Source organism: Cupressus sempervirens, chromosome 4 (genome assembly GCF_028749045.1).
Source record: "Cupressus sempervirens isolate cs-2001-9-10 chromosome 4, ASM2874904v1, whole genome shotgun sequence".
NCBI classification, from domain to species: domain Eukaryota; kingdom Viridiplantae; phylum Streptophyta; class Pinopsida; order Cupressales; family Cupressaceae; genus Cupressus; species Cupressus sempervirens.
The window spans coordinates 719,607,952-719,680,040 of record NC_143121.1 but is presented as its reverse complement, the minus strand read 5'-3'; the positions used below and the strand labels follow the sequence as shown (position 1 = coordinate 719,680,040).

General features: G+C 34.6%; 2 long non-coding RNA genes across 2 annotated transcripts; both read right to left on the bottom strand.

The window, feature by feature from the left end:
• Positions 1–14,105: 14,105 nt before the first annotated feature.
• Positions 14,106–47,958, bottom strand: LOC149563296 (uncharacterized). Its single transcript, XR_016363552.1, has 2 exons — positions 47,086–47,958; positions 14,106–14,872 (listed from the first exon to the last, which is right to left on the bottom strand). It is a non-coding gene; the product is annotated as an uncharacterized LOC149563296 (long non-coding RNA).
• A 3,278-nt stretch (positions 47,959–51,236) lies between these two features.
• Positions 51,237–52,291, bottom strand: LOC149563295 (uncharacterized). Its single transcript, XR_016363551.1, has 2 exons — positions 52,068–52,291; positions 51,237–51,619 (listed from the first exon to the last, which is right to left on the bottom strand). It is a non-coding gene; the product is annotated as an uncharacterized LOC149563295 (long non-coding RNA).
• Positions 52,292–72,089: the final 19,798 nt, after the last annotated feature.

Here is a 72,089-nt window from a genome sequence, read left to right as displayed (position 1 = left end):
TAGTACTACTAGACAATCAAACAGTTCATGAAGAGCTTGCAGTTGAAGGAGTTGGAGCAGTCAAATCTATAGTTGGAGCAGTGAGACTTGCTTCAGTTGGGAGTTGTTTGTCACTCAGATGCTTCTATTCACATGGAACACTAGTTTCCTTGGGTAGATTTGTGTACAAAGACATGAATGCATTGTACAAATTTGTCACTCTTGTCACAAGACATTCACCCAAATGAGTAGCGTGTGCATTTAACGCATGAACTAGAACAAGGTCACATTCATTAGTAATAGCTAAACACACAGCACTATAAATGCATGATGTAACCTCACACTCTTCAACTGCTTTATGAGAAAAGAGGCTACCAGTGATAGATGCATGTAGAGTTCCTCGATATGCACAAATTGCTTCATGGTATCCTGTCGGTGGTACAAAGTACTCTCGTACATAAGCATTTGCTACTTTCTCAACGATTGTTGCTTCTTGTACGAAGTCCATACAATTCGACAAAAATCGTGAAACAATATCAGCATAGAAAATTTTTCCTGAAGCATTTTTCAGAAAGTCCTTACCTATCAGTGTCCTTAGAGATTGCTAGACACATGAATAGTCAAATATGAAGACATGTCGCATTGTGGTTGATTCAATTGGTCCTATAATAGGACAGTCCCACTGCGGCCTTGAAATACATACTGGCTTATCCATTTTCAAGTTGTAAAGTTTGTTATCAACTTTTCAATTGTCAGATTCTATAGTGCTTTGAATTTCCAAAGCTAGTTATATTAGTCACTAGTATAATTCTCCTAGTAGAGAAAGTAATTGCTTAAGATTTTGAAAAACATGTTGCAAGTATTGTCTATAGCACAAGTTTTTTTGATTTAAAAGAAAAATCAACAAGATGCACAATAATACTATTTATTTTTCTATTATTTTGTTATGTTTTATTTATTATAGCAATCAATTAACATAAAAACATAGAAACGAATTATAACATTTCAAAAAATTTGATATAAAAATCCAAAAACAATAATTGAAAACTTATTTAATGTAACGCCCCGCTCGGGAACCCAAGAGAAATAAACCTAACATGTTACAATGTTTACTGAACTTTTTTTTTTTTTTGAAATTTATACAACATCAAGATAACATTAATGCAGAAGCAATAAGAACATACATATCAAATACACATTTGCAATTACATATACAGTTTCAATTCCTCAAGGATTCCTTTACGTTGAGTCACATTTAATAATTTTAAATTAATTAGTTTAAGTTTCAAGTACAATGTCACATGATCATAAAGAAATAACAGATACATAAATCGCATAAGCAAATGCATAAGTATAAACAATACAATGAAAGTACATCCAATCAATAACATCCACTGCACATGTCGCAGGGTATGTGAGAATAGATATAATACATGATAACATATATACATCATCAGAAAAGAAGTCTCCAAGATAAGAAATAAGAATGATAAAGGTACATCTTCTGCAACGAACATCCATCAGCTAGCAATGTGAAAGGGAACCCAAATGGTAAGAAGGCACTACCTCCCGACCACGTGGTTACCTAGTCAGGCTTCCACTCCCACCGTGCAGGGAAGATAATGAACGATCCACATACGGCTAATCAAACATAAAACATTCCTAGGCAAGGTACCCCTAAAAGCCAAAACTACCTCAAAGGTAACACATGCTACTCAAGAAGATAAAATAATCCAAAAGTAAGAACACTCAATCCAATACTGACACCTCATAACCAAACATCATACATGAACCAAGTATAAACCAAATACCAAGATCATAAGATAAAGTCAACGAAAGATAATCATCTCAAGTCAAAAGCCACATGTCAAAAGTACAACATTCATAAATCACCAATCATCATCAATGAAAATAAATATCCACAATAAACACATCCAACAATAAGTACACCACCAGAGATACACAAATCTACAGAGGAGACTTAGGCTACATACTAGGGAGTGTCATCACATGGCTGCTTGAGTTACCCTGGACTGATCTCTTAATAGACCCCGGACCCTCAAGCGTTGAGTTACCCTGGACTGGTTACTCTGAACCTCGGACCCTCAACATCACACATGTGGAAACTAGAAAGCCCTCTCAAGAAGACGAGGCACTCATCTCATTCCCATCCTTAGTCTATACAAGCACTCAAGGCATGGGTAGATCAAATATCTCTAACTTATCTTTTTAGTGTGTTTCCCCCCATAAATTTTACTTACTAGATTATCACTTATTACATAACTTGCATTAGGTTACCCTGGTACTGACCACTTTGGGTCCCGGACCCCTATTGCAAGCCACTCCCAAGTCACATACCTAGACAACCTCTCCTAAGCACATAAAAACACGGTTGTGTCCCATACCACAACACCCATAAAGATCAAACTTGGTTCCTTAACAAGCAACTTGATAACAAGATGGATCAAACTAAATCCAAATATACATAAATGCTCACAAAACAAATCTCATAAGTATAAACTCCAATTTGAATCACAAGAATCATCATAACATCTAGCCACATAATAGTATCCAAGAAATCTCACAAAACCTCTGGTGTACATCCTAGACTGGTCGACATCTAAACAACACCAAAATCCAAAAAGAAATATAGACAGTACATAGAAAACATCATAGTCTCACAGTTGGATTTGATTGATAATATATTGTTGAATTAATGTAAGGTTTCAATTTTCGTTTTCAATATAAGTTTCAATTTGCGTTTCAATGTATGTTCAAGTGTATACGATTCTCAGTATTACTCATACAATACACCCGTGTATTTGTTTGAATTAAGGTTTTAAATTTCCAGTTTAATACATGTTTTCAAGTAAGTAAGTTTTTCAGTTAACCTTCATAATTAACCCTTGCAATTAAACTCATTCTTGTTCATATAATAACATATCAAGACTTAGAAGTAATATTAATCATTTATTAAATTATTCGATTACAAAATAGAAATATTTCCCAATTCCATTAATAATTCAAATGGTTAAATAGTAAATATTATTAACCATACCACTGCTGTCGTAGCCTGCGTCAGCAGCGTACGACGCCGACAAGGGTTATAAAAAATTTCGTTTTTTTCTTTTTTTTCTTTTTTTTAAATTTTTTTTTTTTTTTTTTTTTTTTTTTTTTTAATTTATTTTTTTTATTATTATTATTATTATTATTATTTTTTGTTTTTTTTTTAAAATTTTTTTATTTTTATTTTTATTATTATTATTATTATTATTTTTCTTCTTCTTTTTTTTTTTTTTTTTTAAATTTTTTTTTAACTAAGTCAAATTTCAATAATTTTGTTTATTAGAAGAACAACCCTTCTAATAAATTTAGATCAATTATTATATATGAAAATTTTAAGAATTGTATTATAATTCTATATTCTTTATTTTATAATATTTTTCTCAACGAACTTCATAACAATATTATTTTAATATAAACATATTTTAACAACATTTACGATATTAATCTGATAGGAAAAATAAATTGAACCCTTCGAATTTTCAATCCTAAGATTTTCATTTCCAAAAACAAACCCCTTCCAAATTTAAATTTCTTAATTCCATTTTAATTCAAAACCCAAATTTCAATTTAATACTAAATTTCTTTCAAAAGTAAAATAAGGTTTTCTAAATAGTTTTTTTTTAAAAATCTCGATTCCCAGAAGAAATCAAATCGCAAAAGATTCAGAAGAAAAGTAGCAAGATTCATTCAATAAAATTTGAGAAAGAAATTTCCAACAAGCACGAAGAAGACAAAGATCCGAAAGTGTTTCTAGAATGGTTCACAAACCCTACCTTGATCTGATGCTAACAATCTGGTGAAACCCTTGCTAATCCGAACCCTTCCAAGCTTCCAAAGATTTCTTTGCTCCCCTTTCCAAAAGTGTGTTCCCTGAAAACCTGTGTGTGCAATAATGACCCAAAAACCCTCTAATATAGAATCTAATTACCTTTTAGGGCTTCTGTCCCCACAACTCTAAAATAATAATTACTTTATTTAATTAATTCATGCACAATTAATTTCCCTTTTAATTAAAATTATTATTTTATTATTCCTTTCATGCACGTTAAGTGAATTGTTAAATTACTTTATTTAACTTTCCACTTTACTTTAATAAATTTATAACTTTTTTAAATCTCATGTGCACATTATTAAAATATCTTTATTCAAGTTCATATTTTTATCTTTTAATTAATTTTATTTTTAACTCATGCATAATTCATGCGAACTATAATCTTTATGATAATTAAATATCTTTTCACTTTTAATTTCATTTTTAGAAACTTAATTGATAAAATATTTATTAACTTAAATAACAATAATATTTAGCATTTATTTAAAAATGCACTTTAAATATATTATTATTAAATTAAATTAATATAATCAAGTTCTAAATTTAAACTTTAACTTTTATCTCCAATATTTAATTCTCTCTTATTTAATTAATTCATTCATGCACAATTAATTTTCTTTTTAATTAAGATATTCTTTTATTAATCCTTCATGCACTTTAAGTGAATTGTTAAATTACTTTATTTAACTTTCCACTTTGACTTTGCTTTTAAAGTTAATTTATAATTTTAATCTCATGCGTACTTTATTAAAATACCTTTATTCAAGTTCACATGTTTTTATCTTTTAAATTAATCTCTTATATTTAAAACTCATTCATGCGAACTTAAATCTTTTCCATAAATTAATATCTTTTTTTTCCTTTTTAATATATTTTGAACGTTTTAATTTGATAAATATTTATTAACTTAAATAACAATAATATTTAGCATTTATTTAAAAATGAACTCTAAATATATTATTATTAAATTAATAAATATTATTACGTTCTAAATTTAATCTTAAAACTTTTATCTTCAATTTAATTCTTTATATTTAATTAATTTCTCAATTAATTAAATATAATTAAATATTCATAATATCATAATAATTTTCCATTAAATTAAATTATTATTTTAATCTATTAATTAGACTTAATTAATAGAAAATACATCAAACACTCACAAAACAACATACACACAAAAATACTCACGGGTTTTAAAAAGGGTAGACAGTCTGCTACGAGTCCTCCTTGCAGGACAAGTATTATAGGCTTATGGCTAGGATTGGACCTGATCATTATCTTCCCATTCTCACCATTTGAGTATTTGTAATAGGGCACGCTCATCCTGGCAATTCAGGGAAGTCGATGCCCGGTACCTGCATCCTGCATAAAAGACGAGCATGTACATGTATATAATATATCTAAACTAAACAAACAATGGCGGGGAGTGGTTCATCGTGTAGATCCCGACTAGCAGGTGACTACGACTCCCTCCCTTAACCACATCAAACACGTCAGACAGAAAGATAAAATAAACACGCACACTATACACATGCAAGTATGGGGTAAGTATCGTAAAAATCACAAGTCTAACATCAAATGCGTACATATAATAATGCATCTCTATCAATACAACATAATCATCATTAAAGACATCATGTTAACATTTTTATGAAAGAAACCACATTTACTAACTAGGATCATCAAAATACCATTAACAACACATGAATGAAATCAACTAAGCAATAATAACCGATGCATTTGTAATCAAAGTCATGAAATAATATCATAATAATGTAAATCTAGTATCTCTAAAACTAATCAATGCATAAAATTAGCTTAAAAGAATTTGACAATGATAATAGAATGTGAACTAGGGGCAGGCACTACATTTAATTTTCTTTGTTTTTAGTGAATCATTATTATTAAAACATCTTAAATAGGTATCATAATGAAATGTAGTTATATATATAATAATAATAATATATTATACATAGTGCAGTTAAAATAAAACAACACAAATACCTAATAATAATAATAATATATAAGTTTCACTACTACAAATTGCCACTCTTCTATGAGTGCTATTTCAAGCTCTCTTGTGGGGCCTTTTACATCATTATTAGCTAAAATGAATAGTATATCTTTATTACTACATGATTACATTTAACTGATAAATGAGTAACTGAAGAGAATACCAAGTTAACGTATGAATTATTGTACAATATTAAATCAATTTATATCATATATGTTATTGATTAATAATTTAAACATGATATAAATATATAATATGAAAATAGTCAATAAAACTAAAAGTAATTTTGTCATAAATCTTATTATAAATTATTAAATGTAGAATATAAAAGTTACATTTGGAATTTAATTTTTAAATTTTTTTAAAAAACAATATTGAAATTAATGTAATGCATTGTAAAATCACAATATTTACATTGATAGATTTTTAATCAAGAAATTTAAGATTTTTAAAATTTTAATACATAAGTTAAATTTCAAAATTAATTATTTTAAATTTTTTATATAATATTTACTAAATCTATATATAAAACAATGCAACTCTTAATAGAAATAGTATATTTTAAGTAAAAAATATTGATCTACTGAGGAATTTGCTTAGATCCGCTAAATCTACACTTTCCTGCAATCCATTTTTTCCATTCTGATCGTGAATTGTTTGTGGTTCTACCCTGAATTTAAATAGAACATTTCAGTAATTGTCATGTATTAAAAGCTAAACTAAGTTCTATTCTAAACGATTCTTTACATTCCGTGTAGAAACCAATCAATGTTCCTCAAAGATTTACCAAGTTTAATCCTTAATCGGCATTTTAAAAAAATAGATTCAACAAGATTCAATAGATAACATCTCTATTTTTAAGAAAATTACAATCATTTGATAAAACTCATATTATGCAAATAAAAACATATTCTTGCCTATAATATTCGACTTGAAAACTCAAAAGAGCACTCGATGTATTATCAACAAACACAAACATTGTGATTAAAATATAACTTGAAAGTATTCGCTCCAATGACAATCACCATCTAAAGAAATTCCAGCTACACAATCTGCTGCAAATAATCTCTATTTCAAGCATTCATTAAATAGACAACTCACCAACCAACCAAAAACAAAAGGAAGGAAATTATGGAGCCTAGTAGGACTGCATCACATTGACCAATCTCACATGGAGACAACTAAGAATGAATAGCCATTAAATTGCAACCTACGATGAAGAGCATTAATTGGAAAAAAAAATTCAAGAGATAAAAGTATGGTAAGTTTTATATTGTAGCTATGAGTTTTAATTCTATTGCCAAAGCTATTCTTAGGTCTTTGACATATCAAAGACTAATACAGTAGATGTTCTTATCTAACACAAATATTTATATTTTCTGGTTTAAGTCTTCCTAATATGAGTCATTGATTGTCATTGCTGCACATTAAGAAAGTCAGTTGTATTATTCAGAAAGTTGCTAGTTAATCTCATATTCAAAGTCACATCGCATTAGTAAAAGTCAATGCCATACATTAAAATATTGTCTTCGGCACAACTTAGCATTGCTATGATCATCATCTATTATTCCTCTGTGAACGGATGTTATTTGACTTATCATACATTATCATCCTCCAATGAAGGTATTCATAGAAAAATCAAAGAAATTCATTTAGAATTCGGTCATTGGTCAATGATTACATTCATAACTGATCAAAATTATTACATGTTCAGACAATTGGTTGATTTATTATTCATACACATTTATATTTATCGTTATAATCTACTGACAATCGTAACAAGTTTAGTATTAAATACTCAATGCAGAAGTGGGGTCGTTACAAATACATTCCATTCAATTTCTTTGGTCTTCGAGCTAGGCACATATAATCATGAAGTTGAATTAGAAACAAAACATGGAATCAGACTTGAAAAGAGAATCAACATTCAAAACCGATTCAGACAACGCTTCATACTCAGTCAACAACAAATATCCAATCAACAATTAATATCAAGATATTTCATTGGTCTGAGTACTATTATCTCCAAGGCATACCTTAATATTAAGGAGAGTGATAAGATGCAATATCCAATGACTAATATCAGCACATCTTATAAGGAAGAGTGTTTATATCAAGGATATATTATTTACAAAATATATTATTGAAGCCCCGGAACTGTTTATACTTATCGAAGAACATAAGGTTGATGATAATGATAAAGGTGGGCATTGAGAATTATATTACTCTATATGACTTATGGACATTAATGGAAGTCTGAAAACAAGAACCATGAGCACAACGATGAAAATAATGATTAGTGATCTAATCCTGACAAAAACATTGAATAATATGTTTGAAACAAACATAGTAGATTTTGGATCAGACCATCATTGAACATAGTCGCTATAAAAGATATTCTATCAAACAAGCAAACAGAACATTCGTCAAGCTCTGTACAAGACCAATCAACATCAATCACTTAAAGGAAGATATCAGGCACATCGATCAATATATATAATTCAGATCCTTGTCTTCAAATTCCAATATGGATGTATTATTTGTATATGATTCTATGAATGAGTGCATAGTTGGTTTATATTTAAAAATATCCACCAAGATATATGGTTATGGATGCTGAGCCCAAACACAAATGAAGCTTTAATTTTTGGAATTGATCTAATTCATACATAAATGGTAAAGGAAAAATGTTAGTTTCATCATGTTTTAGTCCCAACTTCTCATGAGCACATTATTATAGTATCTAAATCCACATTCCAATCAGAACATCATCTCGTAATGTGAATTTAATTGCTCAAAAGTCAATTATGCTGCAAACATGTGTGTGTGTGTGTGTGTTTTCAGATTATCAAAATCATTAAGGTCCTCATATTATAGCATCCATATGTCAGTACACTCATATAATCAAGGCAAGCATTAAAGGAGAAAGAATCAAATTTAAATCATTAAGGTCCTCATATTATAGCATCCATGGTCATGGGTCCCTATCGATTTATATGGATTCCTCTAGAGTCCTCTCAGAATTCCACTGGGTCCAGATAGCAGAATCCTTAGGGAATCTATTTTCCTGGGAAGGACGTGGATGAATTGCAAGAGGAATCAGGCGTAGACCTGTATTGGTAATGGAATTCAGGCCAAATAGGGAGAATGCGATAACTTAGATGATAGCTAATATGCTAAGGAAGACATCAAAGAAGGAATAAGCTCCTCAGTGACATACTTTTTACAGGCTACTATGAAGGATCCTTACCATTCAGATTCCACACAGTTAATTTGTTTATTTTTTCTAAAATTGAAGAAAACTGACCACTCAAAGCTAATGGAAGGCACTGTAAATAGGAAAGAAACTGTTGCAATTATGAGCAAAAGCAACTGCTCACATTATTTACATGTATTGTGCCATCGTTAGTGACTGTCTTTTTCACATTCAAAATATTTTTAGTAGCTATATCTAATACATTTTCTATCTTTCATTATTTATTTAATTTAAACACAATTATTCATTGGTTTTAAAACTTCTTGAGTATTTTGCAAACAAGAAACTCCATAGCTTTAAAGAATTTTAAGAAAATGTTAAAAACTATGGTCGCTTTACTTTCTAATGTGTAGCTTGATTTAATCACATAAAAGAAAATATTATTACTTTGTTTTCCTCCTTTGAATCTACCATCAAGATCAAAGCTTCCAAAAGGCTAAATATTTTCATGGAAAAATAATCCTTAAGAATAAGTCATCATTTTTGGAATCCATTATCAAATTGATACTTGATCATAGTATTTTCTTTCCTAGCTTGAATAAGGCCTTCTTATAATGAGGGTTTTCAGTTATGTGGAGAAGAGTATTACACTTTTAGTTATATTTGTATGTATTTTAGTTTTTTACAGAGACAAAAGAAAAAGAAACATAAAAGAAGCATCCAAGTGTAGAATATTAGCCAAACACTACCCAACCGGAAACCTTCATGAATATATAATATAATTTTACAAAAAAATTCAAAGTGGTGAAATTAAAACAAAAATCAAGTTATGATGAAAAGGAATCCATTTTAATGAAAAACTAAAAGCAAGTTTACTTTCTGAACATGAATATATCTTGAGGTAAAAATTAAAGAGAGGTTTTCGACAGCAGATACAACTAGTCAAATAAGATTCCTAACATATTCAATTCTAAATTTATCAAAAGATTAAAAAAACATCCATGTGTAAAGCATATGCCAAACACTAACAAAACGGAAGCATAATACACCTAACATTATGTAAAAATTACTGATACCTATAAAATTACTCACCACAAGTATATTTGAACCCTATAAACCCTTTGCTAAACAAACTCCCCAAAGTCTTATACACCTATAAATTTCTAACCTCAAAACAAAGAACCTCCACTCAATCTATACTTCAAGCTTTTCCTAACTATCAAAGAAACAAAAGCAATAACTAAATTTATTTTGAAAGCAAAAAAAGTTATGAACTTACAAGAAATATTAGAGAGGCAAATAAAGAAGGGAGAACTTGTTGGGAAGGACTCAATAAGCAACATATAAGGTTTTCAATTGCATAAAGCCCTCTTTTAAAGGTGATCTTCATTATAGGTCACACTTAAGGTGCATTACTCTTCTAGTCATGATGTATTTAGAACCATTGTAAAGCCCTCTTTTAAAAGTGATCTTCATTATAGGTCACACTTATGGAGCACTACTCTTCTAGTCATGATGTATCCACAACCATTGGTTCTCATTTGTTTGCTATACTAGTAGTGGAATGTAGAATCCGTCTATTCTCAAGTCAACATATTTTAATGGAACTAACATTAAGTAGTGGAATGTAGAGTCTTACTATTGGATATTGGAGAGGAAAATGAAGAAGGGAGAACTTGTTGGGAATGAGTCAATAAGCAATGTATTCGATTTTCAATTGCATAAAGTCCTCTTTTAAAAGCGACCTTCACTATAGGTCACACTTAAGCTGCACTACTCTTCTAGTCATGATGTATCCACAACCATTGGTTCTCATTTGTTTGTTATACTAGTAGTGGAATGTAGAATCTGTCTACTCTCAAGTCAACATATTTTCATGGAACAAACATTAAGTAGTGGAATGTAGAATGTTACTATTGGCAAGTCATAGCTTGGTTCTTTTGCTATAATTGTGATGTCATCAACAATAATAGATTAAATATATGAATTTAATAAAACATTGAAAAATCTTATTGAGTAATCGCACTACTCTTCTAGTCAATATATTCACAATCATTGGTTCTCATTTATTTGTTATACTAGTAGTGGAATGTAGCGTCTGTCTATTCTCAAGTCAACATATTTTAATAAAACAAACATTAAGTAGTGGAATGTAGAATGTTACTATTGGCAAGTCATAGCTTGGTTCTTTTGCTATAATTGTGATGTCATCAATAATAATAGATTAAATATATGAATCTAATAAAATATTGGAAAATCTTAATGAGTAATCGAAAGTAATACTATATTAAATAATATAATATATTATTATCACCTTTTATTTGAAAATCTCTTATTTGAATCAAAATAAAAGTAATAATATATTACATAATATAATATATTATTATCACCTTTTACTTGAAAATCTCTTATTTGAATCAAAATAAAAATTCATACTTCAAAATACATAATCCAAATTTTTTTATAAACAAATAGAACATTATGTCATATTTAAACCATTTTATGTTTAAAGGTTCTAAAATTCATTTCTAATTTCATTTCTAATTTCAATTTTATTCCTCATTTTTCATTTATTTATGTATTTTATATGAAAAATCATGTATTTCATATTTATTTGAGTACAAAACTCTATAGACATGCCTGTATCACTTCTCTATCCTCTATAAAATGATCTACTCTATGAACATTCAAAGGATCATATCATTAAACTTTTGACCTAGCTTATCTAGTATACCTGTCGAACATTTAATTACTTGCGTCTACTTACCAAATTTGGTTGCCTTCTGCTCTAAAGTCGATGATATATTTTATTCGCTCCCTATCACAGAGGGCCAAGACCGTGGCTCCCTATCAATGTGCAGAGCACATTGATACACAATTTTTTTAATTGTGCAAACATATCAAGCAATTGAACAAGTGGAACAATAATTGAAATTGAAAATGGAGGATTCAGTTGGGATCCTTTCTCGCCAACATCTAATTTATCTGTAAGTAGGTTGCAGGTGAAAGCTGGAATGAAAGTTGGAATCACAATAAACTACTAGTGATGCTATATTAGTTAGTTCATTGAGTTTGGCTTTACACCCTTTTTCAAGGGACTTTCCCCAACAACTTGACAAGATCCATGTTTTGTGATTGTGTTTTGGTAAACTCCTGAACCATTTTGTAGATTAAATTATAAAAATTATTGAGAATATGCATCTGAAGATTACCAAGGTTCATTCTATAGTAGCCAAGCTCATATATTTCAAAAGCTTCAAGGCTTTTTCTACCAACACAACAAAGTTACAAAAACACCATCAAACATAAAAAATCTAATAACATTTCATGCACAAAAGTATTGTGATCTAACATATCTGCATAGATCTTCGCCAAAAAAACTCAATTTTTTACAACAAATTTGATTCTACACAATAGATCATCGATTTCAAATTTTGACCAATGGATCTCAAATTTTCAAACAAAAAACTCAATTCTTTTACAAAAAACCGATTCTAAACAATAGACTAGGACAAGCTTCCATAGATAGATTTCATATAAATATGATAATCAGAAAATACAATACAACTACAACACAATATGTTCTAAACAATAGATTTGGACAAGATTCCATGTAAACATATCATCACATAAAACAATACAACTAGAACACAATATAATCTCAAATAAAAAGAATAGAGAAATCTCTGACATACCTTGTACTCTAGTAGAAAGAGACGAAAGTCAAGCTTTTAGAAATGTGAATTAAAAGTAATCAACCAATGCTATAAATAAGCAAATAACAATTCTAGAAGATTTCATAATCAATGCTCACACATAACAAATGTTGACCGAAAAATAATTTATAAGCCACAACTATAAAGAAACATCTTTTCCAAGGAAACTTATGTATAAGCCACAATCCATAATCAATGCTCACAGGACAAATCTTGATCGAAAAATAATTTATAAGCCACAACTATAAAGAAATATATTCCCTGATATCCATAATCAATGCTCACAGGACAAATGTTGATCTACAAATAATTTATAAACCACAACTATAAAGAAACATTTTTTCCAAAGAAACTTATGCAACACTACAATCATAAACGACAAGATATGTCATCTCTCTAATTGCTTATCATGTCGTATTGTTTTGCTTGTTTGTGTTGATTTCTTAGAAATGGAATACAACTATAACCACAACAATAATCAACAACAAGAAATGTCATCTCTATAAATCCTTATCATGTTGTCTTGTTTTGTTTGTTTCTATTGATTTTTGAGAAATTAAATACAACTGTAACCACAATCTATAAATATTTGAAAATACTAGTATTGATATCTAAAGTTTGGAAAAATAAAAAATTATTTGGTATGCACAAAACAATAATGAAAAAAAAAACTTTCAAACTCATGACTGTAGCACACATAAACCAATCAAATTGCATGAAAATAAGCTTGACTAAGTTTGCAAAAATGTCAAGAAAAAGATATGTCTATAGTGAAAAATGGATAAAAATAAATAAAGGCTCCTGATTGGATAAAATAAGATCATTCGCTTTTAACGAATGCATAAGTTTCCTGCCATGGCAGGAACTAATAAAACTATATGGAAGCATCTTGGAAAAAGGTGCATGAGAATAAACTAACAAAATCTACATGGACATATTTATATACTATTTCTAAATGAGGTGCATTTTACAATCATACACTATTATCATTCATGTAGTCCCCTTTTCACACTTTTTGCTCTTATTGAAGTAAATGTGCTATCAATTGGGTACATTGAAATTATTATTTGGCATATTTTTCATATTAATCATCAAATAAAATTAAGTTTTGCATCTATAATTGTAATTCAAGAATATTGTACCCTGACATTTGTAATTTTACTAATGACATTGCATATCCATAATTTAATCATACAGTTGTTTGTTTCACTATTATCAAATCTAGAGCAATGTGAATAGAAAAGATTGCAATAAAACTTTGAAAATACAATTTCTTATCAGAAATCAGAGTTCCAATAATATTTAAATCTTATCTATCTTACCAAATTCAATTTCAATTACATGGAAAATCACTTATTGAAAGTGTTTATAAAATAGATTGTTAGATAAATCATTATTTAAGATTTCTACACAATTTAGATCTCCACAAAGATTCAAACCCTTCATAACACGAGGATAACTATATCAAGAACGTGATAAATCAATGTAATTATCATCCCAATATTATCCTCCACTACAAACCAGATAAAATATTTAGCGACTGTGAAGATGTATAGCTTGGAACAGATAGTTGTAGCCCTAATTGCAAGGGGTGTGACAACCAACATAAACCAAATAGTTACTGTGAGCCATGGATATTCTGGTCCCAAAAGCAGGGATGCAGCTATACCATATGCTAGCAGTATTGCAAGTAAGGCCTTCATAACAGCCATGAAACAAGTCTCAACCAGGGGTTTGTCTTCCTTGTTTCCAAACACAGCAAACAAGAGTAGAATTGTTGCTCCAATAGAAGTACCAAAGCCACTGCATCGGCTACGAAGAACACATGATAGAGAAGTATGAATAAACTGTATTCACTCCGTAACATGAATGATTATTTTTCAGTGGATTTGAATTTCCAAGGAAAGGAAAGGGAGCTGCAAAACCAGCTGCCCCAATTAACACTGAGATCAATGAAATTATTTCAGTTTTCCACTTTGATTTGGATGTTGCAGAATTTCCTAACAGTATCTCGCTTCCCATCTTGGCATTGCGGGTTGCCCCGTGCTTTTCAAGAAGCTTTTGTCCTACAACAAAATATATGTGAAATAAGTGCTTACTATCTAACAAACTCCTCAATCAAAATTAATTGTTGTTTGATAACCAATTCAATGATTTTTTTGATATTAATGTCTGGCTATGATAAGATTAAGGGAGTGATGTGATAAGAACTGGGGAAGCATGATAAGTCTCAGATTGCTTTCAAATGGCTATTACCTGGTCGAATGTCTATTGTTAGATAAAAGAAAAGATTTTCAAAATAGGGAACTTTGTGAGAGGGACTGGGCTGTCCATCAAATATTGTGAACCAAACTTTGATCCCGACAAACAAATGATTGATGAGCTACCCATATGGATAAGACTTTCCAATCTGTCCTCAGAATACTGGGATCTTGAGACTGCAAGTTATTTGTAATTAGTTGAAAAAATTCCAAGTGGGTGATAACCAAGAGCATAGGACATATGGGATGTATGCCAGGTTGTGTATTAAGATCAAACCAATCCACCACATCCCAAAGGAAATAGAAATCACAATGAAGTGGGGGTTCTGATGAAAAAGGGAGGAAAGAGAAGATCAAATTGAGATCTATCAAATATGTAAATCAAAAGGACATAGAAATGAGGAGCATTGACAGAAAGTAGGGGAAAGAGAAAATAAAAACAACCACTGGACTAGCTCAGGTAAAGATAATAGTGAGAAGCCGTACGGTAATGGATATGTCGAAGTTCCTAGGCAGCAAGAGATCAGGGTCCAAACTGAGGATAACATCAAGAGGAACTCCAATTAGAGCCAGACATTGAGGGCATTTTAGAAAGGAACAATGGATTGAATCTAAGAATAGGGTGATGCCCATGGAGCTAGAAAAATAGAAACTGAGCTTAGAAGAGAAAGAGAACATAAATAAAGACTTGGCAGAAAGGATTTTCCCTGGGAGAGGACAATGAAGAAGAGAGACTTTGCAAAAAAGGGAGAGGAAGAGAAGGAAGATGGAAAAATAAGAGATAGAGTCAGAAGTAGGAAGTGAATTTAAAGGAGATGAAGAAGGCATCTTAGAGGAGGAATGACAAGAAAACATAATCTAAATAGTAAAAGTCAACACTACTAAAAAGAAAGAAGGGCAGTAAATCTAATTAAGGGACAAATGAAATTGAGATTAGGGAATGAAGTGTCTCTTCCCAACTCACAATGAGCTCCATAATATGGAATTTAAAGTACATTACAGCCCCTAACAAGAGGTCCATGATCAAGCACCAAATTGATCAACCCAAAGAGGATATTGTGATTATGTCGTCAACAATATTGTCCAAAGAAGCAATAGAGCTAATGAAGAATGCAAACGATGGAAGAGGGGCATTTATGGAGGCTTTGGAGCATTGAGGTGAATAGGCATCATTTGGAACCCAAATCAGATCTCAATAGAGCCAATTGCTAGAGAACAAAATTGGCAATTGATCAAAGATAAAGTGCATTGCATGCAGGATGGCATGTTCCCAATTAACGTATACAGGCTAATCAAAACTATTGTGAAGATGGATTTGTGGAAGAGATTTTCTAAAGTAAAATACACTCTCTAGGGCCATAAAATAATCCTTGTGAGGGACTTTAATGCTTCTCTAACAGGATCAAAGAAGAAAAGAGGATCAAAAACCACATCCCAAGTGCAGATGGGCTTCCTAAACTTTGTTGACAATAACCCGCTTTAGAACATGGTCCCAAATAATGGTTTATTCACATGGAACAGAAGGAGCTTCACATGTACTGCAAAAAGGCTAGACAAATTTCTATTCTATGGAGAGTGGGATACAGTTGGTGCGATGATGGAAGCAAGAATCTTGCATGTCTGTCTCAGATCATTCTCCGGTCTCTCTAAAATTCACACTAGATGTGACTCAAACTAGATGCCCCTTTAAGTTCAAAAATATGTGGCTAAAGGAAAGAGATCTGAAATCAAGCATCTGGAGCTGGTGGCCAGAGGAGCCATATCACAAAGGGTCTTGCCTGTTGTCATTGACAACAAAACTGAATTATGTGAAATTACAACTCAGAGAGTCGAACAAGTGGCAAAGAGAAGTTGAGAGAAATTAATAGAAAGATAATAGAATTGGGATGAAATCATGAATGCAAAAGATTTTGGTAAGGAAAAGTGGTTGCTACACCAATATTCTGAAATTCTAGCAAGAGAGGAGCTTTTACAGAGGCAAAAATATAGGGAGGCGCAGCTACAGAAAGGCAAAAAAGTTTAAGACTTCTTCCAAGATACAACCAAAGAAAACAAGAGTTCTAATTGTATTGTAGAAATAACACACTGGGATGGGCATACGTTGTCCACAGAACCAGAGATGGGGAAGAGGCAATTAGATTTTTTGAACTACTGAACAAAATGGGGAATGTAGAAGATAATGTCAGAGAATAGATTGTGAATGTACCCCAAGATGATCTCGGAAGAATATAATAGGAGTATAAGTTAGTAACCATGGAAGAAGTTAAAAGACCATTTTCCAGCTAGTGAATGACAAAGCCCCAGGGCCAGAGTACTTTCCTGCCAGCTTCTTTTATTTTTTCTGGGACATAATGGACAAAGATCTGATAGGAGAAGTGGACAAATGTAAGAGGACGAATGTTATGCTTAGGGACCTTAACAACATATAGTTACCTTTTGCTCTAGAAAAACGTAAGACAATGAATAACTATAAACCAATATCACTTTGCAACACAACTTATAAAGTGATTTCAAAAGTGATTACCAACAAGTAGAAGGATGTTACTAACGAGATTATCTTTTAAGTACAAAGTGGTTTTACCCAGAGTAGATTGATTTTAAAAGGTATTGTCATTGCCCAATGAGGGCATTCAAACTATGTTGAAAGCCTAACTGGAACACGTGATTATTAAACTCACAATTCAAAAGGCTTATGATTAAGTGGATAGAAATTTCTGGTCTTGGACAACTTTGGCTTTAGTAAGGATTGGATTAAGTGGATGCAGAAAGTTGCACCTCAATCCCATGATCCTCAATTCTTATTAAAGACATTCCTCGTGATTTCTTACATTCAACAAATGAGCTGTGGCAACAAGATCAGATCATTTATGTCCATTTACTTTTATCATCGTGTTTGAAGTATTGGGTAGGAGAATCAAGTAGGTTGCTGCTATATGGAAATGGCAGAAAATCAGAGTTTGCCCCCAACATTGATCTGATCACTTATCAACAGTTCACAAATGACACCATGCTTTTGATGTTTGCTAGTAGGAATGAAGTTGTAAAGCTTAAGACAATTTTAGAATGAAACTGCATGGCTTCATGCCAAGGAGTGAATTAGAATAAGTTAATTTTATCTTCTTCAAAACGTATCCGAGACACTAGAGGGAGATTGCAAAATCCTAAAGTTTAAAGTTGCTAGATTTCCTCGTAAATTTATTGGATTGCCTCTTTTTCTAAAGAATGAATAGAAAAAAAATTTGGATTCAAGGCTAGTGATTGGAAAGGGAAATGGCTAAGAGTGGTAGGAAGAATTATCATGCTTCAAGTTGTATTTGCAGCTCTACCAAATTACCTTGTTCTATGCATTAGGATGCCCAAGAAAGTTGGTGACATCTTGAATCTAATCATGTGGCAACTTTTATTTAATGGAAGAGAGGACCAGAAGTGGATTCCCCTTATTAAATGGGAAAGCATCTTTCAAGGGGAGTCAAATTGAGGAATCTACCCTACATGAACTTTATCTTAGGGACAAAGCTTACGGAATATGTTCTACAACAATCATCAAAAATGGGTGTGATTACTTCAAAGAAGCTACCTAGACTCATCATGCCCCACTAGGATTCCCATAGCTCAAGATCTTTCGAAGGGATCGTCAATCTGGAAATTTATTGAGTCATGCAGAAGCATCATCAGTAATCATGCAACTTATAACATCAAAAATGTTTACAAGGTGTCATTGTGATAAGATTCATGAAATCAGTATGAAACCTTAGACACTTTTAAGAACATGGAGCCGGTGAAGCATGTTCTATTAAAGCAACGGGGAAACCCATTGATGTGAGTTTTATTCCACTACAACATGCAGAATCAAATACTTAGTATTCCAAAATGCCACACCAAATTCACAACTCTCTCTTGAAAAAGAATGCTTATATGCTAGACAACGTGTATGGATTGTGTGATCAAATGAGACAACCTCAAGGTTCCTTCTTATTGTAGACTTTCACTCAATTATAATGATGTAATATGTTGGTTATCACAAAGGGACTTACATTGTTCATTCAACTTGACTTCAACTTCTTCCCAAAAAAAAAGTTGCAAAGAGATGAGAATTTAGAAAGCTATTATATTCCTCAAATACAAGAATCTATCGATCTAGACTTAGTTTAACCATCAACATCAACCAAGCCATTGTAATCTCATAAGGTAAATGTAACATGTTCAAACTACCACCATTCCATTAACACCATACATCACTGCATATCAAAGTGCAAGCAATAATTGAAGTTAGTTCATAAATATGCCATTCAACCACACAAGACAAACTTACAATCAACAAGCAGCTAATGATTTGCTCTAAGCGAGTTCACCAAAGATGCATCCAAAATATCTTTTATTCAATTATCACTATTTCTAACCAACATAAAGGAATTTCTATTCTAAGTGAGGAAATATAGAAATCATGCAATACTCCAAAGCCACACAAGTAATCCACCATGAAGACCAACAATGAATCAACAATTACTTTGATAGAATTATGGCAAAAAACTTAAAAAGTTGCCTCCTACACTACTATAAAACTAATTCTAATCTTAATCTCCTCACAAAGGGTGCTCCCCTTAATAACACAAAGACAAAATAGAAAATAGAGAAACAACGAAAATCTGCGGGAACAAAATGTGGGCTTCTTATTATCTCCACAAGTGCGGGATTACAAAATTCAAAAATACACCATGCAAACCCACATGGGCACCTTCCTTACAATATTCAACAAGATAAAGTTGTGAACCACCACCCAGAACTGCCCTAGACAACCTACGGACCTTCCTTATATAGGCATTTTCCACAGCTCGAGAAGGTTCTAGACATTTAGCCCTCACTCTTGAGGCCGACCAACCTCAAGTTATATTATTTTATTACATTTTACTACATAAAATTGGCTCAAGACAATTTACAAATTACATTTTTGGATGGCCCAACTTCTAAGACTTTAACTTACAAACAGTTGACCCGATTTGCTATTATAACCCCTTTTTGAAAATGGCAACTCCTGTCCTACAACTACTTATTGCACAAGCGTCCATCAAGCATCATGAACTAGGTTGGATGCCAAGAGTCAGAAACTCGTGTTTGCTAGATACAACAGTCTTCACAAAGAATACCACCTGATCGATGTTGAGACATCTCGTCTCATCTACAGTCGAGATGTAGTCTTTCATGAGCAACGAGGACCATTCATGCATGTTTCTCCTATTCCTAATCCAATAGACCAGCCTATGAAGGCTCATGATTTGGGAGTTCGGCTTCCATTAGGTCCACCTGATGGGAGGGCTCCACTAGCTCCTACAGCTCTAGTTATACCAGTGATCCCTATATAGACACCTCTAGCTTCTCTTGCAGAATCACCTCAAATTGTAGATGCTTCACGTGAGTTTGATCCCGATCCTTTTGATGAGGAACCTGATCATCAAACCTCTCCTAATACTCATGTTAGTCGTTCTCCTCTCCGGCCTAAGTGGTGGGCTAAGACACTTGTTGATATTCGTAATGATGAGCTCATTGATGGGAGAACTACTTGGAAAAAGAGAAAAACTACAGAGTTTATTAACTTCGCTCTCATGGCCAACATTCACAGTGTGTTTGAACCTCAAACATATTCCGAGGCTAAAGGAATTCAAAGTGGGAACAAGCCATGACATCCAAACCCCAGTGTTTGCTGAAGAACAACACCTGGGTCCTTTCTGATCTTTCACTGGGGAAGAAACCCATTGGCTGCAAATGGGTCCACAAAATCAAATACAAATTGGATGGTACTTTGGATAAGTACAAAGCTCGTTTAGTGGCAAAGGGCTTTTCTCAACGTCAAGGCATTGATTATGAGACCTTTACTCCTACTGCAAACATGAGCACCATCAGATTAGTCCTAGCCATAGCAGCATAGTTTGGCTGGAAGGTGCATCAAATGGACATCAAGCGTGCTTTCCTGACTACTGATCTTCATGAAGAGGTTTACATGACGTAGCCTCTTGGTTTCAAGGTTGCTAGTAAAGACCATCAGGGTTTTAGATTGGTAAAAGCTCTTTATGGCTTGACGCAGGCCCCTTGGGCATGGTACATCAAAATTGATAAGTACCTTAGTGATCAAGGCTTCAAGAGGAGCTCTTCAAACTCAAATCTATACATCAAGACTACTGATAGTGACATCATCCTTTTGGTTATTTATGTGGATGATTTGATCATCAGTGGCAGTTTGGCATCTTTGATTCAAGGAATCAAACAAAATTTATGCTAATCTTTTGATATGACTGACCTTAGGCTCATGCATTATTGCTTAGGTGTTGAAGTTTGGTAACAGTCTTCTGGTATATTCATCTCTCAGTCCAAATATGTCAGGGCCCTGTTAGACAAATTTCATATGCAGGATTGCAAGCCTACATCTACATCTATGGAGAAAGGATGTCAAGCGTGCTTTCCTGACTACAGATCTTCATGAAGAGGTTTACATGACGTAGCCTCTTGGTTTCAAGGTTGCTAGTAAAGACCATCAAGTTCTCAGATTGGTAAAAGCTCTTTATGGCTTGATACAAGCCCCTTGGGCATGGTACATCAAAATTGATAAGTACCTTTGTGATCAAGGCTTCAAGAAGAGCTCTTCAAACTCAAATCTGTACATCAAGACTACTGATAGTGACATCATCCTTTTGGTTATTTATGTGGATGATTTGATCATCACTGGCAGTTCGGCATCTTTGATTCAAGGAATCAAACAAAATTTATGCTAGTCTTTTGATATGACTGACCTTAGGCTCATGCATTATTGCTTAGGTGTTGAAGTTTGGCAGCAGTCTTCTGGTATATTCATCTCTCAGTCCAAATATGCCAAGGCCCTGTTAGGCAAATTTCATATGCAGGATTGCAAGCCTACATCTACATCTATGGAGAAAGGTCTCAAGTTATCAGCAAAGTCTAATTATCCTTTCATTGATGATACTATATATAGGCAACTAGTAGGCAACCTCGTCTACCTCTTTGCTACTAGGCCTGATATCAACTTCGCAGTTAGCTATATCTCATGCTCTATGATAGCTCCTAAGTTTGATCATTGGATGGCAACAAAGCATGTGCTTCATTATGTAAAGGGCACTTTAGATCATGGACCTTTGTACTCTCAAATTCTAATCCTAAACTCAGTGAGTTCACAGATTCAAATTGGGCAAGCTTTGTTGATGATAAAAAGTCAACTTTTGGATGTGTTCAGTTTGAGAATCGGTGCAGTCACATGGACCAGTAAGAAGCAGCAGGCAGTTTCGCTCTCCTCTATAGAGGCCTGAATACAAAGGGATTGTTAAGGCAGGATGTGAAGTTGTTTGGCTTCGTCGAATGTTTGGGGATATGTAGATGTCACCAACACGACCGACTACTCTGTTTGTTGATAATGAAAGCGTTATCAAGTTAGCACAAAATCCAATCTTTCGTGCACGAACCAAGCATGTGGATGTTCACTGTGATTAGATACGATAGCTAGTTGAAGACAAAACTATAGATTTGCAGTATGTTCCTACCACATATCAAACTACAGGCATTCTCACCAAGCCTCTTGGTCTTAATAAGTTTGTCAAATTCAGAGGATAGCTTGGTGTTCTAGACAGATTAACCATTAAGGGAGGGTATTACGATAATAGATAATCGTCTATTATTAGTTAATGGTAATCTATTGTAAATATCTAGTTAGCTTTCACTTTTTTAGGTTTCTCTGTTAGAATAGAATGTTTCTATTCTTTACAATCGTTTCCAAAGGAAACATCGATTTATTCTTTTGTATATATTGACCTTTTGGTCTCCATTAATAACGAGCAAATATTTTCCAATTACTTTCGTAGTAGGTTTGACCTCATTTCAAAGCCATTTAGGCTTTCAAAACTAAGCCAGAAGTTTTTATACCAAAAATCCATACAGAAAATCTACAATAACTTCACAAATACATATGATATGGCAATGAAACTCATTTGGCGGGCTCTTATATCTAAGATGAACCTCCACCTATGAAATTAGATCATTTTGAGCTCAAAAGACCAACTCAGTAAAAATATTAAGTCTCCACAAATAGCAACTTTGCACTGAACTCTGCAGTAAAATAGCCCTTATTGAAAAAGACATAAATGGAAATATTTTTGGGTAATGCAAGATTGCCCTTATACCCAAGATGCTCCCGCATCATCTCCTCAATCTAATATCTAATGAGTTACAAATGAGAAGGCCTTTTCCTTTTATAGTGGTTCAATTACAATGAAGGGTCAAGATCAATTCAAGATCAAGGGCCAAGATTGTGTCGATGCTGACCTACTCTACCTAACTACTACAAGCATTAAATGCTCATCCAATTACATGAAGGCACCACCATGTGGGCCAATAAGTAAATTATAACGCTTTGAGAGCCAAAGAGAAAATAGATTATGTAGAGACATGATGTGGACTCCACATGTACACTTGGTATAATTTGATTGATTGTGCTTGAACATGTGCAACTAGAGCCTTTTGATTGGTTGAAGATGAGTGGGTGCCACCTCATCATCCTTATCTCATAGATTTGATCAATTCTTTGTGAAGGGAAAATATTTCTTGATACTCAACATTATGAAGCCCTCAATTGTGATGGCATATTCCCACATTGCTTCATTTTCTCAAATTTTCTTCATTTTTTTGAAAAACTTATCATTGTCATGATTTTGAACTTGCTTATACTTACAAACTTGATGTCTCTTTCGATGCCTTGACCTTGATCTTCTTGAAGTGATGAAGTATTTTTTATGTAGCTAGATCTTTCAAAGTAACCTTAGATTTCGGAAGGAAATTCAAGTTCTGATAACTTTCTTTCAATTGTAGGCTTGCAAATTTTTCTCTTCCCCATTCTTTGTTTTGTACTCCATCTTGATCTAGTTCTTTGAATTTGCACTTTCAACTTTGAGCATCATCTTTCTTTTCGTTGAGCATCTTCACCTATCCTTCTTGTTTGAAGCTCCTTTTACAGGCATCAAGGAGTAAGCCTAATCCTGGGGAGGAGGTGATACCAATCCATGTGTCTTCATTTTTAATAATGTGTTGAGGACTATTTTAGGACTTTGATGTGTGTGTTGGACTATTTATAACGATTTTTTGTTTCAAGAGTTAATATTGGTCAATGAATTATGTGGATAAGCTCAATGGTTAATGTGATATGTTGGTATCACGAGGGGCCTTACGTAATTTTCTCAAGTCAACTTGAAACAATATTGGCTATGGGAGCTTTCAAATGATATGGCTAAGAGAACAATTTTTGAGGCGATTTTGGCAATATGCAAAAAGCAAATGAGAATGAGGTCTAAATATTCTAAGCTAATCCTAAGAACTTGAAAGATGAATACTATTACAATGAAATGTACCAAACTTTGCTTTGCCAAATTCAGCTACACAAAGCTGGTGCAATCTTCAAGGGTTGGGAAAATAGTTTTCATATCCCAATGAATACCATCAAAACGAACAAGTCCATTAAAGAAGTAACGAATCAACGCAATGGCTCATATCCAACCTTACATTGTGTGTAGGAATCACCAAAGAACAAAAGGTATGAGCAAGTCGATTCTACCATAACAATATGAATCGGTTTCATCTAAGTTCTTGAAAATAAATCTACTCTAAGTGAGGGAACAAAGAGAACATGCAAGCACCAAGATACATCAAGAAATCTCCAAATTTCAATGACAACTTTATTATCTTAGTAGCTCACAAGCAACAATCTCCAAATTTTCTCTTTAGAAATGAGTAATGAGGCCTTTGTATAGGTCTCAGATTACAAGGAGAAGCTTGGATTGAAACAAAACTAATAAGGGTTGGGGTTGGGAAAAAGAATCTACAATTGATGTATGGGTCCACACAGACCGATCAAGAGGAAACCATTTCCTTAGTGGGGTAATAAATGCCCACTATGTTGGCCCATTCAACAGGAGAGGGGAGAAATAAATGCCAACTATACATTATATGCTCGTCTCCTAAGAATAGTCTATCTTGATTTTGTTTCTTGAATGCTTGCTTCTTAGGTTACTTGCGGTTATATCATTCTCAATCATCCTTTGCGTCAACCTTCTAAGTCGAGTGGAATCTTCATTGAAATTTTCAAACATCTCCTTTGCCATGATTATTACACTGTATCAGCAGGCAAAATCATATGCTTTTCCTTCCCTGATCACTCCACCATCGGCCAACATTTTCCTTAGAGTTTCCATTAAGGCTTGCTAGTGTGAAATTACTTCATCTTGAAAACTATGTTCATCATCCCATGACTCATCTGTCTACACGAAGTCTTCAACAAATTTATATGCCCTCTCATATATCCACACCAAGTCTTTGACAGATTTATATGCACCTCTCTAGATGTCCTCCATCCGCCCTTCTGCACTTTGGAAGATTTGCCTCATTTTCTCAATACCTTCCACTCACTCTAGTGGAAGAGCTGTAGGAAGAACAAAGGTGTAGTGGCCCTCCCAGTTGCTTCCTGCATGACATCCTGATGGTTGTGGCTTCAGTAGTAAGTTGTGTGAGTGCCTTTGTGCAGTTAGATGAGATGCCTTGTGATGCCTTGTTTTGGCTCTGGATGTTCTTTGTTGCCTTACGTGATTGGTTTATATGGCTTACAATTATTGGATGGTTTCACTAATGTATGTGCTAGTGATTACTGGATTATGCTTGTATTGTATGATTACCTGTGAAAGGTTGATACCTTCAGGGTGTTCTGATTTATGTCATTGCATCAGCAAGTTGCTTTTTCCCTTTTGCCTGGTTCAGAGAAACATTGTGTTGTGGCTGGTTGCATACCTGATTGAGGGTGCTAGACCTTTTGAGGCTGTGATTGTGAGCTTTGTGGACTCTCTATGCTCTTGGTCATTGAGCTCTAAGATTGATTCTTTTATGATGTTTCCTGGCTATTCTCATGTTATGATTTTACAATAACATTATATGATGCACTTAATTACTGTGCATTTAGTATTTAGTTCTGATATCACTATTGATGTTATGGTAGTACTAAGTTATTTCATATCTATGAATATTTTGAATATGTACATCTGATTGTGATTCCATGAGATGTACTGACTGATGGTTGTTCCAAAGGTTTTTGGGATGTTTGGTTGACTTATTGAGGTATTTGTCAGTGTTGTGGGATTATGATCATTTACCATGTTTAAAATGTGATCAAGATGTTACTACTATTCATCTATAGTATCATTATTTATCATGTACACAGATATCTTATTTGGAGCTTTTCATGTTATATTGTGCTGCTATTGCTGTTGGATATGTTTCATTGATATATGCTCATATTGTCTAAATGGTTATTTAATGTTTTCATGTTATTAACTTATTTATATGACATGCACATCGACGATTAGATTATGGAACAACCAATGTCGTGACATTCTTTGTCTGATCACAGCATTAGAACATCATTATTCCATTGGGCATTTTATTATTATTATAAGTGATTTGGTTACTTATACTATGAGCAGCTGCAATTGATGATTGTGTGTTTCAGTGAACAAATAATAGACATCATCCTACCTGAGCTGCAACATTTGAGTGTATTTATCCTTGGCAGTGGCACAAGAGTAGTTTTACTATCCTTCCATGATTTAGCCAATATTGTCCCTATATGGACAATGTATCTATAATTGATTTCGAACCTTTAAATTATTTCAAAACAGTTAATTAAAATGGAATCTTACTGGGTAAAATATTGCCAAGTCAGCCTGTATGGAAGGTCGCACCTTATCAAAGGCATCTGCTATATAAGGGGGACAGGTCAGTTCATTTTATACCAAATCAAAACATTTTCCTTCCTCTGTGTATAGCCAGCAAATTCATCTTTAATTGACAAAAAGACTCCAAAGGATTAGCAATGAGCTTCCACTTTTGGAATCATTTTTGGTGTCGAAGGTGATGACAATGCAAAATAAGAATGTTTTAATGCCATAGCAACTCGAATTCTTTCAAAAGAAATTATTATTTTCTTCGTGATTATAATTCAAATTTCTTGCCTTTTAACTCAAGATCTCATACTTTAGAGTGTAGGAAAATTCAAAATTTTAATCTTTGATTAGATTAAAATTAATTGGGACTAAGTTGGATGAGTTAAGATTAATACTTAAAAGGCCATTAACATGAAATTAAGCTTAAGTTATTGGGGAAATTTATTGAAATAAATAAAAATCAAATTTGAGACTTGATTAATGATAATGAATCTTCATTAAAAAAAGGAAGTATATCCAACCAAATGCAATTCAATTTAAATGGCTTCCCTTTTAGTTTTAATTTTCTTTTATAAATAATTAAAATATCATTTAAAAGAAGAATTTAGACTGAAATTCCAATTTCATTCTTTCAAAATCCTTAAAAGAAAATAGGGAGTTAAATAAATTGGATAAATTGTTTTGATTTTAATTATTATTTTTAAGTTAGAAAATCTTAGTTAACTAAAGAAGTAAACTTACGCCAATTAATATAAAATCACCTTTAGAACTTTTTTTTAAAAGAAATTTAATTAGAGGAAATTTTGAGTTATTTCCAAAAACTTGGGCATGAAATTCAACAAGGCATTTAAATGAAACATTTTCAAAAAAATTCTTGTCGATTTGAATTCAAGTCTAACGCCCATATGCTAATCAGAATTCTTAACTCGAGAGTCTAGAGGATAATTTATGGTGGTAGAAAAGAGTGTGTCGGGAGCTAAGATTGGGAACATGAAGGAGAGGCAAGTTCAAACGAAGGAGGACACCGAAGAGATGACACCAAAATCACTTTTCACTGAAAAGCATAAGAAGATTAGAGAAACTAGCCTCAATGTCTTGACATGATTCAATTGAGACAGAGGATAACAAAATAAACAAATTTGAAGATGGCAAAGATGACAATGAAGAATGAGATTGTTTATACAGTGGCCTTCCCTCTCACCATGGAATCCATCGAGTTGGTCATCGAGTATGCAAAGAACTACAATGTTCAAAAGATAGCAGTTGAAAGTGGAGAAGAGAAGCATATGCCTGTGATATCAATTAAGGCTATCCAAATGGTTTTCGACATACCATCTCACAATGGAATTCTCACCCAAGAGCAAACTAAGAAGCAGTATTATGATCAAGTAAATGCATCTAAATAAAATGAAGGAACGTATGGTTGAGTTATTGAGCCCTTACTCCAATATTTTGAAGCTAAACAAAATAACTATATCAGATTTCAAGCAAGACATTGCCAACCTCATTTTGATGCTAAGAAGAGGGATGTGAGAACCACAAGGTGGTGTCTTTCAACCTTGGATGTACCACTTCATAGACAGATCTTATTGAGAGAAGTAATGTTTTGCATGGGCCAAGATTATCGGTGTCAACCTTGACCGTTGACTGAAAATAATTTAAGACACCAAGGCATTTTACTTGACATCCTACCGAGTCTACATGTTGGCCAAGTTGTTTATATTTCCAGGATTGAAGCCTTTGGAAAGATGTGGAATCGAAAAAGGAGAGCTCCTAGTGCACGAATGCTATCCACAATTGCATCTCCACAATCACAAGGATTTCAAAATCATCAATGATGTATTTGCCATAAGCATTGTGAGGCAATTGCAAGGAACTCCATATGTGAGGCTCACCAAAAAAGCCAAGAAGCTTATTGAAGAATATGGATCATAGTACATTCAAAATGACAAGTTTGCATACAGTCATTGTTAGGAATTCAGGACATTGTTGGCACTTGGATGAGTTACACAAATGTTGTATTGACGGCAGGTTTTGTCATTGATGACAACATATGTTCCTGTGTTCATGATAGACTCAGATTCTATATATTGCGGGCTATTTATCAGATCAGCAAGGCCAATGGTTGATAGACTTAGATATGTGAGCTTACATGTGTAATAAATTGAGTGTAGACATCGTGTCTATGTTCGCTATGCTTTATGTGATGTTTTGGTTAAGTTACACATTGTTCAAGGAAGACTCCCAGGAGACCAATGTATAGGAAACAATGACAGAGAATTGTAGGTATTTTTGCTATCTTATTGGCGAATAGGAACTAATGCTAGCGAGCATGAAAAATGGTAGAAGGCTTGTCTGTGCAAGTATGTTCGGAAGTTGAAGGCATTTGGATTATTCTGGAATAGTTGCTACTATGTAATGTGTGGTATATTTTACTAGTTACTGATTTTGTTAATCTAGCATGTGGATTATAATTGGAAAATGAAATATTCTTATTGCAATGTGTAGAAAACTTAATGTAATGAATTGTATTGTTTCTTATGAAGGCGTGTATGCCTTAGCATGGCCCTATGTAATTAACTGTACATTGGGGAAGCTCTAACAATCGATCTAATTAATTATTTGTAAAGGGTATAAAGGAAAGTTGTTTTCCTTGTTTGGAAAATATATGCACAGTATGTATGGGATGTATGGTATACATATGATGTGAGCATTAATGTTGGATTATCAGAGAAGAGCAGTGATGATGTTGAATGATTAAGTGGACTTCAAAGGAACTGTTTTGTTAAGTAAGTTGTAGATCAGTCAGTTCACTGAATATGTTATCTTGAAAGTATTATCTTTCACTGTTGTTGGAGCACTTGGACAGTGGGTCTACTTGTTCTTCTCTTCCTTTAACAGGGTTAGAACCTTCTAACATGGGTTCAAGGTCTCCTAACAGATATTTGTCCTCTAACAGAGATTGTTGTACTAAATGAACTGTATCTGACTCCTAACAAAGTCCCATCCTTTCACAAGGATCTTGTTTATTAGTACATTATCTTGTGGTACCATCCCCACCAAGGTTTTCCCTCAGATCAAGGGTTTCCCTAGTTAACAAATCATTGTGTTATGGTGTATTGTTTCTCATTGTTGTGCATCATTGTTTCAAATGTTGGTGATCAGATTTATAAGTTTGGATTTAATCATATTTGTTCACAACTGATTCACCACGCCCCCCGCCCCCCCGTCCCCAGTTGTGTGGACTTTACTTCTTAATAGTCACTAGTGTGGAAAACACAACCAGCTAAGGAAGCTGCTGAGGTATCCAAAAAAACAAGATAATTATCAGGGAGGTAGCAAGACAATCAATTACTCTTCTATGACAGAATCCTTGAGGACAAACACAAGCCAAGAATTACATTTGAATTCAAATTGGGAGATGAGTCATGTCCACCGCAGGTGGCAACTAGGATGGCGGATGGAAAACTTGAATGCTATAGGTTAGGATTCTATGAGTCTAGGCAAAATTTTGATCCCAAGAGGAAGATCAAAGAGCAATTTTATAATTCATCATTGACTTTTACTAATCCCCTTTTTAATTAAGTTACTTTAGAATTTTTCCAATTATAGATAAAGTAACTTTATAATGAATTATTATAAAGTCTATGCAACTTAAGCTCAGCAAGGCCAAAAAAATTTACAACTACAAACTCTGCTTGGTAAGACAATAATCCCCTAGCCTCTATAACTGCTTATGGAGATGGCTAATAGGCAAAATTGTGCAACTAAGTGATCACAAGAAAAATGGGGACATTAAAATTTCATGGAATCTCATGACTTAAACACCTTTTACATTTGTGTTTCCGTTTTGACCATCAATTAGCTTCTTTTCTCATACTTTTCAATTTTCAGTGTTCCCAAGGATGTCTCCATACTCGTTAAATTTCACACCATCTCCCTTTTCAATCGATGTTTAACCATTTTTGCGTATCTTATTGGAGATGAATGCTTTTCAAGTTGTCATGCTAAATTTGAAACTGGATGCTTACTCTATCATTTTGTTCTCTTTCTAGGTGCTTTTCCAAAGGGGCTTTTAACTTGGTATTTCACCAAAGTTCATAGTTTTCAATCAAGAACTCAAAAATTAAAACCCTCAAAGGTTGGAAAATAACTTTTCAATCTAGACTTAGCTAAATTCATTACTTCTCATTTGTAAGCTAGGAGATTGAAACCAAAACTACTAAGAAAACACAAGCAAAAAGGGCCAAGTGGAAAAAAAGCATAGGGAGACCCCATTTGCAATGGAGCTATGTATGAAAGGGTCACAACAGGACTGTAACGGATTGCTCTTGTTTGTGAATCATCGTGTTTAGCACACTCCACCATTATCTTAATGCATTGCATTGCTGGGAGGAAAGTCGTTTCCTGTACAATTTCACTTCTCACCATTCTCCTTACTTTGATGGATTGCTCTTGTACATCTGATTTCTCATCCTTTTCATGTTGACACGTTCAAGGTTGGTGTTATTGATCTTTTTTATTTTGAATTGAGCTTCATGTCTAGGATCATCTCCTTCAAGTCATATTTGAATTGGGATTGCCTTTCCTACCTTGAATTTGATTCAATCCCACCTTTAATTTCAATTTAACTTATCTTTTCATGGCCAACTCGATTGGTTTCCAATTCTGTTTATTTGTTATTAGTTCATCTTTTTTATAGATCGCATATAAGAATTGGATTGGAAATAAATTCCAAGGGTGGTCGTATTAGAATATTTTAGTAACTTAGATTCCTTTACTATTATAGTGATGCAGGAGCATCTTGGGTCTTGGAGCAATCTTGCATCAACCAAAAAAATATCTTATTTTCTATACCCACCTATTGTTCGTGAAGTAGTCGTTGTTGCTTGTAGTTCATGGCATGTGAAGTTAACATCTTGTTGAGGACCTATTTGGGATCTTCATCCTAAGTTCCCAAGCCCAAATCATTCGTATGTCTCGAGTTCTGTGTCATTCTTTGTGGTCTTTGTTTTCCTATGCTTCTCTTCCTGCGAGGCGTGTTGTTTCTTTTGGCACGGTTTTCTAAGTCATGATGGCATGTTGCGAAGTTTGGAGCCGACTCCTTGGACACGTGTAGATCTGCCTTCATGTACACGTCACTTCATGTTTACATTTGCTTTGGTTTTGGTTTACACCTCCAAGGTTGGACCTATAATGTGATTAAACGCCTTACTAGCTGACTTGTGGCTTAGCTGGCTATATAAGAAGCTTGGTTAGTGGTAGTTCAAGGGGGGTAACAATAGAAGAAAAACTAAAGAAAATAGGAATGCGAGTTTGGATTCTTGTCCCATAAACTTTATTGTATATGGCCTTAACCCGGAAGGCCTCACAGCCAGGCATGTTGTTTGATTTCTTCTAATAACTTCAACAATGTGGCGGTCAGTTGCCAAGCCTTATGTTCAATGTGTTTCTTATTAATGACACCTAAGTAAAAGTTTGGAATCTTGCCTTATATACATTGGCTTGTATGTTGCTTCTGTGTGTAACTTTGAGCAGGGGATGTTAGTTGGCTTTAGTTGAGTTGTTGTTGCTTAAGTTAGCCCTTCTCCTTGCGTCAACTGGTATTAGAGCAAGTTCTTTCTTGTGGATTGGATAGTGGAGAACCTTATTAGATTGTTTGTAGGGTGGTAGATCTGAAATCTGACCTATAACTTGCAGAAGGTTACGATCTTGCAGGAACTATTGTCATGATGGTTTGTGGTAAAGGAAATGTAGACAATGCTATAATGGACATGTTGAGGCAGATTGCAACTAGGCTTGAAGGTGTGGAGACAGCCCAGAGAAGAGAAGTACATCTTGAAGATATTAGTGATGAAGAAGAGGTAGCACCTAATCCTAATCCTGAACCTAAAGTTGAACAAGACGAAGAAAGGCTTCTGAGAGTTTTGTCTACAGTGAATGCTAGACCTGTTTTTGAAGTTGCTTGTTACAATGGAAGACTTGAGACTAATGTGGTGTTGGATTGGATTTATGAAATGGAAAAATGTTTTGAGTATGAAAGTAATCTTGAACAAAAAGGTTAAGATAGCAGTTACAAAATTGAACGGTCGTGCATCTCTTTGGTGGGGTCATTTGCCAATTGACAGACAGAAGAGAGGAAAAGACAAGATCAAGACATGGATGAAGATGCTTGGGATGATGAAGAAGTTTCTCCCTACAGATTACCAAGTTAGCTTGTTGAAGAAGATGCAAAATTTAAGGCAAAAAGACATGAGTGTGAAGGAATATACTGAGAAATTCTACAAATTGGATATCAGATCTGGACATATGGATGATGAAGTAGAGAAGGTGGCTAGATATTTGAATGGCATGAGGACATCAATTCAAGATAAGGTCAGTTATGTCAAGATGGATAGTGTGGAGGAAGCATATCAATTTGCTTTGAAGGCTGAAGAAAGATTGGCAAAGAAACATGATCAAAGACATAGAGGAAGAGGTGGTAGATTTCAGAGAAGCACAGGCAGGTTTTATGGAGAAAGTAGCGGATTTGACAATACAGTGCAAGATAAAGAATGGAAGGATGAACCTATTTGCAAAAGAGGTAATTACTCTAGAGGTAACTACATTGGTTACTATAAGAATAACAATAATGGAAAAAGGGAAAAAAGATCTTGGTTTAAGGGTACTTATTAGAAATGTGTAGAAGGTCACAGAGCTTTTGAATGTACTAACTCTAGAAATAAGACTGGAGGTAATAGCAGAAATACTTTGGCTTGTGAAGAAGTCGATGAAACATCTAATGAACCTGAGAATGGTGAGAAACTGATGGTGAGAAGGGTCTTGTCGAACGAGGAAACTAATAAGGAACCTGTTCTGAGGAGAAGTTTATTCAAAACCAGATGTAAAATTGCTAGAAAATGTTGCAAAGTAAGCATGGATAGTAGAAGTTTTGATAATCCAAGTATGCTTAGTTGAGGTTTGATGTAGGAACATCCTGGGTGTAAGAGCAATCTTGCATCAACCAGAAATATTTTCTTTTCAATCTTTTCTATTTTAATAAGGACTAGTAGATAGGGTGGTTACTATTTATGGGAACTTGATATTTTTTGTAAGTCTCTCATACGAGCTTGAAATGTTCTCATTTTCTACATGAAGGTTCATTTTAGACTTATCAGCCTATCATAAAAATCTCATTGCTCCAGCTTAAGTATTGGAGAAGTTATTGCGGATTTTAGGTGGAAAAATTTGTAGAAAAATCCTCAGACTCACCGTTGGAGCCCTTAGAGTGCCTGGATGAGGTCCAAAAACTCGACGGAAGGGCACTAGCATAGTTTAGAGTTTGTAGATCATGAGCTAGCATTTCTGAAAAGTGGTTATAATAGCCAATTGGAGCAACTGTTTGAGAGTTATGGCTTTCCGAAGTTGAGCTACCGAAATTTCTAAAATAATTTGTCAAAGATGTATTTAGCCGACTCTATATGTATTGTTAGGGTCAATCGGCCCTAGGTATTAAGTTTGAGCATTTACAACCTTCCCGTGCGGCATAAAATTGTTTGTTTAAGAAAGGCCAGAACATTGTCTAGGAGAGCTCTAGGTGGTAGTTCGCAGCTTAGTCTTGCAGATTACTATAATGAAGGCACCCATGTGGGTTAGCATATTGTACTTGTGAATTTTTTAATTCCGCATTTGCGGCACAAATAAGAAGTCCATTTTTAGTTCTTGCATTTGTTGTTGTTTCTTTGTTTATGTTATGTGTTTATGGTATTAAGGGGAGCACCCTTCATTAAAGTTAATAAGTTTGCAAGAGAAATGAAAGAACGGGATGTTTGCTATGCTTTGATTCCAAGGAAAATTGAGAAACAAGATGAGTTAGAACATGCACCTGAGATTGAACCTTTGTTGATAGAATTTCATGACATCATTTTTGATAATGTACTGGATGGTTTGTCTAGTATGAGAAGTATAAGTCATTGTATGGATTTGATACTTGGAGCTAGTTTTCCTAATAAAGCACTACATAGGTGAACACATTAGTTACCGGATTTCTGCCCTAGAGGCTAGATCCGGATCCAGATCCGTCGCTGGATTCGTCTAGATTCTTCTAAATATATATATATATATATATATATATATATATATATATATATATATATATATAATTTTTTGAATTTTTTTCCTATTATTTTCTTCTAATATTAATGGATTTGATCTATAGATTCATACCAGAATGATAGATTCATACTATGAAATGATTTAGAATCATAGATTCATACTTTGAAATGATTTAGTTTTAGAATTATGTATATTTCTCTCATTTTTTAGTATGATCATAAATTCATACTATAAAATGATTTAGAATCATAGATTCATACTTTGAAATGATTTAGTTTTAGAATTATGTATTATTTCTCTCATTTTTTAGTATATATATATATATATATATATATATCCTCCATGAATCATAATTGGGAAAAACAAATTACGAATCCATGGATCCGATTGGCGTACCCGAATCGAATTTGTTTCACGAATCGGTAACTAAGGTTAACACTGATGAGAAGATTGAGCTGAACAGACCAATTACAGGAATTGCTTGACAAAGGTTTGATTACGGAAAGTTTGACTCCTTGTGCAGTACCTGTTGTGTTGGCACCTAAGAAAAATGGAAAATGGAGAATGTGCATTGATTCTAGAGCTATAAATAAGATAACAGTGGAGTACAGATTTTTTTGCCTAGGATGGATGACATCATGGATAGCTTGAGTGGAGCAAGGTATTTTACAAAGATTGATTTGAAAAATGGATATCATCAAATTAGGATCAAAGAGGGAGATGAAAGGAAAACTACTTTTAAGACTAATGAAGGATTGTATGAGTGGTTTGTTATGCCTTTTGGTTTAACTAACGCCCCTAGCACTTTCACAATGTTGATGAATTAAGTTTTGAAAAGATTTTTGGGTAAGTTTGTGATTGTATATCTTAATGACATCTTGAGGCTCAGTAAGAGTAAACAAGAGCACCTTGAACACATTAGACAAGTATTGCAAAGATTGAAGGAGGAAAATTTGTTGATTAACTTAAAGAAATGTTCGTTTATGAAAGAGGAGAATGTGTACTTTGGTTTTGTAATTTCAGCTGATGGTTTGAAAATGGATCCTGGAAAGGTGAGAGTAATTCTTGATTGGCCTACACTTGAGAATGTTGGAGAGGTAAGATCATTTCATGGATTGGCTAGTTTTTATAGGAAGTTAAAAAGAAATTTTAGTTCTATTTGTAATGCTATGACTGAGACTATGAGAGGAGATAAGAAGGATTTCAAATGGACACATGGAGCACAAAGGAGTTTTGAAACATTAAAACAAAAGATTGAAAAATTTCCTACACTTGCCTTGCCTGATTTTAGAAAAAAAATTCAAGTTGAATGTGATGCTAGTGGAAGTGCAATTGGAGCTGTTTTGAGTCAAGAAGGAAGACCTATAGCTTTCTTTAGTGAGAAATTGAATTATGCTAAGAGAAAATACTCAGTTTATGACCAAGAATTTTATGCAATCGTTCAAGCTTTGAAGAAGTAGAGACATTATTTCATACCTAAGGATTTTGTATTGTACACTGACCATAAAGCTTTGCAGTATAAGGGAAGTCGGAATAAGTTGAATCAAAGGCGTATGAAGTGGGTTGAGTTCCTGCAGAATTTTTCCTTTTCATTGAAGCATAAAAATAGAGAATTGAACAAAGTTGATGATGCATTGAGTCGAAGAAGAAATTTGCTGACAAAGATGAGAGTCGAGGTACTTTGTTAAGATGACTTGAAGTGTTTGTATGAGACTGATCTTGATTTTGCAGAACCTAGGAAAGCTTGTAAGGAGCAAACAGTGAGTGACAAGTGGACTAATTATTCAATTCAAGAGGATATGTTGTTCAAAGGAATTCAGTTATGCATACCTAGAAGCTATGTCACAAGGTTCGAATTCGAATTCGAGTTCGACAACGATGAAATTCAAGAGAAGTTCGGTGAGGCCAAAAAAAATCAAAAAAAATTCGCCTTATATAAATTTCTTTTTTTTTAAATATAAATATTAAATCTAAAAAATAAATAATATTATGTTAAATTTCTATATAATATGAATACATTTTAAAACATATTCCTATTATTAGATTTTAAAAACTTAATTTAAATATTACTAATATATGATAAGAGTTATCTTAAAACGTAACCATATTATATAGATTTAAAAAACTTAATTTAAATATTACTAATATATTGTAAGAGTTATATTAGAACTTTTTATACTAACATAAAATATATTATAATCTAAATATTTAAAATATCAAACTTTAATATATTTAATAAAATACAAATCAATTTTTTTTTAATAATTTAAAACATAATTAAGGTAGATAAATTTATATTTAAATACTAAATATTATAATTTAGGTCATATATTAAATTCTAAAATATATTACAAAACAAATTAGAAGATTTAATAGGAAGATGCTAAATTTTTATTTTAAAACAAATTTAAAAGAAAAGAAAACTTAAAAATTAAAAATGAATATTTAAATTAAATCTAAATGTTTAAACTTTGAATTTAATTTAGATATTTAGAGTCAAAAAGGAAGTCGACGATCATTTAATCTATCGAGCAAGATTATAAACTTCAGAAATATTTCCGTGGATGGAGTTTGAGCTTCTATGCAGGTTATCATTTACACTTATCGCTACTTGACATGAAAGGGCACTTATCGCTGCTTGACATGAAAGGGTCCTGCGAAAATGATTTTTTAATATATTTTATTTAAATAATCAGTACCCTGTCGAATTTAGCGATGAATTTTTGCGATTTTTTAGCAAAGTTTTGAAGTTCACTGAATTTCGAACTACATGGTTGAAATCCGGCGAACCCTGTGACAAAACATAGAAGATCTATGAGAGAGAAAATAATGGAGAAACATAGTGGTGGACTAGCTAGACACTTTGGGATTGATAATACTATGAAACTGATTGCAGACAAATGCTTTTGACCATAGGTTTACAAGGATGTGCAGAGAATGATTAGAGGTTGTAGAATTTGTCAAATAGAAAAAGGAACTAGTCAGAATGTGGGATTGTATTCACCTTTACATGTACTTGATAGACCTTGGGAAGATGTATGAATTTTGTTCTTGGATTGCCTAGAACTTAGAGAGGTAATGATTCTATTTTGGTAGTAGTTGATTGGTTTTCAAAGATGGCTCATTTCATACCTTGTTAGAAGACCTTTGATGCATTACATGTAGCTGAGTTATTTTTCAAGGAAGTAGTAAGATTGCATGGTTTGCCTAAGACTATTATTTCAGATAGAGATACTAAGTTTACAGGTTACTTTTGGGGAACACTTTGGACAAAGCTGGATACAGAATTGAAGTTTAGTTCTACATTTCACCCTCAAACAGAAGGACAAATTGAGGTTGTGAACAAAAGCTTGGGTAATTTACTGAGATGTTTAGTTGGAGATAAGTTTGCTAACTAGGAATAAGTTTTAGCACAAGCAAAGTTTGCATACAATAACTCTGTGAATAGAAGCACTAAGAGGACATTTTTTGAGATTGTTACTGGATTTCATCCTAAAGGAACCACAAAGTTGAGAGATTTACCTACTAAGACAAGGATAAGTGTTGAAGCTAAAGATTTTGCAATTTTCATGAGAGCTTTACACGAGGAAGTTAAAAGGAATTTGGAAGACCGTAATCAAAAGTATAAACAAAGAGCTGATAAAAGAAAGAGACGTAAATCTTTTGAAGTTGGTGATGAGGTTACGATTCACTTGAAGAAGAATAGATTTCCGGTTGGTACCTACAGTAAGTTGAATAATAAGAGCTTGGACCTTGTAAGATTCTGAAGAAGTTTGACAGTGGAAATGCCTATGAAGTGGAATTACCAGAAGATATGACTATATCACCTATATTCAACATTTGCAGATATATTTGCATTTTATGAGTCTAATGATGAGGATGACAATAACCCAGATTATCCTAGAAAGCAAAAAGACAACATTGAAAAGATTCTGAATAGCAGCGTATGCAAGAGTACCAGAGGAAAGGACTACATGGAATACCTAGTTCAGTGGAAAGACAAACCAAATGAAGATACTTCAAGGATTACACAAGCTGAGTTGGATCTTTATGATTCAAGTCAGAATGAGCCGTGCCTAATGTGGACATCAGATCTTTATAAACCCCAGGTGTTTGATGCAGGAGCATCTTGGGTCTTGGAGCAATCTTGCATCAACCAAAAATATATCTTTTTTTTCCTACCCATCTGTTGTTCGTGAAGTAGTCGTTGTTGCTTGTAGTTCGTGGCATGCGAAGTTAACATCTTGTTGAGGACCTATTTGGGATCTTCATCCTAAGTGTGCAAGCCTTGATCATTCGTATCTCTCAAGTTGTGTGTCATTCTTTGCGGTCTTTGTTTTCCTGTGCTTCTCTTCCTACGAAGCGTGTTGTTTCTTTTGGCACAATTTTCTAAGTCATGATGGCGTGTTGCAAAATTTGTAGCCGACTCCTTGGACACGTATAAATCCGCCTTTATGTGCACGTCGCTTCATGTTTCTATTTGCTTTGGTTGGACCTATAAAGTGATTAAATGCCTGACTAGCCGACTTGTAGCTTAGCTGGCTATGTAAGAAGCTTGGTTAGTGGTAGTTCAAGGGGGGTAACGATAGGAGAAAAACTGAAGAAGAAGATAGGAATGCAAGTTTGGATTCTTGTCCCATAATTACAATAGTGTGGCGGCCAGTTGCAGAGCTTTATGTTCAATGTGTTGCTTATTAATTACACCTGACTAAAATTCTGGAATCTTGCCTTATATATACATTGGTCTGTATGTTACTTCCGAGTGTAACTCTGAGCAGGGGATGTTAGTTGGCTTAAGTTGAGTTGTTGTTGCTTAAGTTTGCCCTTCTCCCTGTGTCATATAGTCTCTTAGAATCTTTTGCTAATTTTAGCCAGCCTTTTTTATTCTTTAATTAATGGGCATGTAGACTTTATTTTTTAATTACAAGAACCTATTTTATTTTTAGTCATCTTTATTTAGACAGCTTTACTTTGTTGTTAAAGTTTTTCTAAACTCTATATATACTTTGTATACAATTACACTTTTCAAATTTTCATGGTATCTAAGGACTTCCTATCACCATTTGTGACCTCAAGAAAATCAGAAAATTGTCATACGCAACCTAAGAAAGTTGTGTTTTTCCCTACACTCAGTTTTGTCCGAGTTTTCCCACCATCCACAAATGCAATCCGTGATTTTTTCATTTACTTACATCTACGTGTGAAATGTCTTTTTGCAATGATTTTTAACTTTTTTTTCCACAGGTTTTCATGTTTTACACACAATTTTGTCTACATATTTAAGCTTTGAAGACCTGCACCTTTCCATGAAGGTCTGTGACTAGGGTTTCTAACACAAATTTTTAGCATTAATGTCTCTGAGTTTTCCTCTGCATCTTTTAGTGAGGGGTTTATGATTAATTTTGCTAGGGTTTGGATTTCAGCCCTTATGTAAATCTGCTAGAGTTTGAAATTCGACCCTTTGTAAAATCCAAGCAGGGTTTTCTATTTTTGGAGGCATTCATACCTTGATTTTGAGAAAAAAAGTTCTAACAATTATTTCAGGTTCATTATCACTTATTTTTTTGCTTTAGTTTTTCAGTGTTCTGTCTTGGAAATTTGTGCTAGTTAAATCATCACCTCTGCCTCAATTTTTGTGCCTTCATAGGGTTAACTGGCAACCTCAAAATTCGTGATGGTATCTTTGACCAACAGAGTGTTGTAAAGAAATCAGTGGTTCCTACAATTACAACACCTAGAAGCAGCGCATGATGGCAATATTTGAATATTGATGCCTAGACAAGATTCTTTTGGGTACAAAAACAAGTCCTAAAGATGTTGGAGACAAATTTGATGAGTGCAATTGGTAAGTCGTCATGCTAATCAAAGTTTTTGTTATAGATGATCAACTCCCCCAAGTGCCTTCTAGCACAACTAAAGAGATCTGGGAACTCTTAAGGATCTTCATGAGACATATGACAAGAGTCAAGCTTTCTTTCTAAAGAGTATGTTGTTTTCTATCATGATGGATGAGAAATGTCTCTCCAAGCACATCTTACGAAGATCAGGACATTCATGACCAGCTTGATGCTATTGGCTACAAGATGGAAGAAGATTCAGTAGTGTTTACGCTAAAAAGCTTACCCCAATCCTACAAGCATTTCATTGAGGCGCTCAATATCACTTCTACTGGCATTGATCTAAAGTTTCCTGATCTCTGCAACAAGCTTTTGCAGTGGGATAAATGGAAGCAATGCTAGTGCGTCCTCTGCAGAAAAAGTGGCCTTCATATCCAAAAGCCTCAGATGAGAACAAAGGTGAACCTCAATCCTCCCAGCAGAAAGCACCAAGTAAATCTCAAGAATTTTCAAAGAAGAATGTTCAATGCAATTATTGTCACGATTTTGGTCTCATGAAATAGTTACAATAAAAAGTTAGCAGTCATGCAATCTTCACAAGGAGGGTCTAAGTAGAAGGCCCAAGTTGCTACACATTCTGATCAAAAGGAGTCTATCTCCTATGCATTCATGGCTACATGCCCATCCGATCACAACACATCATCTGCTCAGTACATTGACTCTAGTGCCTCTAGTCATTTCACAAATTGTCAGGATTGGTTCACAGAGTTCATTCCTTTCACAAATTCAATGATCTTTGGAGGAGCCAAGTGTACTGTTGTCAGTAAGGGCAACATTAAAATTTCACTTGGTGAGAGGAATTTGATCTTTCTCAATGTATTTAATGTCTGAGGTATGTAGCTCAATCTATTGTTAGTCAATCTATTTCTGCTTTATTCCACATAGTTGGATGCCGTCTTGAGTTTGTATAAGTGCAGCATTTTCGACAGAGAGTCTCACACTACAGTTGCAATCATCTTGAGGATCATGGTCTTTATAAACTCACTGATACAGGTGATTCCTAGGAGCAGCTCATGACAACGATAAGTACTTCAAACAGCAATATTTGGCATTAGTAGTATAGGAATCTGAACATTCACTATCTTTCTTAGTTGGCTCAGGAAAGTTTGGTTGCTGGATTACCTAAGATTCAGACAAAAAATCATGGAGTTTACAAAACTTGTCAAGCTAGGAAGCAACATTAAACTCTATTTTTAGATGGTTACACTTGGTGGGCATCCAAGGTCTTGCAGCTGGTTCATGCAAATATTTGTGGACCCATGAACACTCCATCAATCACTAGATGCAGGTACTTTCTACTCTTTGTTGATGATTTCAGCAAGAAAATGTAGGGTGTATTTTCTTCAGCATAAATTGGAGGTGTTCAACATGCTTCAAAAGTTCAAGGCCTAAGTGGAAAGATTTAGGCTACTCAGATAGTCACTCCTCAGTTCAACAATGGTGGAGAGTTTTGTTCATCTGATTCTCCAATTTTTGTGCATTACATGGGATTAAGCATCATCTTACCACACCTTACACCCCAAAGTAGAACAGTATTGTTGGGTGCAAGGATCATACAATCACTGAGATGGCTCGATTATGTTGGAGCATAGAAATGTTCCAAAGAAGTTTTGAGTTGAGGTAATTTAAAATGCAGTTTATCTTCTCAATCTGTCTCCCACACAGATCGTTAAGAAGACCCCAAAAGAAGCTTGATCTAGACAGAAGCTCAAAATCAATCATCTAAATTTTTTGGCTCTACGTTTGGGTTCCAGATGCCAAGCGCACCAAATTGGATTCCAGGAGTCATAATTTGATGTTTACAAGGAATAGTGATACACATAATAAGGCTTATCAGTTGATTGATGTTGATATATGATCATCTCATTTACAGTCAAGATATGATGTTTGATGAAGAATGAGGACCATACCAGCCTTCTTCTCTAGTTTTGAGCTCTGAGGATCAGTGTCCACATGCTACAGATTTGGATGATTGTCTTCCATTTGGTTCACCTAATGGGAGGGATTCAAATGACATTGTGCCACTCAACATTCCTCAAAACATTTAGCATACACATTCAGCAATCCCAAGTGTTGCTATTACTCCTACAATGGATGATGGTTATTTTACTCTCTAGCCTAAGTGGTGGTCCAAGACCATTAGTGACCTTCATAATGATGAACTTGTTGAGGGTAGATCTGCAAGGAATAAGAGCAAGCGATGTACAATAGTAAGCTTTTCTCTTATGGCAAACATTCACAGTATTTTTTTGCCTCACACATTTTCAGAGGCCAAAGGTATACCAGAATGGGGAACCAGCTATGGCAGTTGAACATTAAAGTCTCCTGAAAAACAACACTTGGGTGTTGTCAGATCTTCCATCAGGAAAGCAGCCCATTAGCTGCAAATCAGTTTATAGAGTACAAGGTTAATGGTACACTTGATAAGTACAAGGCACTGTTAGTAGCTAAAGGGATTTTACAGAAGGAGGGCATCAACTATGAGGAGGCATTTTCTCCCACAACCAAAATGAGCACCATTCAGCTTATCCTCGCTATTCCAACTCATTTTGCGTGGAGAATTCACCAAATTAATGTCAATAGTGCTTTCCTCTAGTGATTTGCAAGAAGAGGTTCACATGACACAATCTCCAGATTTCCAGGTTGTCAATAAAGAACACCAGGTTTGGTAAAAGCCCTCTATGGCCTCAAACAGGCTCCTTGTGCCTCTTATATCAAGATTGCTAAGTATTTGATTGATCAAGAGTTTCAGCAGAGTCCTAATTCTAACCTATATGTCAAGCATGCTAGTGGTGAGTTCATTATTCTTGACATCTATGTTCATGATCTGATCATTACTAGTAGTGCAGCACTTTTGGTCGAGAAAGTCAAACAGAATTTGTGCAATAAGTTTGATAAGACAGATTCTCCATTATTGTCTTGGTGTAGAGGTTTGGCAGGCATATACCTATATCTTCACTTCTCAGTAAGTATGTCAAAAATCTGTTGGATAAGTTTTCGATACATGATTGCAAACCACCATCTACACCTATGAACCAAGGGCTGAAATTTCCAATCAAATCAGATTCACCTATGGTGGATGAATCAGTGTTCAAGCAACTAGTGGGCAGCCTCATCTATCTCACTGCCACTAGATCTGACATCAGCTATGTCTCTCACTTCATGATTGGAACATTGGAATGCAGCAAACCGTGTGCTGAGATATGTATGTTAGAAAGTAAAGTCCACCAAGATAACTGAGGGGAAAACAACTCTCAACATCTTTATTAATTCAGAAACATGTAAATAATAGATGCAACAACCATAGAAAGATAACCATACATAATAACGCCAGATATGTTAACTAGGGAAACCCTTGATCAGAGGGAAAACCCCGGTGGGAATGATGCCACAAGATGATGTACTAATATAAAAATTCCTTGTGAAAGGATGGACTCTGTTACGAGCCAATGAAATACAATCAGTACATATGAGTACATCTATTTTCCATAAACTTGTTAAAAACATGGAATGGAGGAGAAGCCCTCAAAAAGCTCTACTAAATACAGGCTCGATGGATTCAATTTATGGTCAAATGCATAATAAATTATGTCATTGAGTTAGCTGCGGTATTTATCATGGGTAGGTGACAACAGATAAGGTTGGCATAATCACAATAATAAGACTAAACTACTGGAGATGGTCAGAATGTCACAGGGGTCCAACTGGTCTTGCTGACAGTTAGACAATAATTAACTTACCATTCCACCATCTTAGACAGCCTCTTTTAAAATTTGCAATCAGCATTGATAACAGTGATATCTTGTTGGAAACACTCAATCTGATCTCCAGGTGGCTATTTTAGTGATATTCTATATCACTAGTGGCGTATCACCTATTATGGTGCCATTTATTCTTGCAACTTCTGCAATGATTTCCTTTGTCTGCACCAACTTGCAACTCCTCTAGGTGCTGTAATATGGCAACCTGATTTCTTTACTATGACTTGTTCCTAGAAGCTCTACCCAACCTGTGATCTTGTACCAGGTTCATTTTTCCTCAAATCTTCCAGCTCTGTATAAACACAACAAATCTGCAATCTACAAGGCGACTCTGGTAAACACAACTGGGAAAATTGTACTCCTTGATTCCACATTTCACAGCTGTGAGCACTTTTCATCATCCTGCTCCTCTCACCTACCTCTGAGACCACTCTAATGGGGTGGATGGGCATTGATCTAGACAACAAATAACAGGAAATATAAATACAACACTTAGCCAAATTGCATATGGTGCTATAGCACTTCAGCTCTTCATGAATTAATGAATACAAAAATATACAACTTGAATGCTACAGCGTTCCTCTTTATTATGATCACTTGATCATCTTGCCACCTTGATGTTCAAACCTTACATTGATGCCTCTTTATATAGAGGTCCTACATAATTCTGGAAATTACCTAAATCTATCGTATTTTCTTCTATCCTTATCATTTTCTAGAATATTTATCCTATCTAAAATCCCTCTAGAAAACTCTTATTTAATTTTGTTTCATTCATTTGATATTACATTGAGTGGGAGAAACCACATTTCAACATCATTTTGCATGCGAGTAGGAGCATTGACAAATTTCCCCCAAATCAATGGACATCCATGATAGAACATAATCTATGCAGACTCAATCAACAAGGTGAACTAGATCCACTATAATAAGTGCAAGGAGGGAGGGGGAGGAGAACACTTGACTAGTAGTGGAATCAATGGAAATAGACATGATAATATCACCCAACTATGGATGAAACTAAGTAGTATATGATCAAAGGGGAAAGATTCAAACAGTTTGTCCTTATGCCCTTATGCCCAAGAATGGCACCAGGTGGGACGGAAGTGCAATAAATTGCCAACATGATGACCTATCTATTCATTTGAATCAAATGGGCATACGGAAAGTCACTTAGAAATGGAACAAGATCTCCAACTAGCAAAACAATTGACCTCCATTGAACGAGAACTTGGTTGTCTAGAGCATACCAGTGAACACTAACTGATGTATGCAACCAACCTATCTTTAAATTTCACATCTTACTTCTTTAAGGATACTAATTGCACTTAGCAGTAGTATTATTCAATTCAAAATTTACAATCACCTGTAGAGAGATCCTAAAGCACCTCCATATTAATTTTTGGTAGAACCCTTACATACATGGTATTTGTCCCTTGTCTTCTTGATAGTTAATAAGCTAACAAGAAAAGAGGTTATGAGAAAGAAAGTGGAATTTATGCTTAGAACGCGTGGATAGCCTTGCAATCAAAGTGATTTGAACAATGTGACATGAATAGCTTTGAATATAGGTAGGGCCAATGATGCATAACTTCTCTCAGTCTTAGGTCGGTTGTTGCACAAATTAGGCCACAAGCATATGTAAGCACCACTGCTTAAGCACAAGCTCTGATTGTTTAAGAGAGAGATCACTTATGCCATGATTGTCTTTGAATGAATGAAGGTAATTTAAGGATGTCCACAAGACCTAGCAGTCTAAGGGACCAAGAAACACCAAATTAATCCACTTTCAAGTTTTTTTCCATGTTGGTTTTTCTGTTATGAATCTTGAGTAAAGAAACTAGATGTTTTGTGAAGCCTTGCCTCTTCAAAAAGCTCATTCAGGCTGACCATATTTAAGTTGTTTTCAAACTGACCACAAATATCTTCACAAATATCATTATGTTTCAGCCACCACCTTGCTGCAGTAAATGGAAGTCCTTTCTTTCCATTTTAGTTTGGGCATCTTCAATCTACCAGTTTCACATCTCAGATGATTGAGAGTTAGACCTCTTGAGAACTAGTCCTCAGATGTGGGATTAAAATTTTAGCCTTTCTCGAGATTTCAAATAAACTTTTTCTTTGTGCTGCCACACAAAATTAAATTCTTTGACATAATATGCTTTAAAGAAGGAACTAACTTTGACATGATATGCTTTAAAGAAGGAACTAACTTTGACAAAGGGCTGTGGAGGAGTAAGAATACACAATAACCTAGATATCAATCGAAATGAAAGACAACTGTTGATAGTTATACAATTTGATATTGAATAAATTGCAAAACAAAATTTGAAGTGTATCTAACGGAAAACACATTTTTAAAAACTTGTAGAAAAAAATTATTTTTCCATTTTTAGGTCAAATGAAATGATGAGAAGACGTATATCCAAACCTTTAACCATATTTATTAATTGATTTGTCTTGGAAAGTACAAGGAAAAGTTTTAAGGGTTCGTAGTCTTGGCATACCTGTCTGTTTGTTGAAGATGACACAGTTTAATGATGTCTGGCCATCGGATTACCTCCTGTACATCTCCACGGGCATAGGGCGCAACAAATTTTCAAACATATCAATGTTATCCATATACCGGACAAGGCAGCTTTGAATACAGCTGTTTCACCGGCTGTATTCCGCGAATTCGCAAGCTCGAGGAAATGGTTGAGTAAAACCTTCCCTCCATCGGCGGCTTGAGGCAACCCTGTGTTTCTAAGGACGTTATGTTTTCTCCGAAATCCATGGTCAGCTAAGGTAGCAACCTTCCTATAAATATTTTACTTCCGTGAAATGCAGCGGTTGCAGAGCAGTATTCCTCAACAACTAACTTCATTAAATATATCCACGCCCTGACAAATCAATTCTTGAAGTGCATCCACATCGTCTAATTGAGCAGCTCTGTATAGATTCGTGTTAATAGCTTTGAAAGTTCGGGTAATTCCCAGTGAATTTTCAGTTTGAGGCTCAGCCTTTGGGGCACCGGCGATCCAGCCATATAATTCCATATAGCTCGAAGCATCCCATTGCTACGAATGGAATGGCCACCTTACCATCGAAGGGTTTGTAAGTTGCGTATCATTACATGGATTTGTTCGCAAAAATTGCACCATGATCGTTGGTGCAACACAGAATACAGAATACCCTGCAATTTAAAATGATGAAATTTTAGAAGAACTTTTTACTTGTGCAACACAGAATACAGAATACCCTGCAGTTTAAATTAAGGAAATTCCAATCAGAAGGCTATCTTTCTGAAGATAGATTTTGCCAAAGCATATGACCGCATTGAATGGCCCTTCATCCTAGCTATGCTCCAGGCCTTTGGATTTGGTCCCAACTTTATTCAATTTGTGGAGATGCTTTTTAGTGATGCTAATGCTTGCATTACCATTAATAATTCGCACTTTGAGGCCTTTGGGCTCTTTCACTCCATCAGACAAGGTTGCCCTTTAGCTCCAGCGCTTTACGTTCTTGTTGCTGAAGGGTTTGGGTACCTGCTTGCTCATTTTGTTTCCTCAGGATTGGTTCGTGGCATTACCTTGCCTGATTCTACTTCCCAACTTGTCAATGGGCATTTTGCTGATGATTCCTTCCTTACTCTTCTTGAAGAGGAGGAAAGCATCAATAATGCGCTATCTTGTCTGAAGACTTTTTGTCAAGTCTCTGGCTTTGCCATTCAATGGCATAAAACGATCTGCTACTGCCAGTCTTTTTCGCCAGCTCCTCACTGGCTCAACCAGTTTGAGTGGAAATGGGTCACTCACGGTGAAGTTTTTTGTTTTCTTGGCATCCCTTTTGCCTTTCAGGGTTCCCCTCTGGAGCTTTGGAATGTTGTCCTTGCTAAGATTGCAAAAAAGCTTGATTACTGGATTACCAAGCCGCTCTCTCTTGCTGGTAAATTCCAGATTTGTTCTAAGATTCTGGCGGCCACCCATGTTTATTATTCTTCCTGTTGGGCTCCTTCCAAAGCTTCCTATCTTAAGCTGGAACGCCTGCTCAGAGATTTCCTCTGGGCTTCTGGTTCCAATCATCATGGATTTCACAGAATCGCTTGGGAATTTTGTTGCCTCCCTAAAGAATCTAGTGGCCTCGATTTGCTTTCCACTCACAAACAAGGCCTTGTGCTTTGTGCCAAGTGGATCATTCGAGCTATTACTAGAGACGAAGCTTGGAAGATTCTGGTTCACCATTGCATTTCTTCTGGCTTCCCTGTCAACAGACTTGCGTGGAAGGGGATTGGTTTTCAAACCCTTCTCATCATGTGTGATCCCGTTGTCATACAGGGTTCATTTGTTATCAAGAGCATCTGGAAAGCTTGGGAGGCTATTAAGCCCTAGCTTCATTAGGCTAGGGATGACTTTCGTAATGGTCTCTCCTTGAATCAATAGAATATTTGGCGGTCTCCCCTATTTTCCATTCAGGGTAACCCTCTTGCTAAGACCCAAGGAGCCAGTGCTCTTCATTTTTTCAAACGTGGCATCAGAACTGTCAAAGATCTCTTTTCTAGAGTCACTGTGAGTTTCAGGACCTGGGAAGACATGTAGGTTTAGTACCGCCTTGTCCGTGCAGATCAGCAAACTTTTGACCTATTACTTTCCTCCATCCCTGTACATTTGGTGCACAAGGTTGGAATTCAATCTAGTTGCCCTTGGTGGCATGACTGGAAGTGGTATCCTGATACTCCTTTTGCCAACTACAAGCCCAATAAGGGATACCGATGGCTTTCGCCCCATCTTCCAATGGTAGACATGCTCAACAAGAGATGGCATTTTCAATCTTCAATCTCTTAATGGCGAAAATGCTTCAATACCATCTAGTGCACTATTACTAAGCCCAAGATTGCCCACTTTGCTTGGTGCCTTGCCTTCCAAGGTCTTCCCCTGGGGCCTCGGCTCAAGCACATAGGGGTTCCTGATCCTAGATGCCCCTTTTGTGGTTAACCTGAGTCCTTTCTGCATATTTTCTAATTTTGTAAACGTGCACAGAATTACTAGCACTGGATTCATGATTTTTTCAAGCCCTTTAGGCCCGAACCATTTTCATGGCACATGATCTTGTTGGGTGATTCCCCTAGAATTCCCAGAAAGTACTCCCAAATCTGGCATACATTCAGGATGGAAATTTTGTTTACTTTGTAGAAATATAGAAATGTTGTTTTATTCACACAAAGCTTTTTGGATGTTAACATTGCAATGTACACTAAAGCTTGTATTTTTAACAATGTTATTATGCAGATACAGGTGCAAGCTAACAAAGTTGCCTTGGAAGTTGCTCACCTGCAGGAGCTGCTCAACCACTGGGGCAATGCCCCTTGCACTGTGGCTTGAGTGCCTCCAAATGCCTCGGCAGACACCCGACACCTTGTGGCCGCCGGCAGCGGTGCTACTCCTCAGGCCGCCACTCGCACACTCCGAGCTCGCAGGCCTCCCGCCACTACTCTCCCACTGGTGGGGCTGGTAGCTGGAGGCGTCGCTTTGCCTCCCCACCCCATGGTGGCTCTGGCTAGTCCTCGCCTCCTCCTCTTGGCGCTCCTCGAGATAATGCTGGCAAATGGCCCCGCCTGGCACTAGCAATTTCTCCTCCGCGGGATAGGTCAAAGATGCGGAGGTTGCCACTGATCCCTTTGCTGTTGTTGCTCCTAATGATGGCTGGTCTATACCCAACCTACCCCCCAATCCCAGAAATGATTGGGGTTTTAATGAAAAAGATGATCCTCTCCCCTCGGCTACCACTGCTTTGGCAGCCTGAGGTTGCTTTATATGTTTTTTTTTATGAATAGTTGTTTTTTTCGGCTGATGTCGTGTGTTTAGCTCCGACTTAGGCCACTTGAACTCTCTCGCGGGGTGATCTTGTATCCCCTAACCCCTTTTTTGTGAATTGCATTCTAAGTATATTTTTTAATAGAACAGGACTATTCATCAAAAAAAAAAAATTAAGGAAATTTAAAAGAACTTTTTACTTTTAAAGTTTTTATTAGCCGATAGGCTATTATAGGTGAAGATCGGCACTTAAAACAACTAATAATTTTTAAAGGTAGTTTAGAAATTGGATTGTGGATCTTTTAATAAATATCTACATTGCGTACATTGTGTATCTTTCAATAAATATAGTATCAAAGAAAATCAATTATCTCATCCAATTGCAATCTTCCTTAATAAAGTGAATATTCTAAAATCTGATCTGATTGTAATCTATCATAATAAAAATGATTATCCTTTAGTTTTGTCTTTGCCACGACATTGCATCGCCTAAAATTGTTATGAAATAGATTTGAAAAATGTGTGCAAAATATGCTTCAAGAGAGGAAACACGCCAGAGATCTGAATCATGATGGAGTTGGCTACTACTTTTAAAGTTTTTATTAGCCGATAGGCTATTATAGGTGAGGACCGGCACTTAAAACAACTAACAATTTTTAAAGGTGGTTTGGAAATTGGATTGTGGATCTTTTAATAAATATCTACATTGCGTATCTTTCAGTAAATATAGTATCAAAGAAAATCAATTATCTAATCCGATTGCAATCTTTCTTAATAAAGTAAATATTCTAAAATCTGATCTAATTGTAATCTATCCTAATAAAAATGAGTATCCTTTAGTTTTGTCTTTGCCATGACACTGCATCGCCTAAAATTGTTATTAAATAGATTTGAAAAATGTGTGCAAAATATGCTATAGCTTCAAGAGAGGAAACACACTAGAGGTATGAATCATGATGGAGTTGGCTACTAGTGTGATACCTTAAGTTCAAGATGCTCTACACCAACAAAGACGACATTGGCGTATCATGTAAGCCCCTCCCTCTATTTTATCCCCATCGACCCAATGAATGAGGGTTGTGAAGATAGTTGATTACACCATCAACCTCTCTCAGGAAGACATTGCTTATAGTGTTGATCATGTTGCTAGAATTGTTCACATCAACTATGAATACTCCTTTACAGGAACATAGCGGTACGACTGGCTCCTATTTGCCCAGTACTGCTCTTGGTCCATGGGTGAAGTCACCTGTTACATTCACACACATATCATATATGAGATGATGCATAAATTATGCTTAGGCAGCCACAAGTTACAACCAGGATATCTAGAATCTCATGTGACAAAGAAAGTCGTTCTTGTGCAAGAAATCGGTAATGCCTTTCCTTTTAGGGCAACAGAATCCCATGGACTCAAAGAAGTCAAGAATGGATACATGGGGCCCACTGTAAGTGTAAACGAGATATCCCTCAGAGAGAAAAATGACATCGTCAAAGAGATCATATGTCTCGAGGGCAAGTTGCAAGAGCAAAATCACCATGGTCATTTTTAAGACGTACATGTACAGGCGAAGGCATTTCACAATCTGGAACATGGTAGAGCTCTCAAGACCCATGGAGATATTGTCCATCAACAGTGCATTCGCACCTCCCACGGCCTCAAATATATCAAATGTCAAAAGAAGCATTTTCAGTACCTTCAATTAGTAGTTCATCATCATGCTCATCCTCTATCCCTTGATCGAAGTCGCCAGGTGCACAACAACTTCCCACAAGCCTTCATGTTGAAAGATGAATGATTTAACGTTGAAACAAATGGTTCACATCATAGGATTGAGTAAACCTTCATGAATATGTTGATATCTGGATTTGGAAGCTTGATGTCTTGTTCGCTCTCTCACCTTGACAACTCGGTCAAAATATCTACAAAAACCAAGTATAAGTGTGTGATGCACCATTGATGAGCACAAAGACTCAAAAATCTCAATGCACTAGAGAATAGAGAGTAACATACCATATCTAGAGCCAACACCTTGAAAGTGAGCGACGTAGTCCAAGGTTTCCCTCACAGTCAGCTCCCCTCTCTTCTTTTGTTCTACACAACCTAATTTGATGTCTTTGGTTGATTGCCATTCTTGCTTTGTTTTGCAAGTCTTAATTTCTTAGGCTTTTGACGTAGTACAAGGTAGGAGAATCCCTAAAGGAGATGTCCTAGCCCCCAACAAAAGATGTCCTAGCCCCCAAAAAAAGATGTCCTAGCCCCCAACAAATAACTACATAGCGGAAGAAAAACAACAATGCAAGATCTTATACCAAATCACAACTCTTTATTCATAAAACAACTGATTACATGCAATGTTGAAGGGAAATGAGAGCACCCCAAAAATTCATCTAAGATCAGTATGCACATCATGTATCCAATAGTTCATTGAATGACTCCTAATAAGCAAATACAAGTGCATACTACTATGCCATAAAAGCGGAAACAGACATAGTTGATTTTCCACAATTAAAATCTTAAAGGAAAGTGATTGCAATTTACCAATCTAAATAAATTTCAGCAGTATTACGACATACAGATTATTATTCTACAATCATGAAACTAGAAAAATGAGACAGAACAAAGAACACAGATATACATGGGGAGAACCTTTCCAAGTAAAAACCCCACCCTCCAAACCATTAAGTTAATGTATTATTTAGCAACAAGTTACAATACATGTTCAGCCTTCACATGGAGATTTACATCTTGCTCCATTCTAGAGAAAATCTGGCAGCATGACCCTGTGCAAATAACTTCTCATCTCTCTCTTAATTATCTACAACAATGCTTTGTACTTATAGAGTTCTCATACAAATAGAAACGGTTTCTAAAGTCTCTACATTCAATGCATCTAGAAATTATTTTTAAAACTTCCTTATGCACATCTCTTGCATAAAAACAAAGCATAAGAGAATAAATCACCAAAAAACAGAAGCTTTCTATTTTTCTACTCCAACTCTTTTCTTGTGGAAGAATCCAACTTCATTTAACAACTTTCTGAGAAAGCACAAATAAAGCAATAAACTATGGTAAGGCTGAGTCACCTTATCCCAACATTCTCCCACTTGACGAAGACCTTACAAGATTCAAACTGATGAAACTATATCATCACAGCCATCCATGAAACAACATAAATCATAACATATGCTCTCATGTTGCAACTAGACACATGTCCAAATAACACAAACATAAGATCCATGTGATAACAAAGGCTACAAACACTACCACCACTCCATTGTGCTCATAAGCTACATAGAACCATCAAAAACATCTACTTCTTAGCCCAACAAAACTGTGAAGTCATCCTCTAGAAAACAAGATAAAACATCAGCCAGAACAACAACCAAACTGATTTCTCCAATCAACTGATAAACCCACGAGATTGAAAATATTATCCACACTAAATGCTAACACATCCAATCTCCCATACCTCAAAGGTATTCAACACAAGAAAACTCATGCTAGCAACATAACCAACCCATAAACTGCAACCTCAAGCTCTATGTGCAAACTAATCGATGAAGACCAAACACATACAAGAACTCCCGCTACATGGGTAATGTCGAATCTGAAAAATCAATGACATACTGAGTCTACTGATAACAACACAAAGAAAGTGAAACCATGTAGTACCAAGGACCATCCACAAAGATATGCAAATCTTGTAGCAAAAACACTACAAGAAACATCTCTCTCATCTAGTCTCCACAACTTCCCATGTTCTCCACATCCACACAAAGAAAAGAGATAAAGAAGCGAACATGTCATCACCAAAAAACAATGAAGTACAAGTGATAACAAATGACCACACAAGAGTGACCACATAGCTCCAACAAATCTCAAAAAACAATGTTTTGTGAACCCAAACATCCAAGAAGATAACCAAGGCGAAAGAGAGAAAGTGCATATCATAAGCATGTAGCATGTCCTTTTACAAACACTTCTAGATGTCAACTATGCCAAGTATGATCTCCTTCACAACCCCAAGAGAAAAGCCACAACAACATCCAAAGTTGTTCAACCTCAAGAGGTCAAACATAATATGATATCATGAATCTACATGGATGTAAGCCTCTCAAAGAAGATCAAACAACTCCATTTTCCATTTCAGGAAATCAGCCCACTACCATCTCCTATTGTCAACATAAATAAAAATAAACCTCAAGGAGATAACCATGTTATCCATCTCTCATAATGAATCCTCCAGAACCATCTAACTACAACTCAAGATCTATGAATATGAAAGAAAAGATAAATCACCTGAAAGTAACATTGGGCAATACCTCTCAAGTGATAAACTGCCGAGTAGACCAAGAATGGGGAATGAGAATGCTCCTCCAAGATATGCAAGTCACCCTACGAGTTATCTAAGAACAATCTCCTCATAGGTCTATATTGAATTCATGTCCAACAAAGGTGTAGGCTCCTCGGACTTTCTATTGAAATCTCATCAAGAGTATACATCTCAATAACATGTCTCTCATCTCAAGAGAACTCTAGCCTCACCTAAGTCTCCAAGTATCCACAAGCACCTGTAATCAATCACTCCATGCAAAATTCCACTGCAACATAGCACTGTCATGAAGTATCAAGCAAATGATCAATGTACTCAATACCAAGAAACTAAACCAAGATCAATGTCAAAGCTCCAACCATAGAATCAAGAAAATAAACATGGCATAATGATCTAAACCATCTCCTCCAAAGAGATAACATGCTTCATGTGATCATATCAAATAATTGCATCATGTCACAACTCTAAACTGGTAATAAAGATGAAACCATGACATAAAAGCCACCATGATAACATATCAAATAAAAGCATAAATGACATCTCTACCAAGGACCCCTTGAATCCTAAAGATGTCAACATCTCCAATCACATGAAAATACCATCTCCAACTAGTGAACCAACAAATGTGAAAGACCCTTCTGTAGTAGTAGGATTTAAGGCACCCTCCAACATTTGCAACACTAAAGAAGATCATCCATCACCATGTGATGCAAAAATACAGCCACTGCTAAAGCTCCCACTAAAGTGTGATACCAAGCTCTCCAAGCATATGACACACCATCCTCCAAATCTGAAAATCATCTAGGCCCACACATCACACTGGGTGAAACCAAGATCTCCACACTAAGGAAATTCACCATGCTTTAGGACTCCATAACTAACTGTCCAAGTACTCAAATATCATCCATCCTCTCATCTCAAAGAAACCACACAAATGACCACAAACAAGGCTAGCTAACAAGTCTACACCAACACTAAATCAAATATGGTAGATATAGACAGTCCACATCCAAGTTATCCCATTGCAATAAAATAGGTGGCCTACCCACCTAACTACATAACTTGTAGATCCAATCATTGCAACATGCAAACCTCCTATCACATTAGTGACATATGTAAATGAGATCAAATAGAACAATCATGTAGACAACATGACTCAAACACCAAATCAAACATAAATATGATTTGCCAATCATGTCCACATTGAGCACCATAGTCCAGGAATCTAACAAAGCATCACCACAGAAATTTTGAGAGATTGATCACGTACCAACATCTCCATGCAGAGAAAGAAAAACACCTCCTCTCACCATGCACAAAGAATGCATGCATGCAGAACTACAACTATCTCATCTGGTACCACTCTAAAGGAACAAGAGTCCAGAAAATAGCTCTTTATTAGGTCCACAAAAAACTACAAGTTTTTATGTCAATGTGCAAAACCTGCAAAAATATTGTGTTTAAGAACACCCATGCATATCCACACCCACTTCTCATCTGGAAGACTCAAAGTTTGAATAAAATACCAAACAACTAAACCTAGAATAATGGATTATCATAGATGAACATCACCATAGATTTTTATTTTTTAAAGAAAATATATAAACCCCTCATATCCAATGAACAAGAATCCAAGCCATGCATGTATAAACATCCAAGAGGAGAACATAGTATTGGAACTCTAGGCCCACTTGTAGACCAATCCCACAACCACTACTAGTACATGCATCTAAGAGAGATAGGCTATCTAGAAGCTTCCAGATCATCCAATGATCAACTCCATAGCCTCAATGTATTCCAGGTACCAAAAGAGACACCTTCAAATACCCATGCATCAAGAGTTATTCTATTGCCAACCAAGAGCTCTAGATCAATGTCATTTCAACATGACCAACTCTATTTTCTCTGTCTTCAACATCCTTCAAGAAATGTCTATTGTCTCCTGAAAGAATAAATCAAATGTAAGACTTCCACTCATCAAAGGATTAATTATTAGTCAATTTCTTCAAAACAAACTTCTTCAAGCTCTGCAAGCTAAGAAATCTTAATAGAAGAAATACCAAGAACTGGAAACTTTGTGAATGCTCACATGCAAGCAACATGCAATTCACAAAATTGAGCTCTAGTACCAATTGAAGGGAAATGAGAGCACCCTAGAAATTCATCTAAGATCAATATGCACATCCTGTATCCAATAGTTCATTGAATGACTTCTAATAAGCAAATACAAGGGCATACTACTATGCCATAAAAGCAGAAACAAACATAGTTGATTTCCCACAATTAGAACCTTAAAGGAAAGTGATTGCAATTTACCGATCTAAATAAATTTCAGTAGCATTATGACATACAAATTATTATTCTACAATCATGACTAAAAGAATGAGATAGAAAAAAGAACACAGATATACATGGGGAAAACCTTTCCAGGTAAAAACCCCACCCTCCAAACCATCAAGCTAATGTATTATTCATTAACAAGTTACAATACATTTTAGCCTTCACATGGAGTTTACATCTTGCTCCATTCTAGAGAAAATTCAATAGTATAACCCTGTGCAAATAACTTCTCATCTCTCTCTAAATTCTCTACAACAATGCTTTGTTCTTATAGAGTTCTTATACAAAAAGAAACAGTTTCTAAAGTGTCTACATTCAACGCATCTACAAATTATTTTAGAAACTTCTTTATGCACAACTCTTGCATAAAAACAAAGCATAAGAGAATAAATCACCAAAAAATAGAAGCTTTTTATTTTTCTACTCCAAGTCTTTTCTTGTGGAAGAATCTAGCTTCATTTAACAACTTTTTGAGAAAGCACAAATAAAGCAATAAACTATGGTAAGGCTGAGTCACCTTATCCCAACAAATGTATTGAGATGTAAGGCCTTCCCAGTTACAACCAAATACAAAGCAAGTAAGTTCTACAAGATCCCTCAAGATCCAATCCAAACCCTAGCTAGTCAAGATCCACACTTTGGTAGAAACCTCCAAGGAAGATCCAACTGGTACTCGCAAGCCCACCAAACAATCTCCTTGTTTTCCAAGCCTTCGCTACTAGCCTTTCTCAAAATTTGCTCCTCTACCACCTCCTCTTCTCCAAGATGTATGAATAATGACTAAACACTTCACCACAACCCCTACTTATACTAATCTAATCCACAAGTCAACCCAATATTCCTTACATTAACTACTTGAAGAGTCACAAGTCAGCCTCCCATGGGAATTAAATAGCAAATGTCTTTTAAAGGCTTACAATAATTATTAAATACATCAAAATTAACTACCCAAGACCCAAATAGGTCCACTCAACCCCACCAAAATCCCTTAATCATGCAGGATAGCCAACTACCCTAGGATGCTCATGTATCAGACTCCCTAGGTGTGAAAAGATGTGCTCAATAGCTGGAAAAACATCTTCTAGGATTCAACACACAAATCTCAAATTTCTTCTTCACATACATGTCCTCCAAGTCTTCAACTTATACACTCTTTCCCTTGCTCTTCTTCTACTTCTTCACCTCCATCCTTAGTGTTCCATAGGTTTTCTATCCACACTGATTGTTAACCCTTTCAACATCTGCCAACTCAACTTAGTTGTCAATACTTAGGTTCCTTTTACTGACTTTTTCATTCTGCAAAGGAATCAAGGAATGCTTCCTACCACTTTTCTTAATTGCAAACACATTCTTGACACAATCATACACAACCTTGCAATCATACTGCCAAGGTCTACCAAGCAACACATGACAATTGTTCATATCCATAATATCACACAACACTTGATCCTTATACTACCCAATCTGGAATTCAACAAGGCACTGCTCCCTCACTTCCAAAGCATGGTCACCTTGCAACTAGCCAACCCTATAAGGATAAAGATGTCTCACTCTCTTCAAACCAAGTTTTTGAACCATCTCCTCAACAATAATGTTATCAGCACTACCACCATCCACAATCACATTGTAGACTTTACCACCAGACTTACAATGAGTCCTGAACAAATTACTTCATTGACAAGATTCTAGTGTCCTCTGACCAACTAGTACTCACCAAGCTAGCAAACTCTCTCCTTGCTTAGGTTCATTGTTTTCAACCTCATTTGTAATAGTAGCTCTTCTGTCAACAGCCTTTTGCAGACACTCATATGATCTATGTCCTTCTTCATAACATCTAAAATAAGTACCCTTAAACTCACTTCTACCTATCCTTCTCTTTTGATCAATGGGTTTTGGTTCATCTTCTGCACACGGTTTAGCCTTTGCAGAGTAGTCTTGCTTCTCCTTCCCTCGAGAACTACCTTGATTCTTCCTCTTCAGCTTCTCCTCTACTTTCAAAGCATACTGATAAGCATCCTCAACCAAAGAAATATTCAACATACCAACCTCATTCTAAATATTTAATCTCAAACCATTAATGTACCATGCTACCTTCTCCTTTGACAATTCTCTATGCCTAGACCAAATAGTCAACTTATAGAACTCCTCAGTATAATCTTTCATAGTCATATCCTTCTACTTCAAATTTTGCAACCTCTTAAACAACTCAAGTTCATAATCAATAGGAATGGACTTAGCCTTCAACTTAGTGACCATCAATCTCCATCTAATTATCTTTAATTCACCTTCTTCTTCTCTATTTCTTTGCAGTTCCTTCCACCCAAAAGTAGCATGTCCCTTCAGCTTAGTTTGTGTCAACCTTACTCTGAGTGGATCCTCAATATCCTTAAGCTCAAAGTAGTCTTCCAATTCACCAATCCAATCAATCAAGTCTTCACAATTCAAAGTACCCAAGAAATTAGAAACCTCCATCTTATGCTTCAACTTCAACTGAGATCTAGGTCTAGCAAATTGAACAACCCTATTTCCATAGGTCTCTCCACATGATCAGTCCTACCCTCACCACTCAATCCAACAAATTCAAAGTCTTCAACATCTTCTTCATAACCATCTTCAATACTTGCATGTTGAGGTACACCACCTATATCACTTATGATTTCAATGATCATATCACTTTTCATCAATGCCATCTCAAATTTGAAACTGGCTTTAACCTCCTCTATTTTAGATTTAAAATATGCTTTGACCTTCTCTGAAATCCTTTCTTCCATAGCATCACTAAGACCATCAATTGCCCTAGGGTCCAATATTCTTGAAAGGATCTTATGAGATCTTCACAAACCCTAGCAATAAATCCACTTTACAAGACCCTAGTGCAAATTGCCTCAACTTTGACACTCAATCTACACACTTAGGAACAACCTTCACTCTGATACTACTTGATGTAGTACAAGGTAGGAGAATTCCCAAAGGATATGTCCTAGGCCCCAACAAATAACCACACACCGGAAGATAAACAAAAATGCAAGATCTTATACCAAATCACAACTTTTTATTCATAAAATAACTGATTACATAATGTGTCAGGCTGTAAGGCCTTCCCGGTTATAGTTGAATACAAAGCAAGTAATAGTTCTACAAGATCCCTCAAGATCCAATCCAAACCCTAACTAGTCCAGATCTACACTCTAGTAGGAACCTCCAAGGAGATCCAACTAGTACTCACAAGCCCACCAAACAATCTCCTTGTTTCGCAAGCCTCAACTGCTAGCCTTTCTTAAAATTTGCTCCTCTACCACCTCCTCTTCTCCAAGATGGATGAATAATGACTAGAGATTTCACCACAACCCCTACTTATGAATAATGAGAATGAGCTAGGAAGAAAAAGGATGTGATGACAGAAATAACTTTTAGTAGCCTGGATTGGGAAGCTCAGAAGATTCAAGAGCAAATGGTTGAGGAGACTCACAAAGTCTATGAAGCAGCTTAGACGATGCAGGAGCTCAAGTGAAAGACAAAAGAGTAATCATGGCTTATTTTTTCCTATCTTTTTTGTTAGTTTACTGTTGTTTTTTGTCAAGTTGTCTTTTTCTTGTTCTGGCTTTTTGGCTATAAGTTGAACTGGCCTTTTCATTGACCTTTTTTTTTGGCTGGGCTTTCATGCTTATTATTAGCCTTGTGACTTGTCTATTTTTGGTTGGGCTTTAACTACTTATTTTCAGCCTTGGTTTTGTTTTAACTATTGGGTTTCAGGGTCCCTGTAAAACCTGTTTATCTTATCAAAACAATCTAAGCCAAAGTTGGCCCAGTAAGCTACAAATTAAAATATTCCTTACATTATCTACTTGAAGAGCCACAAGTCAGCCTCCAATAGGAATTAAATACCAAATGCCTTTAAAGGCTCACAATAATTATTAAATATATAAAAAGTAACTACCTGAGACCCAAATAGGTCCACTCAACCCCACCAAAATCCCTTAATCATATAGGATAGCCAACTACCCCAGGATGCTCCTGCATTAGTTTTCTTGGCATGGCAGTGACAAATTTCATGCAATAGTCATTTTGATGTATTTATTTGTGTCAAAATATGAATGACTAAAGACTTCACCACAACCCCTACTTATACCAATCTAAGCCACAAGTCGGCTTAGTAAGCTACAAATTAAATATTCCTTACATTAACTACTTGAAGAGCCACAAGTCGGCCTCCAATAGGAATTAAATACCAAATGCCTTTAAAGGCTTACAATAATTATTAAATAAATCAAAATTAGCTACCCAAGACCTGAATAGGTGCACTCAATCCCACCAAAATTTCTTAATCATGTAGGATAGCCAACTATCCCAGGATGCTCCTACATCAGTTTTCCTGGCATGGTAGTGACAAATTTCATGCAATAGTCATTTTGATGTATTTATTTGTGTCAAAATATGAAAATGCCAAAAAAAGGGTGAGAGCTAACAAACATAGAGGAATTTTGAGTATTTCAAATATTTATTGAATACTGATTTTTAAGTTTTTCTCATAGGATAAATTTAAGATTTATTGGGGCTCAACTCCTTTGCACCATATGTAATAAGTTGCTGCAAACTTGTAAGAAGCTTAAGTAGAACTTCACCTATGTATAAGGAAAAAAAAAACTTAAAATTTGTAAGTTGTACTGGGAAAATGCAGTCAATTCTCAACTGTTCTAGATTTATGTTTGACAACCATTTGTTTCAATTGTGGTTTATATTTTTTCAGAAAATAAAATTCACCAAAACAAAGGAATGTTAGGGATTATGTTTTGGGGATTACAATCATAACTCCTTTAATTAATATTGAATAGAATATTCAAAATTAAGATAACAGTATAAAAGTGATACTCCTTAATTAATATTGAATAAGAGTATTAGAAATTAAGATAACATTATAGAAGTGATATGTTAGAGTTGTTTATGTTATTTTTTGGTTGAAGTTGTGAGTTGTTTAATATAAGTTGAAAGTTAGTTGTGCTGAAACAAGTTCATTGTCAATAATCATTTGTGTTGAATCAAACTCCATTTCCCTTTTTATGCAATCAAACTAAAATTATTAGCAATATTGAGAATGATTTTAATGTATATGTTCTCACAACATTGAAATTTGAAATTAGAGTATATGTTGTAGTCGATATGCTACATACATTTAGAATACAAATTGTTGGCAGAATTGAAAATGGTTTTACAATATAGTATAATGTATGTTGTCTATAGTATTAGTAGAGTGGTATTGACAATAAATTTATGTAGATATTGTCAGCTTGGTACACACCATTTTCTCATAGTGATTAGCTTTTCATGTCTTATGAGTTGTTAAGCATCATAATGTATAATATATTATTCTATATATAACTTGTTTGTATATAAAAAAATTCAAAAATACTTATAAATGTAAAAAAAATCAAAGTTTAAAATAATTTAAAATTTTAAAAATTAATATACAAATTTAAAGATAATAATAAATTTTATAATTAAAATTAAAAAAATACTATAGTGATTAGTTTTTTAAAATTTGAGTCAATTAAAATATAAAATATAAGCAATAGCTTTTATCTAGTGATTAATGTTTTTTAATTGGATCAATCAAAATTTAATATTATTTATAATAATATTTATACTTTAATATTTATAAAGTAATCCTAAAAGGTACCTTGTTTTTATAATTTAAAAAACTTATCATACTTATTTTTTGAAGTTGTAATTTGCATTGTTCAATTTTGTCCACTAAAAATAATACTTATTTAAATTTTATAAAAAATATAAAATTGTCTATCGGCTCTATAAGTTTGTAGATCCAAGCATCTAATGTTCTTCGGTACTCATATCAACCATACACGTGGTTTTTGAATCTCCTCTAGAAATGAGCATGCTTAAGCATCATCTTTACCTACAAATGTAAGTAGGAAATCTTGGTAGTCTCCAAAGGTTTTAGCCGCTATTGCATGTTTCAGTTTCTTACTTGTCATTTAAAGTAGTTTTATTTAATGTTCTTCATGTCAACCTTAACACATTCTACAACCACTCTTGTAAGTGGAAATTCATCTGTCCCAGTTGTTTTCATTGACAAATGTAGGTCCTTCATAAAATACAATAGAATTAAATTAATCTTCATAGAAGACAATCAATGACAATAGTCTTAAGATGAATTTTTATTGCCTTTTTGATAGATATAGGAAATGAGAATCGCTAATATGAAAAGACAAGATGGTACTTCCCTATGTTCAAAATATTTCTTGTTGACATAATGGATCTTACCATCATGAAGTGCATTTCTGGACAACAAATGCATCTAATAACAATTCACAATGCATCCTATAAGTCATTAGGACTTTCACTTTTCAAGGCTCCTATATACAATAACAACATGCCACTTAGATTCTAGAATAACTTTCTTAAAATGTTCAATTTGGTATCATAAATAAACTGTTTAAGCTATCAGAATGGTGAAAAAAGTAATGTCATTTGTTACATTTGACATTAACAAAACAAAATAAACTACTACATTGAAATGCCTTCTCAAGTGCATGGGGGTAATCATCCTACTTATCACTTTCATAACTGTCCCTCTTAAATAGTGAGTTATCAAAAGATCAAGATTTGAGATTGAGACTATTTTTTTGAGGCTCCATCTCATTATCTACTAGATTCACCCATCTGATTTTATAGAATTGTTCAAATTGCTGGTCTTCCTTTGTTGATACTCCAGTTAAAAAATAACCTTTACCTGGATGATATAATTGTACTTTCATTTAGACAATTATCCTACATTATGAATTCCTTCAAGGTTTCAACTCATAATTTCTTTATGTGATCAAATCAAGTTAGAGTTCCATATATGACCATATGATCAAATCAGAATATAATGTAGTATACATAGAAACTCCACAACATTTTCACTCTATAGGCATTTCCACTTGAAATTATCTTACGTATTTGATTCTTCAAAAGGAAATGACTATCATCAAGAGATTCTTTTTCATCCATTCTACATGTTTGTCCCTGTTGAGCTCTCAAATATCCATATTGAGTATAGAATATAAATTAATGTAGTAAAATAGAACCAAAATAGAAAAGTTGACCAAGTGATATATATCAACATATCAAATGATAGTTGGATAGTGGCACTTGAATGCATTAGTTTAAAATTAAAATATTTTTGATGCTAGGTGGATTAAAAATATCTCTAGCAGCCAAATTGGGTCTTAATATGAGGGGCATGACTATTTATCCCATTGTTGGATTGTGCCAAATTTTGGATATATTGACACAATCCTAGTGTTATACATTTTTAGTGGTGCAATTGGAAAACTTATTCTCGAATCAAAACTTATTTATTACTATGTGAAGGTTTATCAAATTGGCATAAATCAACATTGTTAAGATAGTGTTACCATCATCAATCTTAGATTTCCCATATTTGTTTGTTTCCATTTGATGAATTTCTAATATATTCGAGCCATCTTCTCATTCTTGGATTTCCAAAATTAATTTTTGTGGCTCCCCTTTACTATCAAATATCAGATGATATTTTATTGTTTGTGCTCTTGGGACATGCATTTTTAATTAAAATAATATGTCTATCAATTTTAGAAAACTGACACTTAAGTGGAAGACAAGTTTTGCTAGAATGGTTACTTTTAACCTATTTTTAACTATGATTTGCAATATCTCCATAACCATGGATAGCTGGTATTATGGCCACTCCAAAGATGGAAATTATTCCTTCATCTTACCTAGGAATAGTCTTCAAGCTTATATTAGCAAAGTCTTGGAATGAATTATCCACTAAAGTGATTTGTCTCTTTGTCAGATGTTGCATCTCTTTTATCACTATGTCATATTCTTGAATTGATGAACTTAATTGAATTGTTGAACCACATTGAACCTATTTAAATATTTTGAACTAATTTGAATAATGTGAACCACTACAAACCTACCTGAGCCAATATGAACCCTTTGAACCTTGTTCAATTTGTATGGACTGGCTTGAACCTTATGGAGCCATGCTAAACCATAATGTACCTGCATATGTTTTCTTGAACCTATCAAACTATTAGCATGAATGCTAATGGAATTGCTTTGGGGGAGTATCCTAAGCAAGATTGTTAGCATGATTGACATGTTGCATTCATGACTATGTTTCTCATTGATGTCAACATAGTATGGTTTATGTGAAGACTGACATATAGAAGATAGAATGAGGTCGTACAGATAGAGAATTGATGATCATGTCAAGTGCACCTAAGGACATGTTCTACACTATATCCTAATGATGTGGTTAAGTGTCTATCAAGTAAGGAGAAGATATGCTTTATTTATAGAGTAGTAAATAGATAATCTGAGTAGTAATTTCTAATGAATGGATTGTATCTCCTAGCAAAGATAGAATTGTGATATGCAAGTTTAGATATTGACAATAGATAGTCTAATGATGATGTCAGTGAGTGTGCAAGGTCTAGAGTCACATGTGTGATAAGTTGTAAAGACTGTGAATGAACAACGCTTTGTAATTGTAATATAATTAATTATCTTAATATGGTCGTATTATAATTAATTGGGAAAGCCTCAAGGCTGACTCAAGTAATTTTTTAAGGACATGGTATAAAGGAAGGATATTTTCCTTGTTTGAGAAGTTAGTATGAAAGTAATTTTTGAAGACATATGTGAAGTATTTGGTAAATATGAGCAAGTGATCCAAGGGATTATTGGATTCGAAGTTGGTGATCTAGTATCAAGATCAAAAGAAGAAGAAGCCCAATTGATAGGAGAAAGGAAAAGGAAGTACATATATAATTCATTTCTATTGTTCTACAAGGAATAATACGAAGATCAATTGGATAGTGAGTTCATTGGTCTTGCCCCTAAAGCTATTTGGATAGTGGGTCCATCTACCTTCTACAACTCCTAAGAGGGTTGGCACAACTCCTAATAGGGTTGGAATTTGCTAACATGGATTCAAAGTCTCCTAACAACAATTGATATGTATTAAATGTATTTCATTGACTCATAACATGGTCCATCCTCTAACAAGGAACATTTATATTGGTACATCATTTTGTGGGGACCATCCCCACTAGGGTTTTCCCTTTGATCAAGCATTTCCTTAGTTAACATATCTAGTGTTATTGTGTATGAGTATCTTCTTATGGTTGCTGACTATATTTCTCATATGTTTAAGGATGAATAAGGTTGATAATTGTTATAATAGTTATATAACTAATTTACCACTACCTAGTTGATCAAGTATTTTTGAGGTATGCTTGGGATTATACCACTACCTACTTCTGAGTAGATGATGCAAAAAATTGCATTAGTCCAATGATACAAAGCAATATTTTTTGATTGGACTAAATGGTGATGCTTCCTGTATGGGGAAGTATCTAAGATGACCAGAGTCATGTAGGACTCTTGATAGTTGATTAACAATTTCTTCGGACACTAGAGCTAATTGAAGACTTGAAATAGATGATTGACATGATGAAGTCTTTGTCATTGATGTTAATGGGGAAGAGTACTATGGGGGAGAGATTGCATAGAGAAGTACCATGTATGGGGGTGAAGATCCTCTAAATGGGAGAGAGATTGAGATCTCATATGTATGAATAAGGGAAAGAAAGTATAATTGATGTGAATTGGGAGATAAATTGCATGGGGAAGAAGTTGAGAGTCATTCATGAGAATCAAACTATGAACAACTGGTGTTGATCCTAAAGAAATAGATGTTGAACAAAGAAGTGTTCCAGAGGATTTCAGATTTTATTGATGAAAAGGATTTGAGAAGAAGAAAATAGAAACAATTATAGTAGAGTGTTGTTTTGGTATTCTTGGGACTTTGATATTTTTCATCTATGTTGCCATCAATGTTGGGAGGGGGGATTGTTAGCATGAATGTTGATGGTATTCCTTTGGGGGAGTATCCTAAGCATTGCCAGAGTATGTGGGAGATTGTTAGCATGATTGAAATGTTGCATTCATGACTTTGTTTTTCATTGGTGTCAACATAGTATGGTTTTTGTGAAGACTATAAGAGTAGAAGAAAAAGAATGGGGTCATACAAATAGAGGATTGATGATCAAGTCATGCACAGTTAAGGACATGTTCTACACCATGTCTTCATGACATGTTTAACTATGCATCAAGTAAGGAGAAGATATGAAGAAGACATGCTTGATTTATAGAGAGCAGTATATAGACAAAATATCTAAGAAGCAAATTTTGATGAATGGATTATATCTCCTAATAGAGATAGAATCATGATATGCAAGGTTAGATATTAGTAGTAGACATTTTGATGATGACGTTAGTGAGTGTGCAAGGTTTGGAGTCGTACGTGTGAGAAGCTGTAAAGACTATGAGGCGAAAGTGTTGTGTAATTGTAATATAATTAATTATCTTAATGTGGTCCTATTATTATTAATTGGGAAAGCCTCAAGGCCAATTCAAGGAATTATTTTACAGACATGGTATAAAGGAAGGATATTTTCCTTGTTTGAGAAGTTAGTATGAAGGGAATTTGTGAAGACATATGCGAAGTATTTGGTAAATGTGAGTAAGTGATCCAAGAGTTTATTGGATGCAAAGTTGGTGATCTGGTATTGAGATAAGAAGAAGAAGAAGTCTGGTTGACATGACAAAGGAAAAGGAAGTACACTTATAGTTCATTTCTATTATTTTATAAGGAATAATACAAAGATCAGTTGGATAGTGAGTTCAGTGGTCTTGCCCCTAAAGCTATTTCGATAGTGGGTCCATCTACCTTCTACAACTCCTAATAGGGTTGGGACAACTCATAATAGGGTTGGAATCTCCTTACAGGGATTCAAAGTCTCCTTGCAAGGACTAATATGTATTGAATGTATTTCATTGACTCCTAATAGGGCCCATCCTCTAACAAGGAACATTTATATTAGTACATCATTTTGTGGGTACCATCCCCATCGAGGTTTTCCCTTTAATCAAGGGTTTCCCTAATTAACATATCTAGTGTGATTGTGTATGAGTATCTTGTTATGGTTGCTGAGCATATTGCTCATATGGTTAAAGAATAATAAGGTTGATAATTGTTATAATAGTTGTATAACTGATTCAGCCCCCTCTTAGTTATATTGGTAGACTTTATTTTCTAAGGCAAAACATTTTGAATTTATTTGAACCCTTTGAACTAGTTCAAGGTGGTTCAAGGCCTATTCTTAAACTGATTGTACCAACTGAACTAGATTGAATTACTTTCAACCCAAATGAACTTGGTTCAAGTTGAATATAACCATTTTTGAAATACATTCTTTTTGTAAAAGACCATGAGGAAAAGACACATAATTGATCCTTGACCATTATGAATATGAAATGTAGTTGGATTTTGCATTTTAAAATGGGGGTTCAAAATGTGGGCTAACATTGGCTCTAACTAGGGGACTGATTTTTCATGAAAAAAATAGAGAACTCCTAATAGTTGTATAACTAATTCACCCCCCTCTCAGTTATATTGGTAGACTTTATTTTCTAACACAAACCATTTTGAATTTATTTGAACCATTTTGAACCATTTGAACTAGTTCAAGGTGGTTCAAGGCCTATTCTTGAATTGATTGTACAAACTGAACTAGATTGAATTACTTTGAAACCAAATGAACTTGGTTCAACTTGAATATAACCATTTTTGAAATGCATTCTTTTTGTAAAAGGCCATGAGGAAAAGACACATACTTGATCATTGAACATTATGAATAGAAAATGTAGTTGGATTTTGCATTTTAAAATGGGGGTTCAAAATGTGGGCTAACATTGGCTCTAAGCAGGGGACTAATTTTTCATGAATAAAATAGAGAACTCCTAATAGTTGTATAACTGATTCACCCCACTCTTAGTTATATTGGTAGACTTTATTTTCTAACACAAACCATTTTGAATTTATTTGAACCATTTTTAACCCTTTGAACTAGTTCAAGGTGGTTCAAGGCCTATTCTTGAACTGATTGTACCAACTGAACTAGATTGAATTACTTTGAACCCAAATGATCTTGGTTCAACTTGAATATAACCATTTTTGAAATGCATTCATTTTGCAAAAGACCATGAGGAAAAGACACATACTTTATCCTTTACCATTATGAATAGGAAAAGTAGTTGGATTTTGCATTTTAAAATGGGGGTTCAAAATGTGGGCTAACATTGGCTCTAACTAGGGGACTGATTTTTCATGAAAAAAATAGAGAACTCCAATATCTCTAGTCTAAAGAAATCAGTGGCAAGAACCATTAGGCAATAGAGTCACAAAATAATGGATTACAGAGAGCTTCTTATGCATGGGTGGAGGGGAGTAGGGAAACTAGCAAGCCAAAATGCCTAGACTAACAACAAGCCAAAACAAGAGGAAACAAAGTCGACTAATCTACACACAAAAAATAAATTCACAAAGCAAGGGCATATTCAAAAGCATAAAAATAGGTAGGAAAATTCCCACCACAAGGAGAAAGGGAAGGAAGAACTCTCATGTAGCCATAAACTAGTATGGAGAAGTAAGAGCCTTTCATTTGTAGAATATTATATGCGACTGAGGTAGCCCAAGACAAATTCTCTTTGTAGACTTCTTTAGTGATGAATACCAAACTGATAGTGTGCAACAATTTGGTGATAAATAATCTTTCCCAAAGAGCCAAGACTCATTGTAAATTTATGATTTCTCCTTGGCCTTTTGCAGGTAATCTTTTAGATAATTTCCAACTTCTAGCTGAAATAGATGATGCCTATAAAAATCTCCAAGAAAAAAATATAATATTTGCAATTAATTCTACCAAGATCATCATTTTTCACATAAACTTGTAGCATCTTTACATATTTCATCAAAGAAAGACATTACATTTGGTATGATATTTTCTCTTTTAAGGATACTTACTTGGTCTCCAGCAGAAAGAATATAATCATTATACATACCAAGAATTCCACCCATCTTGTCACACAAAGCATCATAAAGTTCAACCTCGTCTTTGTAATGTAGATTTTTCACATTAGAGTTCTCCTCTTTGATAACTAGTATGGTTTCTTCCTCACACAAGTATGTGATTTCCATATTAGTTGACCTCTCTTTGCACTATGGTATCTCACCTGCATGGTTGTCTTCTTGTTCTACCTCAAGATTCTCTTTATGAACCAGATTTTTAGAATTAGATAAATCTTCATTGAAACCATATGTCATCTTTTTATCATCACAAGTAGGGGAACATAATGTTATTATGTTATCAAAATGAGGAGATTCTTTAGTTGGTTGCTTACAAATTTTAAAATTCAAAGAATGTTCCTCATTTATCTTTTTAATGAAACCAAAAATCTCATACTATGGCTACATACTAATCTAAAAAATTCATTATTAGAACTATTTAGATCAAGATGACATTCCATACCTCTGTAATTGAGATATTACACCTTTGGGGTGGAGAAATATTGTGGCACAATCTCACTATTCAAATTTCTAAGTCCTTCAACATTGGTTTTCTCCTTCTTGTTTGCTAATGGTTCTTGCATAGTAGGTTTTTTGTTGATGAGGATGACACCATACAAAGATTTCAACCATCTCACTTTATTTTCCACATCTTCTATGATTTCATTGATTATATTATTTTTAAATAGTGGAATAAAGGAAGCAATATCTGAGATATCTTCACTTCTTACCGGAACCCAATATTTTACTTTTTTTTAAAATATGCCAGGAAAACCTCTCAGCACTCATCTTCAATAGAGTCACTTGCCTCCATCCTTGGGGATACACCTTTAGATTCCTAAGAAAAGAAAACACTAGAATTTTGATTCCATTCCTTAGTGGAGTCACCAAAAATCTATTAGTGAACAAACTACACTTCAAAAAGATCAAGACATAATGACTCACGATGTCTAGATATAAGTACAAACACTACTAATAGTTGGAGAAGATATCATTACATTGATAAATTTTCTCTAAATTGATAGGTACAACTCTCTTTTTAAATGGTTTGAAATCAATTAAAATACCAATATGATTTCTACTAGAAAGTACCAAAGACACCAATATTTACCCATAAATATGATGAAGATGAGAAGAGATTTAAATACAAAAACCCAATAAACATGAGAATCTAGCACAAAACTCAATCCTTTCACATTCAAAATTTGTAACTCATTAAATCAAGAAACATATAGTATTCCCAACATAGCTTTATTAGAAAACAAAGTTTTGGAATCAAGTACATGCACAACTTAATGAATGAAACATGATGCTGAAAATGATTTTAATGAGACAAAAGCTCAACAAAATATGAAGAAAAAATAGTTAATTCAAAAACTCATAAACCATCCCTTCACTATTCAATATCCAAAAATGAGCTATACATTACATTTGCATAGAAAGAAAAACCCACCCCTCAATTACAAACATAAATAAAATTGAAAAACCCACATCCTTGCAGTACAAAAAGCTCTAGAAAGAGTCTCCCCTTTCTCTTATTATCATTTTGCAATAAATAGTTACTAGAAACATTATTCAATTTTTTTCATGAACAGTCCCTTTCTATTAATAAATTAATATACTAGTTACAAATTCACAATAAAGGGGCTGGGGGATACAAGATCACCCCGCGAAAGTTCACACAATTGAAGCTAAAATCAACAACTATTCATCAAAAAAACATATAAGTAGCTCCCTCAGGCTACTAGAGTAGTTTCGGATGAGGGAGGTGGATCATCACGATCATTATAACCCCAAAAATCCCTAGGATCGATAGGAGGACTAGGAAAAGTCTAGCCATCAGCAACATCATTAGCAACAAATTTTCCCTTGTCTTTCTCCTCTAACCATAGTGGAGAAATAGCCAGATCCAGGTGGGGGAAAGACCATTAGGAGACACTAGCACTAGGAGGAGCACTAGTAGGGGGAACTAAAGGAATTGGGGACTAGCCAGAGCTAAGACGAGGTAGAATAGCTAAGTAGCGCTGCCAACTAGCATCACGACCAGTAGGAGAGTGGTGGTGGGGTGCTTGCAAGCGTGGTGT